Source organism: Azolla caroliniana, unplaced genomic scaffold (genome assembly GCF_043228905.1).
Source record: "Azolla caroliniana isolate FFs.n. ecotype wild unplaced genomic scaffold, voAzoCaro1.0.p SCAF_7, whole genome shotgun sequence".
NCBI classification, from domain to species: Eukaryota; Viridiplantae; Streptophyta; class Polypodiopsida; order Salviniales; family Salviniaceae; genus Azolla; species Azolla caroliniana.
The window spans coordinates 16221059-16293147 of record NW_028230442.1 but is presented as its reverse complement, the minus strand read 5'-3'; the positions used below and the strand labels follow the sequence as shown (position 1 = coordinate 16293147).

General features: G+C 41.3%; 2 protein-coding genes across 4 annotated transcripts; both read right to left on the bottom strand.

Annotated features, from left to right (window-relative positions):
* Window positions 1-23496: 23496 nt before the first annotated feature.
* On the bottom strand, window positions 23497-45925 carry LOC147862061 (uncharacterized). Of its 3 annotated transcripts, none has more exons than XM_087322041.1 (32): window positions 45799-45925; window positions 41006-41149; window positions 39501-39656; window positions 39225-39389; window positions 39024-39142; window positions 38211-38258; window positions 36008-36172; window positions 35726-35922; window positions 35456-35575; window positions 35208-35358; window positions 34045-34201; window positions 33817-33893; window positions 33650-33739; window positions 32195-32238; window positions 32053-32119; window positions 30527-30612; window positions 30398-30452; window positions 29232-29327; window positions 29081-29149; window positions 28961-29005; window positions 28788-28883; window positions 28628-28705; window positions 27341-27434; window positions 26108-26187; window positions 25963-26025; window positions 25442-25579; window positions 25281-25369; window positions 24691-24772; window positions 24512-24595; window positions 24356-24430; window positions 24089-24216; window positions 23497-23975 (listed from the first exon to the last, which is right to left on the bottom strand). In XM_087322041.1, the coding sequence occupies exons 1-32, from the start codon at window positions 45866-45868 to the stop codon at window positions 23855-23857; spliced, it is 3249 nt and encodes a 1082-aa protein (XP_087178167.1). In that variant the 5' UTR covers window positions 45869-45925; the 3' UTR covers window positions 23497-23854. The 3 variants fall into 3 exon arrangements, with proteins under 3 accessions (XP_087178167.1, XP_087178169.1, XP_087178168.1); XM_087322043.1 differs by having other exon boundaries at window positions 30398-30440; XM_087322042.1 differs by having other exon boundaries at window positions 35456-35572.
* Window positions 45926-55181: 9256 nt separating this feature from the next.
* Window positions 55182-56570, bottom strand: LOC147862060 (uncharacterized). Its single transcript, XM_087322067.1, has 3 exons — window positions 56429-56570; window positions 56225-56353; window positions 55182-55866 (listed from the first exon to the last, which is right to left on the bottom strand). Exons 1-3 carry the CDS (start codon window positions 56519-56521, stop codon window positions 55720-55722), a joined length of 369 nt encoding a protein of 122 aa, XP_087178193.1. The 5' UTR covers window positions 56522-56570; the 3' UTR covers window positions 55182-55719.
* Window positions 56571-72089: the final 15519 nt, after the last annotated feature.

Here is a 72089-nt window from a genome sequence, read left to right as displayed (position 1 = left end):
TATACAGGATTACTCGAAGATTATTTTACCTCTCACACAACTTACGAAGAAGGGCCAAGCATTTCTTTGGTCCATCGAAGCATATATGGCTTTTCGGCATCTTAAGAAAGCCTTTACATCAACACCGATTCTAGCTAATGTGGATACAAGCAAACCATTCATCATGGAGGCCGACGCATCAGATTTCGCCCTCGGTAGCATCCTTTCTCAACAAGGAGATAAAGAAGAGTTGCTCCGGTGGCTTTCCATTCGCGCAAATTCAATGTCGCAGAAATCAACTATGAAATACATGACAAGGAGTTATTAGCCATCGTGGATTCATTTGTACAATGGCGGCATTTCTTAGAGGGCTCTCCACATCAGGTCATTGTCTTTAGCGATCATAAAAATCTTGCTTATTTTCAGAACGCTCGCGTACTAAATCGACGGCAAGCTCGGTGGGCGCAATTCCTCACCCGTTTCGACTTCAAAATCACATATCGACCGGGGAAGCAGCAAGGAAAAGCAGATGCACTATCACGGCAATCATATCTTGCACCTCGTCCTGGTGACGCAACATTTGATAATCAAAAGCAAGTAATATTGGGACCAACACGATTACACACGACGCGGATTTTTCACACCCCGATGGATTCACGGATTACCGATGACATACGTGCAACCTTGAAGACGGATAGTTTTGCTCAAGACATCCTAGCGCACATTGATACTTCTCGGGCATCCTGTTCTCAGTCTCAACAACCAGGTATTGACTACCGACAATTCGAATATCATGATGGTTTCTTATTCTTTAAAAAACGCGTATATGTCCCCGATTGCTCCTGTCGCCTTCAAATCGTCCAACATTGTCACGACACCCATACGGCGGGACATTTCGGTAGTACTAAGACGTGGGAGCTAGTGCAGCGATCTTTTTGGTGGCCCCACATGCGCCGTTTTGTCGACGACTACGTTCGGACCTGTGATGCTTGCTGCCGAGCAAAGATGCCACGACACCATCCATATGGCTTGTTGGAACCTTTACCAATTCCAAGTAAGCCATGGCAGTCTATTTGTCTTGATTTTATCACAGATCTGCCGGTCTCGAAGGGGTTCGATGCTATCCTAACCGTCGTCGATTGATATACGAAGATGACACATTTTGTGCCATGTAATAAAGCCATCACCAGCGAGGAAACCGCCGCTCTTGTTATGCGTGAGGTATTTCGGCATCATGGCCTCCCAGATAGTATTATCAGTGACCGAGGCCCGCAATTTGTCTCCAAATTTTGGCAGCATCTCTTCAAGATGCTCAAGGTCTCCTGCAACCTCTCCTCCGGCTACCATCCTTAGACCGACGGACAGGCGGAACGAACAAACCAAACGCTGGAGCAATATCTCCGGTGTTTCCTGAGTTATCAACATGACGATTGGGCCGAGATTCTCCACTATGCGGAGTTTGCGTATAACAATGCTATTCACTCCTCGACTCGAGTCTCCCCATTTTTCGCTTATACTGGTTTCCATCCTCGCTGGTCGGATCGACACTCCGGAGCTACCTACCAACCCTCGTGCCGAGGATCATTTGGAGAGGCTACGCAAGATCCAGATGGATCTCTCTACTCACCTTCGTCATGCTCAACACACACAGAAGACTTATGCGGATTGTCATCGGATTCCCTCCTCTTTTGCCATCGGAGATCGAGTATGGCTCTTACGTCGTCACATCAAGTCACATCAAGACTACTCGACCGTGCGACAAGTTGGATTATCGACAACTCGGTCCTTTCCGTATTACGGGGAAGATTAATGATGTCACCTTCCGCCTTGATCTCCCTCCGCAGCTTCAGATACATCCGGTTTTCCATTGTTCTCTTCTTGAACCTTATAAAGCAAACACCATTCCCGATCGTGTGACACCACTGCCGCCCCCGCTGGAGTTGGACGTCGGCCCGGAGTATGAAGTTGTTGCCATCCTCGATTCCAAACTTGTTCGCAACAAACTTTATTACTTGGTCGATTGGCTCGGTTATAGTCCGAGCGAACGTACTTGGGAACCCGTCGAGAATGTTGCCAATGCACAAGATCTTCTTGTTGATTTCCACCAAAAGTATCCGGACAAACCCGGTCCGCAATTAGTGTCGACTCGTTCCACTCGCCGTCTTTAAGGGGGAGATAGTGTCATGAGTATCATGATATGGCTAGACTCGAACCCATGACCTTATGTTACATGGGTCGAGCTCTTACCATTAGACTATGAATTGTATTTTGTAGAATATTATTTTCATTTATACTTTATCATAGAAAATTGATGTATATTCCAGATCTCTCTGGAACATTCTAGAAGCTTCAGGATTATTCCTAAAAACACTATAAAAGGAGGAACAAGGCATTGTTTTGAACCAAATTGGTTCAACGCCAGTCTTAAGCCTCTTAGCCGCTTGTACTTACCTTTTCACATAATATATTAGCTGTTGTCATCATCTCTCTCTCTCTCTCATTCTCGCTATCTCTCTCTCTCCTCTTCTCACTTCCTCTCTCGGGAATCTTACGCAGTCCCGTCCTCTTAGTACTAATAGTACTGTTGTTCTTTAGTACTAATTCCATCTCTGTTTTAGTACTATTCCTGACACTCCCACAAGGCAAATGTTGATGTCTCTCTGGCCATGTTGAAGTAGAGGTTGTCGCCCAGATGCATTCGAATGGTCGACCTGGATTTCTTGTCCAGGGAGCGTTATTCAGCTGCTAACATCGAGGTTGGCTTGTTGTTGTGTCCTATCACCTTGATTTGACACCGGATGATCAATATGTATCTTGCATCATCTCCTTCCATAGGGCAAAGTACTTTCCACCGAACTTCTGGATTTCCAACCCCGTGATGGATGTTGAAGCCATATTCTGAAGGAAGTGAGATTTGCTAACCTAGCCCTTTCCTTCTATTGGTTTTGATCTTCTCAGGTTGATGTTGTTGCCGTCGGATTGCAAGTCACTCTGATACCAAATGTTGAGTATTGAAGTTGTATGTTGCGGAAGGTTGAGGACTTGTCAATGAGTTGTCAATGAGTAGAAGCAAACAATACAAGTAGCAAGCAGGATAGAGTTATGCACCATGACAAAATTCACAAAGATGAAAACAGACAGTTGCACATGGAGAGAAATGTTTTAAGCTAGGATAGAGTTATGCACTATGACAAAATTCACAAAGATGAAAACAGACAGTTGCACAGGGAGAGAAATGTTTTAAGCTTAGTGAAAAGAATCAAGAGTGATTCTATGCAGCGGAAGGACTATGTGTGTATGTGCACATGAGACAAGAGAGAGAATGAGAGAGAGAGAGGGAATTCTAAAACAAGAAACTGTATATTACATCCAACAGTAACTAGGTTACAAGAGGTTGGTTTAAATACCAACTAGTCTAGGGCAAATGCCCTTTCTACTAATTACATAAATGTCGTAGTACGATGTCCACTTACTAGTGTGAACGCTCTCTCTATGGGAAGTTGTGTTCGATTCTCAACACGCCCCTTCGAACACAACTTCTGTATGTCGAAAAGTCGTTTCGGTTTGGTCTTCGGAATACTTCGATTCGGATGAATCGGCGTTCGGCTTTCAAAATCTTCCAACTTGGTTGTTCGGCTTTTCGGCTTCATGGTCGTTGTTCATCGTACTTCGACTCCTCTGGTTGGTTACTTCTGCTTCTCGGTTGCTTCCGTGTCACCTGTTGTAATCCCCGATAAGCTTGGCAACGTAGAGATCGTGAGATCAAGGCCCAATATGAATTGCCTGAGCTTGTTGACTCCTAAGGCCTTCGTAAAGATGTCAGCAATTTGAAGCTTTGTACTGATATATTGGGGATCGATTTCGCCGCCCTGAACGCGCTCGCAAATGAAGTGGTAGTGCATTTCGATGTGTTTAGTCCGTGTGTGGAATACCGGGTTCCGAGCGAGGTAGATGTTGCTCATGTTGTCACAGAAGAGGTGAATTGGATCCGTGATGGGAACACCCACATCCTTCAAAATGTGTTTGAGCCACACAGCTTCGCACGCGGCGACAGTTGCGCCCCTATATTCGGCCTCTATGCTCGACAATGCGACAGTCAGTTGCTTCTTGTTGCTCCAGGAGATCGCTCCGCTACCGAGGGAGAAGACGAATCCAGAAGTGGATCGTCTATCGGCCTTATAACCGGCCTAGTTTACGTCTATGTACCCTTCAAGTCGAATAAGTGTATTCGACTTATACATGATGTCGTAATCCATCGTCATACTAACATACCGAAGTATCCTCTTAGCGCAATCGAGATGATCATTTCGTCGGTTCTACATAAATTGGCTAAGTAGGCCGATTGTATAGTTGAGGTTGGGTAGTGTGATGGTTAGATAAATCAGGTTGTTGATCAGTTGTCGATATTGAGTTGGATCGCACTCGGTTGTGCCCGAATCGACATTGAGGTTGAGATTTCGGTTGAGAGGGGTAGACACGGGTTTGCACTCGGTCATTCCGAACTTGTAGAGTAAGGTGAGAACGTAGTGTCGTTGAGAAATCAATATCTCGACTAGTGTTCGAATTACCTTGATGCCAAGGAAGTAATGGAGCTCGTTGTTAGGATTTCGGTTCCTCCGAATGGGATATGAGTACCCGGCAAGGAAGACCCGGTGAGAACCAGATGATGAGTACCTAGCAAGGAAGACCCGGTGAGAACCGGATGAAGGGACATATATGGAAATATGTTTCTGAGAGCCCATTGGGGCTATATCTGTAAATAGTCCTAAATTCATATTAGTATAAATATGACCTAGGCCAAACAGAGTGGGTGTGTGGATTATTATCGTTGGTCATTAGTATTGTATCTAGTTGTTGGTGCAACTACTGTACAGAGTGTAATAGAGAGAGAGATACAGAGCGTGTCTCTATTGTAACTGCCGCCAGGCAAAGATCGTGAGCACAAGGTCGTTGCCTCTATGTTCCTCTATTGTATTCCTCTTACATAGTGATAGTTTGGAGTCTGTGGGCTCCCGTGGTTTTTCCGTCTCAGGGTTTTCCACGTTAACATATTGTGTACCCTCTCTCATATTATCTGTGTGTACGTGTATTCACCTCTATTCCCATTCTCGGTGTTCGATTCGAAACGACACGATCTGAGACTTGGTTGTGGCCGAGTAACATTCCGCATATTTCGCGTCACTCATGCAGGTCTTTCATTTCAAATCTATCGGATAGGAGTGATTTGACCTTAATGATCTCAGCGAGATCCTTTCCTCTGATTACTAGATCATCCACGTATAGGATAATGACAATTGTCAGGAACAGTACTAAGACAGAGAAGGAATTAGTACTAAAAGATGAGGATTAGTACTAAGGGAGGTGTAGAACTCTCGAGAGAAGGAAAGAGTGAGTGAGTGAGAGAGAGAGAGAGAGAGAGAGAGAGAATGATGATAACAAAAGAGATATATATTATGTTAAGAGAATATACAATAGTAGCTAGGAGGCTTAATACTGGCGTTGAACCGATTTGGTTCGAAATAATGCCTTGTGCCTCCTTTTATAGTGTTCTCAAGAGTATTCCTGAAGTTTCTAGAATGTTCCAGAGAAATTTGGAACATACATCAATTTTCTATAGTAAAACTTAAATAAAAATAATATTCTTGTATTACAACATATAGTTTAATGGTCAAGAGCTCGACCCATGTAACATAAGGTCATGGGTTCGAGTCTTGCCATATCATGACACTATCCCCCCTTTAAAACGACAAGTGTCACGAGTCTTTTTGGATTGAGGACCCGGTTTTTCTAGATATTAACGATGGAAGTCTTCAAGAAGAGCACGAGCATTGGTCACATTCTCTATTGGTTCCCAAGTATGCTCGTTGGGACTATATCCTAGCCAATCGACTAAATAGTAGAGCTTTTTGCGATCAGGGCTGGAGGTTGTTTAATATGACCTAGGATGGTGCTATCTTGATAGGGTTTGGGGAGAGAACTATGAAACACCGGATGTATCCGAGGTTGTGGAGGTAGATCGAGACAAAAAGCAACATCATTAATTTTTCCGATAATACGGAAAGGACCTAATCGCCAATAATCCAACTTCTTGCATGGACGAGTAGTCTTGATGTGTCGTCGTAGTAGCCATACCCGATCTCCAATGTTAAAACTGGATGGAAGCCAATGACGATCCGCGTAAACATTGTGTGTTTGTTGAGCTTAAAGTAGATGAGTAGTTAAATCCGCTTGTATCTTGCGTAACCGCTCCAAATGATCCTCTCCGCAAGGATTTGTGGGTAACTCTAGGGTTTCAAATACACACCACCGGGGGTGATAGCCCGTATAAGCATAAAATGTTGTAACCTTTGTCGATGAATAAGGTGTACAACTCTCGAGAGAAGGAAATAGTGAGTGAGAGAGAGAGAGAGAGAGAGAGAATGATGATAACAAAAGAGATATATATTATGTTAAGAGAATATACAATAGTAGCTAGGAGGCTAAGACTGGCGTTGAACCAATTCGGTTCGAAATAATGCCTTGTGCCTCCTTTTATAGTGTTCTCAGGAGTACTCCTAAAGTTTCTAGAATGTTCCAGAGAAATTTGGAACATACATCAATTTTCTATAATAAAACTTAAAGGAAAATAATTTTTATTGTATTACAACATATAGTCTAATGGTCAAGAGCTCGACCCATGTAACATAAGGTCATGGGTTCGAGTTTTGTCATATCATGACAACAATCGGGTTTTGTGGCTCGTTTCGGAGGTATAGGGAGTTGTCCGATTTCGACATTCAAAAGCCGATTTGGTAAAGATACTGAGTAATCCTCGAATGCTAAGCACGTGGTGCTTGCTTGAGGCCATAGATCGGCTTCTTGAGTCGGCACACGACTTTCGGATGAGTACGCGATTCGAAGCTGGGTGGTTGTACCATACACACACCTCCTCTTCCAATTCGCCTTGAAGAAGGCATTCTTGACATCCATTTGGTGGAGATGCCACCCTTTCGCGATTACGAGTGCAATTATAGTCCGCACACTCGTCATCTTTGTCATCGGGGCAAAGGTCTCCTCGTAATCGACTCCGTGCCTTTGTGCATATCCTTTTGCAACAAGTCATGCTTTGAAGCGATTTACGGAGCCATCGACATTGTATTTGACCTTATAGATCCATCTGCAACCAATTGCTTTCCTGTGAGGTGGATGAGGAACAAGATCCCGAGTCTCATTTTTGCACAAGGCCTGCATTTCTTCTTTCATCGCGTCAACCCATCATGGGTCCTTCACGGTTTCGAAAAGTGTTTCCAGCTCTCGGACAGTTGCCACCTTCATCATAATGGCGTAATGATACGCCATGTACTCCAAATCGGCTTACGGGGTTCTTTTTGACAGGAACACACGCTCCGAATGAACTACGCTCGGCCACAACCGAGGCTTAGAATCAAACACAAAACGGGAATGAATGCACGACACAATGGAGAGAAGAGTACACAGGATGTTTACGTGGAAAACCCCAAACACGAGGAAAAAACCACGGCAGTCCACTGACTGCTAACTATCACTATGTAACAATATACATATAGATGAACACAAAGGCAACGACCTCTTGTTCACTGTCTTCGCCACAGGCGGCAGTTACAACAGAGATACAAACTCTTCGTCTCTTTAACTCTCTCTCACTCTCTCTCTGTACATTGTTGCGCTCTAATCTCACACCAACAATAATGACAACAACATAATGTACTAAGTTTGCCCTAAGTCATATTTATACTAATATGACTTTTCGGCTATTTACAAATATAGCCCCGATGGACTCTCAGAAACATATTTACGAATATGTCCCTTCATCCGGTGAGCACTCCTCACCGGGGCTGCATCATCCGGCGCTTGTCGGGCACTCGTCATCCGGTTCTCACCGGGTCTTCCGTTTCCGGGTACTCTTCATCCAGTTCTCACCGGGTCTCCCGTAGCCGGGTGCTCGTCATCCGGTTCTCACCGGGTCTCCCGTAGTCAGGTACTCCACATCCGGTTTCAGCCGAGGCCGAGTTTGCTCATCAGCACTATTCTTCTCACTTCCCATCCGGAGGGACCTGTCTCCCAACACTTTTCACGGGTGGACCGGTGTAGCTTCTTGTTCGCGGAGACTAACGCTTTCTTCGCTCCATTCGTTTTGATGATGGGGATGTCCACACCTTCGAACTTACTATCAAGGGAGTGAGTTGACTCGTTGTCGATTGGATCTTCGTATTCGGACATCTTGGCCTTCCCTTTCTCGTGTTTCGGACTTGATCGAGATGTGCTTTGGTCACTCGGGGGTTCCTGTGGTCCACTAAGCCTGGTCGTAATCGGACTTTCTTCGAACATGTGTCCAAGTCGAAATTCGTCTTCTATCTCTCCTTAGGCCGATTGGAGTAGAAATCGAAGTCATCTCTGGATTGTACCAGGATGCCGACTCGTCGAAAACAACGTCTCAACTTAGTCAAGCTTTACAGGTAGATGGGTTGTAACGTTTGTACCCCTTCTGTTCGAGCGAGTACCCTACAAGGATACATTTCTCCGACTTTGGGTTGAGCTTTTGTCTTGTCTCGTCGGGAATATGCATATAGGCGATTGAGCCGAAAATCTGGACATGTGATAAATCCAGCTTCTTTCCAAAAAAACCTCTCATGAGGGGTTACGTCGTGTACCCAGAGGTTGTACACTTGTTCATGAGATATATGGTCGTGTTCGCCGCTTCTGCCCAGTACGATTTCGGCAGGTTCTTCTCATTCATCATTGCCCTTGCAACCTCTACTATGTGCCGATTCTTTCATTTAGCTACACCATTTTGTTGAGGTGTATGTCGACACGAGAATTATCGTCGTATTCCTTCCTTTCGGAGATATGTTGTAAACTCATCTGAGAAATATTCTTTGCCTCCATCCGATCGAAGGCAACATATGTGCCGACTAGTGGCTTTTTCAACTCCGTTCTTGAGCCTTTGGAAGTGGCTGAACACTTCGCTCTCCTGTTTCATCGGGTAGAGCCAGGTATGCCTGGAGAATTCGTCGATGAACATGAAATAATATCTCCATCTCCTTACCACCCCTCTTCACGTCGGGTTCACCACTTGGCGTTGGATTGTTGCGTGAGTCGGGTGGGAACCGATGGGGTTTTGGACTAGGAAGAGGAGAGTTTTAAGGCTAATAAGAATATAAATATGTTGTAAGAAAGAGTTATAGCAAACTTGTTAATCCCACGAGTGTATTGTATTAGATTAATCAATATGAATATAAGAATATAAATTTGGGTTGAAAGAGAATGATATAGAATCCTCGTGAATCCCACGAGTATAGTTTATTAATTGGTGTTTTTTAGAAACATATCCAGTTTCCAAATATTTTTCACCCCCATTACATTGTGCTCCTCATCCTTATATAGAGATAAGAGAGTCTTTTCCAACCCATGCGTTTTCTCTAACTATAAACTCCATGCTTTTCCTATAGATAGACTATATACTTTTTCTAAAGTGATCATGCTTTTTCTAACTTGTGCGTTTTTTATCAACTATAGCGTTCATGCACACTAGATGTGCATGCGTAGCTTTTTCTTTTAGCATGCGTTTTCTTTTAACTGAAGTTTATCCTAGGTGAACTTAGGTTTCTATGTGGGACATCTACTTTTTAACACTAATGAAATGCTAGTGTAATGGTAAGGTTTCACATTATTAACATGGAGGTGCAAGGTTTGAATCTTGCCCTATGCATGTTATATATATTTTAATATTTTCTACTATTTATTCATATTTATTAAATCGGTACTTTATAAGTTTTTCACGTAGTGTAGAAATACACTACGACTACGTACCTAACAACCTTGGTCCGATTACAACTCCTTTCGACTACATGTTCTAGAGCTTTTGGAGATTGATGTGGTCGATTCTCTTGTGCCACAGTTTCAAGTCTGTTTCGACTTTGAAGCCTTTTGTGGACATAGACGATTTCACCTCCTCTTATTCGAGGATAAACATTTGTCCTTCACGGCAACCATGCGCTATGATTTGATCATCCTTTTCGATGAAGCACCCTTCATTATTGAATCGTACTTGCATACCATGTTCGAAAATCTGGCCGACCAAGACCAGGTGTTTCATGATGGTTGGGACATGCAAGTTGTTCTTGAGGTAGGTTTGTTTGCTGTCATTTCCGACATGCCGAATTGGGTGAGTCGTATCATCTCCAGTTTCGACATAGTCAGGTGGATCAGGCATTCGTAATTCTCCGAACCAATCTTCATGGGATGTCATGTGATTGGATGCTCCCGAGTTGACAAACCATATGTTATTTGAAGAAGAGGTGCTAGTCGGGGCCTATGCCGACATCGAGTGTGCTTCATGCCTCATTACAAACATCCTGCCACGATTGTCATAGTAGGAATTTGAAGCGTAGTTTGTGAGTTGTCGGCTAGTCGAAGCCGAGTCTTGTATCTTTTTCCGGCACTACTCTTCATGGGATGTCATGTGATTGGATGCTCCCGAGTTGACAAACCATATGTTATCTGAAGAAGAGGTGCTAGTCGGGGCCTATGCCGACATCGAGTGTGCTTCATGCCTCATTACAAACATCCTGCCACGAACCAATCTTCATGGGATGTCATGTGATTGGATGCTCCCGAGTTGACAAACCATATGTTATCTGAAGAAGAGGTGCTAGTCGGGGCCTATGCCGACATCGAGTGTGCTTCATGCCTCATTACAAACATCCTGCCACGAACCAATCTTCATGGGATGTCATGTGATTGGATGCTCCCGAGTTGACAAACCATATGTTATCTGAAGAAGAGGTGCTAGTCGGGGCCTATGCCGACATCGAGTGTGCTTCATGCCTCATTACAAACATCCTGCCACGATTGTCATAGTAGGAATTTGAAGCGTAGTTTGTGAGTTGTCGGCTAGTCGAAGCCGAGTCTTGTATCTTTTTCCGGCACTACTCTTCATAGTGGCCTTGTTTTCCACAATACCCGCATTCGATCAGGTTGTTACGATTGCTCGGTCTAGCGAGGTGGCTCCCCCTTCTGCCAAACTCTCTGGGACTATTTCTGTCCTCTTGCCATTGGTGGAAGTTACGCTCTTGGGTGTAGGGCATCTAACCATCAGGTGCACTGTTCCTTTGTTGAACGTTATTTTCTTCAACCAACAGAATCGATTGATAGTCGAAAAAGTAGGGAGGGTTCTCCCCCGCAAGAATGGCCGATCTGATCATGCCGAATAGAGATGCCAAGCCGCCGAGGCATATTTGCACTATTTCGTCATCATCGATGATGACATTAATCGAACCAAGGGCATCGCACAGCTCCTTGATCTTCAAGGTATAGTCAGTGATCGACATGTCCCTCTGTTGCACGTTGTTTAGCTCATGTCGAAGTTGGAGCTTTGCTGCAGCTGTATTAGCCGCAAAAATCTTCTTGAGATTTCCCCAAGCTTCTTTTGGCGTTTTCGAATCTCGAATATAGCCGATCATGTTGTCATGAACGCATGACGCAAGGCAGTACAACACACAGCTCACGGCCTACTCCCACGCTAGGTAGTCGGCATGTGTCGGGTTGGGTTGCGTTTCGTGAGCTCCATCGATGTAGCTCCAGTAACCTTGTCCGACAAGGTATTGATGCATCTTGTACTCCCAAGATGCAAAGTTTGTTCTATCAAGCTTCTCGGTGGGAAGAGTGCTTCCCTTCTGGGTGTTCATTGTCGAACTTCTTCTACTCTTGATGTGAGTTGTGCAGAAATCGCTGCTACAACGATCAGTCAGTTCTCTGCGAGCTTTATCACAACACATGTAAAGGCAATGGGTTTGGATCAAGCTACCACACACTCTGATACCATGAAAAGAATCAAGAGTGATTCTGTGCAACGGAAGGACTGTGTGTGTGTGTGTATGTGCACGTGCACGTGAGACAAGAGAGAGGATGAGAGAGAGAGAGAACTCTAAAACAAGAAACTGTATATTACATCCAACAGTAATAGGTTACAAGAGGTTGGTTTAAATACCAACTAGTCTAGGGCAAAGGCCCTTTTTGGGTGAAAGCGTGTGAATGGAAATACTATTATAGCTAACATGTAGCTAAAATGACCACAGCTAAGTAGTTTTTTTATAGCTAATTTTTAGTGGGAAAATCTTAAAGATATATGTCATTTATTATGGGGATGGAAATATTACCATTTATGGTTCACATTTTAGCTGGTCTTTATTTGAGATCACATTCTAATAATCCCTAAAATTGCCAAAATATGCAAATTACATGTGGATTTTTGCATAGCTAATTAGTTATGTCAAGGACACAACTAATTATTCCCATTCCCATGCTTTCATTACAAAAATGTCATAGTACGATGTCCACTGACTAGTGTGAACACTCTTTCTATGGGAAGTTGAGTTAGATTCTCAACAATTAGAGAGACTACGTTACATTACCCATCGACGTTTCTTTACAAGGTCAATTACCCACTTATATAGTTAGGTTAACAAGTGTGTTCACACTAGAGATACAAGGTGGGTGGAGTGAGACGCCACTGAGACTAAAGGGTATGAATCTCTTGTGACAAAGGCCAATGTTAGTGTGGAAACTTTTGATGTTACTACTTGTTCTGAGGGCCCCATTTTGAGAGTAGATATTGTTGGGATTACGGTCCCTTTCGGATGGGATGGTCGGATATCGGAGATGAATGCCGACAAGCCCGGTTTCGGTTTCGGAACCGGATGATGAAGACCCCGGCTTCGGAGCCGGATGACGAATGTACCCGGAGTGAGATCCGGATGTGGGGACATATCTGTGAATATGTTTGCCAAGGGCCCTTGAGGCTATAGTTGTAAATAGCCCGAAAGTCATATGTGTATAAATATGACTTAGGGCAAACAGTTTTACTGTTGCTACTCATTTTTCTGTTTTTCCACTCAAGAGGAGTGAAGAGAGAGCAGCCGTGAGAGAGATAGAGCGTGAGAGAGGAGGAGGTCGACGCCTCTGTGTATTTCCGCCGCCTGTGGCGAGGACAACGAGCTCAAGGTCGTCGCCTTGCAGCTCGCCATTTGTATACTTCTCTGTGCATAGTTCGTTTGGAGTCTTGGACTCCCGTGGTTTTTCCCGTCTAGGGTTTTCCACGTTAATCTCTGTGTAATCGTGTCCTTTCTCTGTGGTTCCTATTTTCTGCTGTATTGATTCGCGCTTACTCGGTTGTGGCCGAGTGGTGAAGGTTAATCGGAGCATCGATTTCTCTACAAACTGGTATCAGAGCGACTGCTGCAGAAAATGGAAGGCGGCGGCAGCGGGCAGCCGGGGATGATGGTGCTGAATGCACAGAATTACGCCGACTGGAAGATCAAGATGGAGGATCTTCTGATTGTTCGGGACCTGTACGAACCGATCGACAGGTCGGAAATACCGAAGGGGGTACTTGAGTCGGAATGGAGGCTTCTGAACCGGAAAGCCGTTGCAACCATTCGGCAATACGTAGACGTGAGCGTTCTACAACATGTGGCGAACGACACCAACGCATATGAGATGTGGCGGAAGCTGTCGGGCCTCTATGAGAGGAAGAATGCGTTGAACCGAACCTCCCTGATGAGGAAGATAGTGAACCTCAAGTACCGGGACGGCGAGAGTATGGTAGAACACGTAAGCACGTTCATGGGATTCGTGAACCAGCTTGCGGCGATCAAGTTCCCGTTGGAGGATGCAATGCAAGCCATCATCCTGATGTGTACATTGCCGGAAAGCTGGGAGAACTTGGTGGTGACTCTCAGCACCTCCTGCACGGAAGATAACTTGTCCCTACAAACGGTAAAGACAAGTATTTTGAACGAAGAAGCGCGTCGGAGAGATAAAGAACCTGCCTCCGATCCGAAGATGTTGTTTACCGAATCGGATCGGGGAAGACAACGGAACCGGAGTCCGCAAAGACGGGAGAAGTCGGGGACCCGGTCGCAGTCAAGAGGAAGGCCCACATGCTTCCACTGTGGGAAGCCGGGGCACTTCCGAAAGAATTGTCGGCATTACCGAAAAGACAACGGATCCGACGACACCGATTCGAAGAAGTCACCGGAGAGAAACGGTGCATACCGGGGAGCCACGGACCGGAGAGGTTCGGATCGGCGAGGGCAGGACAGGAAAGGAACGACGGCACTCGCGGCAAGTGAGGAAGAAATCATGCTCATCACCGAAGAAGGTGAGCTAAACATTGCCGGCGATGAGACGACCTGGCTGGTCGATTCCGGAGCGTCGTTCCACCTGACCCCAGAAAGAAGATACCTTCTCATCCTACACAGCCGGTGAGCATGGCTGTGTTCGGATGGGAAATGAAGGTACGTGCCGGATTGCCGGCATAGGAGACGTGTGGTTGACAACCCCGACCGGATGCAAAATGCTGCTGAAGGATGTCCGACACGTTCCGGAGGTTCGATTGAACCTGATTTCGGCCGGGAGGCTAGACGATGAAGGCTACACAGGTAGCATCCGGAACGGCGTAATGAAGTTCAGCAAAGGGAGCCTGATAGTGGCTCGGGCCCGGAAGATCAACACACTGTACCTGATGAATGCCCGGTTATGTCCGGAAGAGCTGAATGTGGCAGCCGACACTGCCGGTGAGCTGTGGTACAAAAGACTGTGCCACATGAGTGAGAAGGGGATGAAGAGGCTTGCAGAAGACAACCTTATTCCAGTGAAGCATGTGCACCTGGAGAAGTGCACCGATTGCCTGGCCAGTAAACAGAACCGAACCTCCTTCCACTCAAGGCCACCGACGAGACGTAGCGCACCACTGGAGTTGGTGCACACCGATGTGTGTCAGGTAGAAACGAAGTCACATGGCGGAGCCCAGTACTTCGTAACTTTCATAGATGATCATAGCCGAAGACTGTGGACGGCACCGATGAAGACAAAGGACCAAGTGTTGTCCGTCTTCAAAGAACTCCACGCGAGAGTGGAAAGAGAATCCGGCAAGAAGCTGAAAGCGATACGAGCGGATAACGGAGGGGAATACCGGGGACAGTTCCAGGAGTACTGTCGCTCGAAGGGAATCCGGCTCGAGTTTACTGTGCCGAAGACGCCGGAACTGAACGGGCTGGCCGAGAGGATGAACCGGACCATAATGGAGAGGGTCCGGAGTATGCTGGCGCATGCGAAATTACACAAGGGGTTTTGGGCTGAGGCAATGTCGACGGCGACATATGTGATAAACCGATCACCCTCAGTACCTTTGGACGGAGACACGCCGCAGAGAGTGTGGACCGGTAGGGAAGTATCCTACCGGCATCTGAAGGTGTTCGGGTGTCTCGCATATGTGCATGTGGCAAAGGACCGGAGAGGAAAGCTAGATCCAAAGACCCGGCCATGCATATTCCTCGGTTACGGCGATGACGAGTTCGGCTACCGAGTATGGGACCCGGTCGACAAGAAGATATTCCGGAGTCGTGATATCATCTTCATGGAGAACAAGACACTCGCCGACTGGGAGTCGGAGAAGAAGATGAAGAGCTCCAAGTCGACCGGTGAGGATCAACTCTACGAGGAGCAGTCCCGACCGGCAAGGGACCGGTTAGCACTCGAGGATCCGGCCGAAGACGGTGAAGAAACAGAACCGGCCGAAGAAGATGAAAATGATACCGGAACCGGCCCCGATCCCGAAATGGATTCAGATGAAGAAGAATCGGAAGAACCGGTTACCGAAGCTCCGGAACGGAGATATCCTCTAAGAGAGAGAAGGGCCCCCCGGAGATTTCCGGAACCAGAGCACGTGCTGCTAACCGACGAAGGGGAGCCGGAGAGCTTTGAAGAAGCAAAGCATGACACCCAGAGCCGCAGGTGGTTGAGTGCCATGCAGGACGAGATGGATTCCCTGCATGAGAACCACACATATGAACTTGTGGAGTTGCCGAAAGGAAAGCGGGCACTTCGAAACAAGTGGGTGTTCAAGCTGAAACCGGGAGATGCCGGAAACCCCCCGAGATACAAAGCCAGGATCGTGGTGAAGGGGTTTCAGCAGAAGAAGGGCGTCGACTTCGACGAGATATTTGCCCCGGTAGTGAAGATGACCTCCATCCGGACGGTGCTGAGCATAGCGGCAAGCATGGACCTCGAGGTAGAACAGATGGACGTGAAGACGGCATTCCTTCACGGCGACCTCGAAGAAGAGATCTACATGCAGCAACCGGAAGGATTCGAGAAGAAAGGGAAGGAGCACCTGGTATGCCGGTTGAAGAAGAGCCTTTACGGACTGAAGCAGGCTCCCCGGCAATGGTACCGGAAGTTCGACTCCTTCATGACCGACGAAGGGTACCTCAAAACGCAGTCCGACCACTGCGTGTTTGTGAAGAAGTTCGAAGGAGGAGACCTTCTAATACTCCTCCTGTACGTGGACGACATGTTGATCGTCGGACGAGACCAGGTCAAGATACGGATGCTGAAGAAGGCTCTTCACCGAACCTTCTCAATGAAGGACCTGGGTCCGGCGAGACAAATACTAGGGATGCACATCATCCGGGACCGGAGCAAGAAGCAGTTGTGGCTGTCACAGGAAAAGTACGTGACAAAGGTGCTTAAATGGTTCAACATGTCGGAAGCAAGACCGGTCAGATCGACCCTCCCGGCAAACTGCAAGTTGTCCAACAAGCAAAGTCCCAAGACAAAGGCTGAAAAGGAGGATATGATGAAAGTGCCGTATGCCTCAGCCATCGGGAGCTTGATGTACGCCATGGTGTGTACGAGACCGGACATAGGATATGCAGTCGGAGTGGTGAGCCGGTACATGAGCAATCCCGGCAAAGAGCATTGGAACGCGGCCAAGTGGATACTCCGATACCTGAAGGGCACGGCAAACGTGTGCCTCCGATTCGGCTCCGGTAAGCCCGAACTCGACGGCTTTACCGATTCGGATATGTCGGCTGATGCAGATACCAGCCGGTCCACATCAGGGTATGTGATGACGTATGCAGGGGGAGCGGTTTCATGGCAGTCGAGGCTGCAGAAGACGGTTGCGTTGTCAACCACGGAGGCGGAGTACATGGCGGCTGTTGAAGCCGGCAAGGAAATAATATGGATGAAGGACTTCATTAGAGAGCTCGGTATCCGACAGGAGGAGTACCGACTCTACTGCAACAGTCAGAGTGCAATCCACCTTGCGAAGAACGCGGCCTATCACTCCCGGACGAAGCACATCCAGCGAAGATATCACTGGATCCGGGAAAGGATAGAAGACAAGGAGTTCGTGCTGACGAAGGTCCACACGGACGAGAACGGGTCGGATATGCTGACCAAGGTGCTCACACCCGACAAGCTGGAAGCATGCCGGAAGAGGATCGGATTGGAGAGACATCCCATGCCGAAGTGAAGGGGGAGTTTGTTGGGATTACGGTCCCTTTCGGATGGGATGGTCGGATATCGGAGATGAATGCCGACAAGCCCGGTTTCGGTTTCGGAACCGGATGATGAAGACCCCGGCTTCAGAGCCGGATGACGAATGTACCCGGAGCGAGATCCGGATGCGGGGACATATCTGTGAATATGTTTGCCAAGGGCCCTTGAGGCTATAGTTGTAAATAGCCCGAAAGTCATATGTGTATAAATATGACTTAGGGCAAACAGTTTTACTGTTGCTACTCATTTTTCTGTTTTTCCACTCAAGAGGAGTGAAGAGAGAGCAGCCGTGAGAGAGATAGAGCGTGAGAGAGGAGGAGGTCGACGCCTCTGTGTATTTCCGCCGCCTGTGGCGAGGACAACGAGCTCAAGGTCGTCGCCTTGCAGCTCGCCATTTGTATACTTCTCTGTGCATAGTTCGTTTGGAGTCTTGGACTCCCGTGGTTTTTCCCGTCTAGGGTTTTCCACGTTAATCTCTGTGTAATCGTGTCCTTTCTCTGTGGTTCCTATTTTCTGCTATATTGATTCGCGCTTACTCGGTTGTGGCCGAGTGGTGAAGGTTAATCGGAGCATCGATTTCTCTACAGATATCGCAACCGACACATTTGGTCTAGTCAATCAAGTAGATAAAGCATGTAGCACAATTGGTTTAATTTTTGCAGGTAGATGTGGCAACTGATACTGTTGGACTCATTTCGAACAGAGAAGTAGCAACAAGCACGGAGTTAGAGAGACTATGGTGTAAGACATATGTTGCAACTCAAACACAAGACCAACAAACAAATTGCTTGCCGGCCTCGAGTGTGCAAGAGGAAATTAGGGTGAATCTAGACCCAAAGATATGACAACATAGTAGGGGTGTGAAGAGGTAGAAGGCACTAGTGTTCCCATGTGAACCCGAGTTGATTGAAATAGATTAGATTCTCCTGAAGATTGGTGTAACTAAACAGGGGTTTCAAGAATGAAAGTTCAAACCACTAGAAGTAGGAACGAGAGCTTTGATTTTGGAGCCTAATAAAGTCCTTGTAAATATGCAACTGTCGAAACCAAGGGGGGACACAAATCAATTGTTGATATGGGTTGTGCAATGGCTTGATCTATTTATTTGGAGTGATAAACCACATAATGAAGTTTGGAAGTGTGTGGATAGAATCTTCTCAAAGTGATCACCCCAATTTAAGTGTGAGTGGACAACGGAAAACTATGAAGAGAAGGACTATGTAAGATTCAAAAGCCTTGACGAATTTTTGTTAGTGTTTCCAATTTATAATGAAGAGTTTCACATTCAATAAGTAAAAATCAACACCCTCTAAATTTTCATCTTCAGCATTTACAACGAAGTTATCCCCAATATATACAACATCCCTTAGAGTGTCCCTAGTTCCTTTATATTTGCACACCATCAACCTTTATTTGTTCATGAGTAAATGCTCACTTTATAACTACCCTTGCTCCATCATGTTCACCTTTTCCATGGCTGAACGCGAAAAAGTTCCATCTCCTCTCCAATCCTATTTCAGAAGGATACCTTCCAACAAAATAACATGGTTGAGAAAGCTCCAAATGTTGATCTAACAACCATTTCCAATGTAATTTAAAACAATGTTGGACAAACAAGATATCATGTTTCTTATCATCAAATATAAAGAAATGAATTACTTTCTTTACATCACCTAAAACTCAATAATAAGTTATATGAACAAAAATTATTACTTGTACTAACCACCAATGCATGGATTGAATTTCATTTTGCTCCTTGAAAGTATAATTCTTTGCAAAGTCTACTATTAAGACAACTACGTCATTTGGAAAATCAGATTTCGAAGTCTGTAATTGATTGGCTTGCCATAGTAAATAAAGGTGTGTTTAATTGAACTATTTCCCTTGGTTTAAACAATTTTCAAACTAAATCCTTCCATTTGCACGCCTTGCTTTCATAAATTGCCTCAACGTTTTCAAACAACTTAATAGGGATTAAAATTTCACTAAACTCTTTTGGACACCTCCTAAATCAAACAAGTCCATAGTCTAAACATATACGCATGACACTTTTGTAATTATGGAAGATAGCTTCAAAATCCTCGAGGACACAATACTAAATCTAAAAGACCAATCATTGATTTGTAAACATGCTTTGATGAGTTACATTCTTCTGTATGGTTAGATTCACAAATTGGGCATCCACAAGTACATACCACATCTTGTAGTGAGGAGTTATGGTGACGAAGAAGGTTAACAACATACTTGAGAAAACCCATTCATACGTTGTAAATGCAACAACAAGTGTTGTTGAATCGATCCTTTAAGCACTCACAAAAAATGGTTTAAGAGATTCGAATGTTCGTAGTTGAACTTTGATTGTTGGATGCATTCTCTTAAACCTAATAAATAATTAACCTATGTAAAAAAAAGGTATCGTATTAGTTATTAGTAGCTATTTAGCTATAGCTACTAGCTCATGTAGCTAATTAGGTTTGACTAAAAGCTGATGTAGTGAAACTAGTTATAGTTATTAGTAGCTATTTAGCTATAACTACTAAATGAAGTAGCTTTTTTGTAGGTAAATAGTTATGGCTACTACTTCATGTAGTTAATTAGCTATTTAGTTTTTTGTTTAGCTAGTGAGTTGTGGCTAGTAGCTCTTAAGATTAGCTTTAGTAGAGTACTTCCTTTACCTCCTGAACTTAAACGGTCGATTGTAGTGTACACAGTTTTTCTAGTAACACCAATTAACTTAGATAGCTTACTGTTATTAGGATTGACAGCGTCACTATTCAATAACATCATTAGACTAGATCTTTTTAATACAAGATCATCGTCAAACTTGCTCATGCCGAGTATAAATTTTTTGAGATTATTAACTAGTAAATTTGTTACATTTCCATTTAGATCATCAAAATAAATTATATCTTTTATTGACGGAACACTTAAGATTTCATTACGTATTACATTCTTGTCTTCATAACTTAGGAGGAAGCTTAGCAAAATAAATAAATAAAGCTAAAAACCCAAAATCAGAATTAGAAAATCAAATAATAGAGGGAGAGATGAGAAGAGAGAGAGAGAGAGAGAGAGAGAGAGAGAGAGAGAGAGATTCTTAGTCCATCTAGTCATGGGTTCAACCCCTACATTCCACATTGGCATCTAGTGAATTAAGAGATATGTATGAAGTATATAATAGAGAGGTGAGAAAATTGGATATTGGACCCAAGATGTAATGCTTGTGGTGTTAACAACTTACCAATAGGTTAAGCTAATGACAATAAAAAGAATAGAGAAAGATTCTATTATCATCTTTAGAGGTCACTATAAGACCAAAAATATTACATTTCACGTGATAGTGTGAAAGTAAATAGGGATTCTCAATGTTCAAGAACTTTAACAATGAATGTTGCAATCGAGAGTGCACATTGTGGTTTTTGTGTGTGTGTGTGTGTGTGTGTGTGTGTGTGTGTGAGAGAGAGAGAGAGAGAGAGTAAGTTGCCCAATGGAGAGAAGGAGGTCATGCATTCAACCCCTACATTCCACAGTGGCATCTAGTGAATTAAAAGAGATATGTATGACGTAATAGAGAGGTGAGATCATTGGGTTTCAAGTGCTTATAGTGTAACAACTTACCACTAGGGTAAGGTACTTACAATAAGAGAAAATGAGAGAGAGAAAATGATCTCACCAAAGACCTACTTCAGTTGTCTACAATTGAATCTGCCCACTTTTCCGTCGTTCTCATGCCCTAGTTATAGACACAAGTAAACCTTCTTATATTCTTCTTAGTGCTAAAGAGTTGGTAGATGGAACTAGGATAACAGATAATGATATCAAGAGTGGTTTGATTTTGATGCCATTTGAAGGACACATGGTCTAGACATATGTTGGTGTGCATCACTTCTTGCTTCCATGTGTATAGTGATAACTTGTTTCCCCATTATGGTTAAGTGATTCCATCATGACAATGATTAAATCATTGATATCATCATTGTCGTTTAATTTATAAGATTGGTTCCTAAATTCAATAATGAGTTTCTGTATTTGTATTCCCATATTTAGAATAAATGAAAATTAAGGGAAAAAGAAAACGATTTAATTTTGTTGTGCGTTTGGAATTTTGACGTCCTTTTCCCATCACATTCTTTTGGGATTTGTAGAGCTCGTGCTTATGGGAGTTGCCACATGCCAAAGTACAGACAAACTAAGACTAAATTGTGTTGTTCTTAGATTTAGGAGAAGAATTGGCCATGGTGGATAGAATAATGGTTGTGAATGACTTAATTTCACCATTGGTATACTTCCTATGTTATTGAAAACTTTCTAACACTCCCAATGTTGGGCAAAAACGCCCACAAAAGATTGATGGGGTATCTGCACTATAGCTAAACTATAAGCGGATCTGGACATCCTTAATATACACGAGCTACCATTTGTGGATACTCCAAGCCACAAAAAGATCTTTGGAAATTTGGGCTAATTAATATTAACTAGTTGTTGTTTTTTCTTACACTATGAAACATATGAACAGTTATAGAACATCCATTCGACCCACTCATTAATTGATAGCCAATAGAATAATTACTACCACGAAATCAAGTTTTATCTAGCCGATGTTGAACACAACAAGGTGATTCTATCCGGTTTCTTTTTTTTATGTAATTTTTGGTCCCACTCATTAATTGATAGAAAATTGAAGATTATTACCAAGGGATCCAGTTTGTCAAGTAGATGTTGAACTCAATAGGACGTTGACCACAATAAGAGTTAAGCATCTAGACCAAACCATATAACTATTCTAATTGGTTGAATATAGGATGATTGTGCCTTGACCTCAAAAAGCCCAAATGCGCTTCAAACTTGTTAGCATTAAGAAACCAAGATAAAAACCCATAAGAACTAGAATTCAACTATAAGAGGATCATATTCCATCCTTGATCTAGGTCAAAAGTCTTTTTCCAAACAAAGTACGTGTACCAAGAGGACGTTGAACAAGTTCCATGTGTACATTTACAAATTAGGGCATATGTTAGGGTTGACAAGATTAGGAATAGAACTTTGTCTAATGACTAGTTGAGACATAGATTTAAACAAATTCAGGAGTTTATTATGCCCCCAAAAGTTGCTAGTTTTTGCAAGACTCTTTTTGCTCAATGGTCTATGAACCAGAAAAAGAGACGCAAGGTTTGTAAATTTTGGCACTTGTTCTAGATGCAATTAGATGTAGAAAGTCTTTGACATCTGTTCAGGCACCAACCTAAATAATAGAATTACTTGAATATTTCGATCTAGGATATGAGCATTTTGGTACAAGCTTTCCATTTGAAAAGATATCCTTTCAGAAGAAGGTAATGAAAATAATTCCCCGTACTTCATAAATAATTAAATTGAGCTATTTGCAGGTGGTATGGCTTGAGCAAAAGTAATGAGGTTTTTATTTATGTAAATGAGGATCTATTTAATGGATGACGGTGTTCACTACGTATCCATATCATGTCGGTAAAATATCAGAAGACAGATGGTGAACTTATGATAATGAAAAGAACCATAAAGAAAACTGAGAAGACATTGCTGCTGAGGAATGTCATGGTTGTAGAGGTCTCAAAGGTCTGAAGATGGTGGTGACCAATGCAGGTCATCGCTCATAGGAAGACAGTGATGGTGAGAACTTTTCATAACATGGAAAGAATCCATAAAGAGACTGAGAGATTTGTGAAGAGATTTTGCTGCCAAGAAATAACCTGCTGCCTACCTCAACATGTCATTCGGCCCATTGATAGGGTATGTTTTCCAGGTTAGAAAGTGTATATCTGTCATTTTCTAGTATAATTTTATTGTTCATGAGCCAAAAAGCGAGGAGAATATAGCAAATAAACATATTCTCTTCTCTCCTAACTAATCTTCTACTTAGGAATCAGAAATTTTCTCATTACCTATCCGCTTCCTAGCAATTAGAGCATTAACGCAAGTGTCCAGTATTTCAACTTGTAAGTGAAATGGGTCTAGCTATCTGATTTTTTGTCCATTCCAAGAAACCCACTTTGCCCACAAGATGATAAAAGATCTTGTTTACAAGCATGGTAACCTGTGCCTTCACTAGTGCCATCAGGCCCTATACAAGGAAGTTTTTTTACGAGAATATAAGAGGCATATAGTCAGAATCCAATGTACAAAAACATAATAATTTAATATACAACAAGACACATTTGTCTGTTCTTCCGATTTGAGATGGGTTATACAGTATGAACCCAAAAAGAATAGATTTCATTTTACAATATAGAGAGACAAAAAATAGGGATGATTACATTAATTAGTCACGTTCCAAGAATACCATCTTACTAAGGAGGATTTTATTGGCTCTCCCTCCAAAATTTGAATAAGCTGATCAGCTGCTGAGCTTTGACCCTAAGGATCCTCTTCAATTATTTCACTTAATGTCTCAAAGAATTTGATGCACTTTAAAGAATCAGAAAGCACGCGATAGCTTTGTCTACCTCTGTGTGAGAGAGAGTGGAAGAGGCTATCCTCATTGAAGACCAAAGCCAATCGCATTGGAGATGGCTAGTTTCAACCTATTCTCTAACTTAGCCTTAGATTCATACTTGGGCAGTAGCAGCACATTAAAGCATGTATGTGATGTTGGAAGTCTGCTCTCACCACAAGAACAAACAACAAACAAATGTCCTCAACATTGAATCATGTGTCCTCATCATAAAATGTGGAAGTCTAGGTCCGGACACAATTGAAAACATAAGATTACCTCTCAGTATCGGCATCATTCCGCTGGATTACAAAGTGCAGACTGCCTAAACCACCAATTGGTGCCCTGTCATTTCCGGTCGTGAAGAACAACAATGACTTCTTCTCCTCCAATGTCATCTCTCTAACCTGCAACATCAAATAATCACATTCATCATGCACAAAAGCTTCGAAGGCCTTTCATATCATATGAGGCTTGAACAATATCATTCCTTGGAAGGTTTCCAGCGTAAACATGAGGTTTCCAAATACAAAGGGACAAGCTCACCAATTCCCAAAACCATTTGATAACGTCACTGTCTTTTGTGTATCCTCCTTCATATTTAGTGACCCTCTCTAAGGCCTACAAAATTAAAATTTGATATGAAATCCACAGACAGTCATTTTACAATTTCACATTGATAGTGTCAGAAAAATGACTTACATCAAAGTCAAAATGAGGGAGACCACATATAAGCAATTCAAGCTCCTCATAGTGGAAGAGCTGAAGAGCATGACCTCCACATACCTACAACAGATGTATATAACTTTTGCTCATGAACAAAAAAGTGCTAGAGAGAATTGACTTTTGGTATTAAAGAACATGCCGGATAAGCAAAGGACCTGTTGGAAACCCCTGTTGAAGGCTGCAAATTCAGTTTTCACGGAGTCTTCAAGCAAATATTTTACATATAACTCTACATACCTGCAGTTCCATTTACACTATTCCTTCAGTAGATTGAAACTGAAAAATATTATATTTCAAAATCGAAGATTTCAGCATACAATATTTTTGGAATATTATTTTCTACTAAACCGTTGTATACAAGATGGAAACCTAGATACTGCACAGTAACTTCTATCGAAAACATTAGTCCTCATGATGTATCTTCCCTGTCTTAATCTTCTCAAGCGAACCAAAAAATGTTCAGTTGTTTCATGACATTCTTGTGTACATCCCTCTGAACGCCGACTTCGTAAGAGTGACACACTTGCACCACAGATAACCTACAGTCAACAGGACTTTGTTCTATGGCATGTGACATATGTTTCAACATGCAGAAGACCATTAATTTTGTATGTCACAGAAATATGGTTACTTAACATCTCGTTGGCATCAATATTTTTGTTACTACACTTAAGGTTTGGGATTAATCTATATCAATGACTTTTATCCACGACTAAGAAAAATAGCAAAAAGATTTCAAACTTACTTTTCTTTGTTTTCATTTGTAACTGGTACATTTCCTCCATCAGGTTCAAGATCATAAAGTTTTACATCCCCAAAGTAGTCATACGAGACCTGAAAATTGTCTTGTCAAAAATGAAAATGCTCTAAATGTCACATAAAATAATAGTTTGATTGAGAATAGACCTGGAATGTTAAGGAAAATGTGTCTTCAATGTCACCATCAAAATCTAGTATTTGCTTTAGGCTTTTGGCAACCTGTGGCTGTAGGTCCTTCAGGTCTTCCAGATTAGGCTTGACACCCAGAAGCTTCTTGTAGACAACCTGCATGCAAAGGTGAATTTAAATATTGACCTACAGAAAAAACAAGAATATGACCATATCTTCATACACAAGAAAGTTCTCTATATATTATCTTACATTTCATGAGTGATCGAGAGTTTCAACTTTGACAAACTATATTTTGGTAATTTTGAAAATAGACAAGCGCATTGTTGTAATTTTGTATCATGTAAGAATATTTTAGATAATTTTCCCTTTCCATTCTATCTACAATACCTTTGTGGGCATATTACTTACCGTATGGGTAACAGATAAAGCAAGAAAACAAATTGCCTGAATTTTGAAGGCATTAGTAACACGGGAAAACTTACAAGGGGTAAGTGAACATCAAATTTTGAAGTCATTAGTAGCACGGGAAAACTTACAAGGGGTAAGTGAACATCAAGTATCACGTTGTTATAAATGCCTAAACCCAATATGGTTCCCACCTGAAATGAAATGTGATATCAGGATACAGAATGTGTATAAAATAAGAAAAGGTGCTCATATAAAATTGATTCTCTTAGTTACCAATTCAAACGTCTCTGCTGATTCTACAGAATTGGGGGTGAACCAGAAGTTTCGCGTTTCATCGTTATATGTAAACATCCCTGTAATACATAAAGGACACACATGACTCATATATGTAACCCATTGAAACAGGGAAACATGCATTGACATCTCTAAGTAGAGTTCTGATGGCCTATTAGAAAAACAATGCTTTATTTTTTGTAGAGTAGAAAGTTTAGAAGTTCCAATAAGTTGAGATCAAATACTCGCTAGTACAAAAATGGAACTGAAATTTATTCAGTAGCACTAATTTATTCAGTAGCACCTAATTGAGGCCATTAAAATATGAATCCCAACAATGAGTGCAAGACAAAATTACAATATAGCTGACTTCAGAATCTTACATATGTCGATAACAAGATTCTTTACATTTTATTGGATTTTATCTTATTTTCAGTTTTTTATAACATTTATTTTGGGTGGTTATTCTCAAAGACAAAACAACAATTCAGATGTAATCTCTTGTTTGGTCCTATAGGCCATTTTGGCCTCTTAAAAGACTTTGATATATCTTTCTTTCTTTCTCCTTATTGAGGCTACTACGAAAGCTTCCTGGAAGGCCTGCTCCTAAAAATATAGAATTTATAGAATATGTAGTACATATAGGAGATCATCTCAGATTACCTGCACTGACACTCTCACATGGATATGACTGGTAGAATGAAACTGCTGCCATGCATTAAACAATATGGAGAACAAAAGTCGCTCTACTAACCTGGAAATGATATGCGGATAGGATAGATGACCTGAGATTCTCATGAATTAACCTACATAATAGTATTAGTGGTGTACACTATATGCAGGTGTTTGTCTAGGTGACACAATAACTACCAGTTCCCTCATTAGACTTCTGTCAGTTCCTCTCTATAATGAGACAACATCCATAATAGAATTTCTCATTCAGACTCATGGATCATTTTCATCTCTTACAGAAGTTAATATATTTTTCTTTCTTTCTTTTAATAACAGTTAATATCTTTGGGCCACTCGTGGTGGACTGGATGATGTTTGATAGGGTGGCCATCCATAGAAAGTTCATTGGCCTTTACTGTGTTAATAGAAATTTGAAAACTTTGTCTCGCACTTGGAAGGTCAATTACATTCTAGTTTTACCTAATTTACAATTTTCTTACATCTTTATTTTGTAAAATTTGAACCAAATAAAAATATCAACCGTTTTTCATAAAAGGGTACCATAATCAGCATTGAAAAGTTCACGACATAAAAGTTGAAAGAATTCCTTTGTCACTCCCCCTTCATCAACTCCTTCTTCACCTTCAAATATAACCTAGCAAATATTTGTTATAATATCAGCCATTTATAAGAAGGTAAGTACTTGTATCATAAAGCAAATGTATAGAGATCAACATTTTTTTTGTAATACACATTCAGTTTTATTTCATTGACATGGTATCACATGGATTGTGCATGACCTCTTCCAGAATTTCTATTCACATTATTCTCCTCCTATGTACCAATATCTGTGGAACACATGAGAAATGTCTAGAATACAACTCAGTTGAACCCAAGGGGTATATATTCAACATCTCAAAGGGATGATTGACTAAATAAATCTCACGTAACACTAGGTACTGAAAATTCTCAGTGGAGGATTATTATATAATGGACAAAGAAATCTGAATCACCTTAGAAGAGTACATCCACATGCTATATGAGCATACATGACCATCAAAAGTTCTTTCTTTATCTCTTTTTTTGAGTTCATGGAATTAACAATGAGATCAAGCTGGAATTTCCCTATCCTAGGTGTCAATAGATAAGATCTCCAAGAAAGGATGTTAAAGAAAACATGGTGATTGAAATGAAAACGCAAATGTAGAGGAATCCTGCATGAGTTAAGCCTAAAGAAAAGAGACAAAATCATACAAGAAAATGGTGAAAGAAACAGTGTTATTCATGTTTTTGTCTCATGCCAGCCTTTATGATGGAATGGTCACTCGGGTAGAGATTGCTGGCATGCTGGCAAACATGAATCATATCTCCATTTGAGGGTACTCCAATTAAATTTCCTGATTCAGAGGTACACACTAGAGTCTTCTTTGACTGTGAAATTTTTTCCACCATACCATTTGCCTTAATAGAAATTTGGAGCATCAGGATTGAAGTTAATCTTTTTTTAGACTTTTTCCTTCTGTTTTCTTTTTTCTTCAAAACCAAGGGGTATAGTAACTTGTACTAAAGAAATAATTAAAAACAGGCATTGGACGTAATTCGAATGTACAAAATCACAACTCCTCTGTAGTGCTTGCTGAAGCCCTGTTTTTTTGTATGTCTCTAAAGTAGTACCTCGTTATGGCTTGTATTATGTCAACTGATTACCTCAAGCTGAATGTTTTTATATTCAAATCCTTCTTTCTAGGGAGACAAAATTCCTTAAAACATTCTATTTCACATTTACAGCAAGTGTTCCCCTTAGGGAGCAGGCAAATCATTTGTGAAATAACAAGTAACACGTCAAACCTTAAGAGGCTTCTTATAGTTAATATGGTCCACATGCAGCTGACACAGAGCATCCTGGATTAGGTTGGTTCTTCTAACCTGTACAAGAAATTTAGTTCCATAAATAAGATGCACGTATGTTTGGGTATTCTGTAAAGAAAAATCATTAATTGTTTCATACTCTCAGTATGAGGAAGGGGATTGCAAGAACATTCCCTAGAAGATGCTGGAAAACAGATGCTTGCATTATCCTTTGCTTGTAAATATTAGCTTCGACCTAAATTTAAGCACAAAATATTCTTATTGAGTGTTCTTATAAAATATGTACGATTATCAAATTTAAGTAATTAGTACCTGTAAGACTTTGCTTTTTGCTTGTGGTGTCAATATGAATGGAACCTACAAAATTATGAGGTATTGTCTGAGTTTATCTAGATCATGAATTTAATAATGGCAAGAATTGTACATAGTTACCTGACAAAATGAGACAAATGAATTCAAATCCTTTTCATATGCATAATGGTTCCATCTTAGATAGTCTTCCTACATCATGAGACCAAAACGGAGCTAGGTAAAGATCTATGAAAGCAAAGTATTCCTTACATATTTACTAAATATATCGTACTTGTAAGTCTGCAATTTCACTGATCTCTTTGCTATAGAATTCTGTGTAAGAAATAAGATGCTCTGCCTTATTTGCTTCATGTAAAAGCCACAAAACCTAAACCCAAAAGAAAAAATTAGTTTATTATTGTTACTTAGCCATGGTATGCATGATCAATTTAAAGAGTGATCTGGTCATAATAACATGATTTTATTAGAAGGTCAAGCTCCATGCAACTCCCACATTAGATTATTTACAATGCCTAAATTTGAGGACATTGTAGTTTGTTAAGTCCTCCATATTTAAACTTTCTCCCAATTTCTCCTTGAAGAATGAAAAAATAATGACAAAAATAGACTAGCATTTAGAGCCATCAGTTGATACTGATAAGTTTTCATACACCAAAAACTAGCTGAGTTAGATATTTCATATAAAATTTTAACGACTTCTCTCCAATCTCCCCCAACAAATGAAATTAAAAGGGATTAGACTTGTCAGAGAATTTTCAAAAGAACGAGGGTTCCTGTTACAACCAGAATTCACAATATAATCCCAATGCTACATAATGGATGTTGACCCCTAAGAAATGCCGTGTCTAAATAACATCACAGAGCTTTTTCTCTACTCATCGATGTCAAAAGTGATGAATTCAACGCTCAATTTTCAGCCATAGAAAGCTGAAACCTGTTGAAAAATAGGCAGAATAGATACTATGATGCCATCCTGCACAAGGGGTAGCTCAAAAAACACTCTTCTGGGTCTCACTGAAAAGTGTAAGTTACTATAACGTGCAAAACGATTTATAATATTCAGGTATCCATTTGAGGAATCTAACATGCTCACTATGTCTAAAAAGACATTGAACAGCATCTATATGCACTGTTCTTTGAGTATGACAGAACCTGCACTCTACACATGGAGAGATGAGATGCTTTTGGGAATGGACAACAGGAGGGGGACGCAGAGGCAGAAAAGAAATGCCTTTTTTCATAACATCAAATGGAATCATAATCATTTTTCCTATTGAAGGACTAGATTAAAAGTACCTAGATGGATATGCAGATACAAAATCAACAATGAAAACATGGGATTCAAATAAAACGAAATGCTTTCTTTCATAACATCAAATGGAATCATATTCTTTATTCCTATTAATGGAGTCACAAGGAACTGTTCCATTAAAATACCTTTATTGCTGTTGTAACCTCTTTGACAATACCTCTCCTGGAACTGAAATCATTTCTAGAAAACATTGTTCCCAACAATCAGAACTGCACTGAACAACGTCATGCAATTTAGACAATATAGGAATATACCTGTTTGACAAGTACCGCAGCACACCACGAACAAAACGGCCACCAAAAATTTCTTTAGGATAGCTCCTCAACCATACTGCGATTTTCTGTGTATGAACATATGCTTTTACCAATGATTCTAGATAAGTGACTGAAGATTTCTGAAAAACTTGGAATTCTAGTACTGTTTTATACTTGCTTTCTAATCCTTGAAACGTGATAATATTAAATTTACTTTGTGTTTTACATTTCAGTTTCACCTTTAACACCTCTCTTTATGCATACAAGATATCCACCAAAATCATCTCACAACCTTTCTTAGGTCTCATTGACAATTCTAGTTCAAATTATGTTTTTGGTTTTCAAAGCATGCCTAGCAGTTAGAACATAGAATTGCTTTTTGAAGGGTATATATTAACAGTAGCTGAAGTTCATCAGTTCTCTGTGTGGCATAATTTCAGAGGAAGAGCAAACCCAAACGAAATTACACAACAGCCCCATGTGGAAGTTGGCCAGGGTACTACACTATGAATAAGAAACCTTACCCATTAATAAGAAACCACTATGATGGTGCGTAATGCCACACAAAGTGGCCATGAGTGAAATGCAGAACAGGTTTAATGTGCCCAAATCTTAAGGCAGTCTGATGCTTTTACTTCGGTTCCCTGACATGCCACTAGAGAAATCCCAATGACTCCTGAAAGCACAAAAACAAGCCTGAATGTCACCAAAATCCAAAGCTGGGCTGATGCCTTTCCTCTACTATCCTACAAATGGCAGAGGAGGCATCTCACTGACTCTTTAAAGTATGAATCAACTTTGTCAAAACAACAGTTGACATATCTGCTTTATATGAAGCCTAATGATATCTGCTTTACATAAACATGCTGCAATCTATCACAAAGAAGATCAGAAAAACTAATGGGAAAATGTATACATAGAGAACAACCATACCCATGCATGAAGAACTACACATATTTTATGCTATGGTCCATTATATAGATTTAGCGAAACAGAATGAGGCAGGCAATTTTGTCTTCAGATTCTGGAATCTACTGAAAAATACGCCACTACAGAGGCTTTATTTCAAGCACTTTCCCTATAGCAGCAGAAATCAACGATACTTTGACTAGATTCAAAACCTGATGCACCAATGCTGAAACTAATATACCTTGTGGTCTGCACCATCAATTTACAATATTTTCCCTATGTCAGCTGAAACATGTACATCTGTGTTCAAAGAACAAGAACACAAGATAAATCTAAATGGACCAAAATGGGCCAAGTCCTCAAATTGCAAAGAAAGCTGTCTGCTGCTTCCTTACTCTTTCTTTTAAGAGCACCTTTGCAACTCATCCAGGCCAGTTTGTGCTTATATTTCAGATCACATCAATTTCAAGCATTATAGATATTATAAATAGAAGGCATTACTATTTTTCTAGAAAAATTATGAACAATGCACAATACCATATGCAACTTCCTCATTTTTAAACAAATTTCAACGATCGGTGATTTCAAAACTAAAAGAGTATAACAAAGTGACATACTGCTCCATTGGATTGAGATAACTGAGAAAATGCTGAAAATATTCTCGTTGATACCATCTCTCCAAGACTGCCAAAATAACGGCTTGTTTCCATCAAATGACACCAATTTAGAATTAATATCAATTACCATGTAGATCCTTACCCTTTTTCACCAATAAGAGGACTTTGAAATCCAATCAGAAGAGCCTATCCAAATTCCATAAAAAATAGTGAGGAATGTGCCAAACAACTTGGAATAAGGAGACAAAAGATAGAATTTAGTAATGCATTTCAATATCATCCAGTTAACAGTATAAAACAAGTCTTTTCATAAAGGGAGATATCCCCAGTAATTAACATTACAATGTTATGGGGGAAAAAAAGATAAAGAAAAGCATAGGAATATCTGTTAAGGGACCCAAATGGCCTATGAGAGTGAATGAGATTACAAATGAAAATGTTGTCTCATCTTAGAGAGCAACAAACTGAAATAAATATTAGATATTCCCATTACCTAAGAACATAACGAATGAGCTCACATAGATTGGCACTTCTGCCTTTGAAAGATCTCCAACATGGATCAATCCAAGATCAAACGCAGAATGTTAACGTCTATCTATAGGCCAGAATATCCTAAATGAAACCACACACATCAGTGCACCATATCTGTAGATATAGAGTACATTTGATATCCACAGGAGATGCCATTGTTTGCTCAGAAAGAGTTTTGTACCCTTGTAGACATCAGCTTGAGGACTAGCGGAATCTTAGATCTCATAAATTGGGTCCATGATGGAGAGGTCTCCGAGGTGAGAAAAGCATCTTCTGTGTTAGGTAATAATAGACTTAACTTGTTCATAACAGCGGCGGCTGGTCATTGTTCAGATGAGTGTGGCACATGTGTTGTCACAGCATGCCAAGACATCAAGACCAGAGTATATTGTTATGGGCATATGATCACTTGGAGCCACAATTGCATGCTAGTGTGACGCCAACGAGAAACTAATATTTTCTAGTCAGCATTCTCATAGTATTCCAATAGTCCATGTACAAATGATAATAAATTATCTCATTGTATACTAGTGCGATAACTTGTGTGAACCTTGCAATAGAATTTCTGATTGAACACAAGGTTCTCTCAAGAAACACAAAACTAAACAAAAGCTGAATTTGCCTACGAAACATGTTTTTTACAATGTATTCTAATACAAGACAACACTCTACTTTCAAGGAAACAGATTTAAAATCAAACAATATTATTGGTAGTTTGGCAAAAGCCAAGCACCACAGTGGGCCCCAAGAATCTTCAAGAATAATCTTGATGCATGGAAGCTCCATTGAATGTTATCAGTTGTTAGAACTTAGAATCCAATTTTCATCACTTTCTATTGAGCACACAAGCTACCAGGACATCCATGGTTATACATGAGCCTGTGGTTAGAATTACTTTTTCACTAGTTACCATTACTCCTTAAATAGCCCATTCAGGTTTTTCGACATGAAATGCAATCATGCATTTTGTTCTTTAGTGGAGCAATTTTTGTTTAACTCAAAATTAATTACACATAACAACAATGAAAGCTGTTTTAATATAGCATAAGCTTAGAGAAGGGAGTACTCTTATCCATCGTGATTGAGGTACACTAGCCATGTATTTCTCAATGCCCATAAACAATCGGATTATAGAATCACCAAGTTTTTTCAGTATCTGCAGATTAGTTGGAACAAAAACGAAGAACATATCAATCAAGAATATAATCACAACTATGTTCAAGCTGACATTACCTCTAGATTACGCAATTCTAAAATTCGTTGATAGACATTTCGAATAGATTCAACATCAAGTCCATGCCCATCAATCTCTGAGGAAATAATTACAAAACTGAGTTGAATATTTGCCACACATAATGAAATACGTTGTACTATAAAGAAGCTATGATGTACCTAAATGTTTGTAGATACTACTAGCTTAGCATACAATGAAATATACTAATTAAAGAATCTGTAGTATACCTGAATGTTCTTTCTGGATACCATTAGCTTCAACATCATGTTTTCGCCAAAAGGAAGGTTGAAGCTTAAATGTTAGAATTAAAAATCTCACAGATGAAAATATATCCTCCACAGCATGACCAACTAGAGTAATTTTTTTGGCTGAATCTGATCCATCCTAATCATGTATGTGATAAACATCAGCAAAACGTTTATGCAAAAATAGAGAAGGGAGAGAGAATTTTATTAATATTTCAAAACATAAATATAAACAGAGACAGAAAGTTCTTATTTTTCACATGGATAAAAAAGAAAGAAAAACAGGTAAGGTTATATTAATGCCTTTTGAGGTTCAGGTTTGTCCAGTGAGACAGATCATATGTACAGTCAAATCAGAAGTATGATGCACAAAGTTCATAAGATTGTTTTTACCAAGCAAAGACTTGCAAGCTAAAAAGATACAGGGATTTTCTGAAAATGGGTATCGTATTTTACTGAGCAGTTTTATGGGTCAAAGACGTATTTGTGTTCTTTGTTCTTAAAGTGATCTAAAGGCCAATCTTAATGGACTCTCAATGCATATCATTGCCTTTCTCAAGAAAGTGAAGTTTGTGGTTGCTACACTGCAATAGAGAGTTAGATTTGTAGTAACTACTCAACTTTTTGAAAACTTTTATCACATTTATTTAGACCCTAGTGGTTCTGTCACTATTCATTCAACATTTACGGAACCACACACTGTAGATCACATGGAAATAGTAGAGTTTTATACAACCAGTGGACATACTTCTCAAAGGTTAGAACTGGAAAAAGAGTGTTTTCACTACCAGTTTTTGTTGAAGTAGTTAGTAGTTAAGTAACTGATGATCAAAGATGTTTTCAGAAACTACTCAATTGATGACCAAAGATGCACCAAATAATCTCAAACAAGTTGTGATATCCCACATTAAAGTTTTGTTGAGATAAGCTTCTGAAGACCATACTTATGCCATTTTCTTCAACCCTATTCACATCAGTGAGGTTACCCACCAGTCGAATATCCATATTAATTTAATAAACAATAATGATCATTGGAAGTCAGAGTTTATTAGAAGTACCAGACTATTTTTTTCTAGAAATCTCTGAAAGCATGTGCAGCACAATGCTAAAAGACAAAATCAGGAACCATTGCTGATAAATCATACCTCAAGTAATCCCAGCAAATCTGGAACTTTAACAGATCTGAGTCCATTACCATGGACATTCTCATCAGTGGGTGATATAGAAGGCTCAGGATGGATTTCTTCTTTTGTACCTAATATATCTGGTTCATGAGAGTTCTTGTATCTCTCATTTCTGCAATTGGATAAAGAAACAATTCCTAAGACCATATGTCTGGCTGGTGTTAACGAGAATATTTTCCAATAAAATTTAACTCATGAAGAAAACTCACCTTGAAGATAGAGACTTGTATACAATAAAAGTATGTTCGCCCGCAGCAACCACAAAAGACGGATCTAAATCATCATCCATAACCCCTGTGATGAGGAATGGTTGTGTTTGCACCTTGCTACTGTACATAATCACCAAGAATAGATGAAAAAGCTGTATAACTTAAAAAGCCTTAGTGATGAGGACCATAATCATAAGACTCTAGACAGCTACCCTGATATTTAACAGTCTGATATCTTCAACTATAATCATTAGAAATTCAAATACCCACCTTGAAATTTGTCCAAGCTGACCTTGTTCTCCATCCCCCCATCCATATATTTTTTTGTCTCTACTTAAAACAACAGAATGCCGTGCACCTGCAGAAGCTTGAATAATAAATTCATTGTGAGGTAAAATTATTTGCTTTGGAGTATGTACATCTTCCAAGGTTCCTAATCCAGTCTGACCCCAATGTCCTCTGCCCCACTGTAACAGAACTCTTATATAAAATCAATATACCATTGAGGCTTAAAAATCATCATACAAATCTACAAATCTGATAGTAATTTACCGCAAAAATTTCTCCATCGTTATTCACAGCCAGTGTATGATCACCACCACACACAACCTGAATAATCATTTGATCTGCTAAAGCCTTAACTTGTAAGGGCCTTATTTCATTGTCAATAGAGCCATGGCCAAGCTGGCCATATTTTCCCCTTCCCCAAGAGAAGACCTATAGAAGAAAATAAAGCAAGAAAGAAAGATATATTAAACAAACAACAGATTATATCTTAAAATGTTGCCTTATCTTTGAGAACGAAAAACCAAAATAAATGTACCAAGTAGAAAAGAAAGTCAAAATAGATTACTACAGAAGCCCTACCCTACAATTATAGATGTAAGATTCCAAAGCAGATAAATTATAATTTTTTTCTTCAAAAGATCTCTAGAATAGGCCAATCCAGAATGGAGAGGTCTCCAATGCAAGGGAAGCACTTGCAATGGTCCTCATTTTCTATTACCTTGTCTAGTGACCCAAAGCCTTGCTTAGACAAACAATGGTATCTCCCTCCAATTGCATAGAAAATAATACAAATGACAAACATGGTGTTCTTCAGATTCCACTCCCTTATGATGCAATTGGCAAATTCTTTCTAATAGAAGTATTCATGCATATTTGCATGCCTCAATCTCTAACTGATGTGAAGAGATCCACAGCAGCACATGGGATAGATGCATGTCCATATAAGAGGTCTCTACAAATCATTTCAATTGTTTGCCTTTTTTAAGACTTGATCCCAAGGTTTACTTCATAGAGAAGTGTCAATGTGACAAGTGTATCAAATAGCCACTATTTAATTTCTCTTGGAATTGTATATGTGCACATCTAAGGGCTGCATATCCACTAGAAAGTCGAGCACATGCAGCCTCTTGTAAGGAGAACCAAGACCCTTTGAATTTTACTCCTCGGTACGTGTGCGATCGTGTGTGCCACCTTCCCCTCCCCCCCAAAGAAGAAAACTGGTTTTTATCTTGTTATACATGCTTTATTGGTGTTAAACACCATCACTTTATTATGCTGGTCATAGCTTCCAACAATCCATTGGGAGATTGAACATTTCTTGACATGGATTCAACCCATATATTTCATGGTGCTCTAAACTTCAGAGGATAGTTGCACTATCTACTACAAAGGCTGAATATACTTCACCAACAGAGGCTTCCAAAGAAGCCATTTGGTTAGCCCGCTTGTGCAGAGAGTTTGGGATGCCTGAAAAGCGCCTATTCTTGGATGTGATAGCCAGAGTGCCATATGTTTGGCAAAGAATGCAATTTTTCATGCTCACACAAAGCATATTGATGTGAGATACCACTTCATGAGAGAGGTGCTAGAGGATGGCCTAATCACTTGGATCAAGGTCAATACTTCAAAGAATCCTGCAAATACTCTCACAAAGTGTCTACCCAAGGCGCATCAGCTATGTATACAGATGGTGGGGGTTACTTAGCTTAAAGGAGCATCCTTGGTCCTTTAAGTGGGAGATTATTGGGGATAAAGGCCCCAAGGACTCTCTTTGACCCTTCCATGTGAAAACTCTCTTTGAGAGCTTTCTAGACATACTTTTACTATATCTTTGGCCCCCAGTTGAGGGGTTATAGGCATTTACATTATTTTTATAACGTTTGGTCATTGGCTGTGTGTGAACATGGGAAAATGACCTAAAAGTTACTTATCTATAATAATTGGTCCCAAACCTCTCATAATGAGATAGGGACTTTTCACAGCTAGGGTTTCCTCTCCATTTTTCAGCCCACTCCCTTAGTGTTTTGGATATAACCACGCCATTACATCATCTCTCTTTTATGAAATTCAGAGGGCAGGGACACAGAGATTAGGCAATTGCAGAAAGAAAGATATAATTGACTTTTTACACCGAAAATGATCATTTTAAAATATGATAAAGAGATGTGTAAAATAAAAAATTTCAAACTTAATGTTTCAGTGCCCTGATCTAACTACACAATCATTTCCAAGAGAATAGTGTAGATTAATGTTTTATTCACATTCTATTCATCTACATCAAGTTAAACTATCCAGGTCTTAATAAAGAGCCATCAACATAAAAGCCCACTACTCAACTGAAAATGGTCATTTCTAGAACATTTTCATACCTCAATAAAACTAATAAAGTATTAAGCATTTGCAATGTCAACATCATTGGAATAGGAAGACAAAAATTATGAAAGATAACTAGGAAAGAATGAGTTACCTGACCATCAATGGATAGCGCTACACTATGATTTTCTCCACAAGCAATCTGCATTGAGAATGGATGGAATTAATTGACATGGATGAACGTGCCACTTTTATATACACAAACGAAATTGATTTTGAAGGAATAACATAAGCTAAAACAAAAAAAACTGTAAAGCATACAATCTGTTATAGTTCTCTTCAGAATAAATCCTTATGATAAAAATTCCTATATGCACTTATAACAACAGTAACCTTAGGTTGGGCTTTTATTTATTCAATTCTTTTATAGCTCATAATCTTTAATGAGTTTTGCACAAGGCACCCAAAATGCAGGCTTCATTTGATGTCGAAGAGGGGAAAGATGATATATTATGTCATTTGATTATGCAAGAGATCAATCTTATGGGAGATGATATAAAAGAGCATTAAGAGAGGAAATTAAAAAGGAGATAAGAGAAACAGAAAACAATGTTGTATGCCTCTCTCAAGATTGAGTTATTAAAAGCTAAACGAAAAGAAAAAGAAAAAGAAACATTGTTTTTATATGAGATAAAACAAGAGATTACTAGATATAAAGATAGACTATTGGGTTCACTACTGTTTGTTTCTCATGGTTCATCACGTTCAAGTGGTATCACCCTGGACAGGGCCATTGCTTTGGATGAAGCAAGAAACCCAAATCCACACCACTAACCAATCAGAAATATCTTTGAGTGGCATATGCAAAAAATGTCAAGAAACCTCAGCAGAATGGCAGTATTCCAAAGAGTTCCATCAAGCAGACCAATATTAATAGGAATTTTAAAACACATATAAAGAATATTACTTGTACTATTCCGAAACCCCAAAGATCTTCTATGAAGGTAGGAACATTATAACTCTCTGTGTTTCCATGGCCAAGGGCACCAAATGTTCCTTGACCAAAAGAATATACACTACCGCTTCCTGCAGTGAGAAAAAAAAAACTGTAAACAGAAAACTGTGGTAGCACACCAACGGAAAGTGATTAGCAGATGCATAATAGAACCTGTAAGTGCCAGAGTATGTGTGGCTCCACACGCAGCCCGAACAAAATGAAGCTCCCGACTTCCTTTCAGCATACGGGGATGTGCAACATTCATAAGCCCTACACTTTCATTTTGCCCAAGCTGCCCAAATTCTGCAGCTCCCCATGTTGCAAGGGCACCAGTGTCTTGCCATACAAAAAATCACCAGGCACTATGGTTGTTCAGGATCAAATTGATACTATATTTCTTCTTTGATGTCTATGTTTATGCAATCTTCTAAATGGAACGCCCCTTACCTGTTACAGCAACTGTATGACCTTGGCCACAAGCAACATGAGTGATTATGTGTGTATCCAAGGATGCAACGAGTAAAGGTGAAAGCTGATTTTCATGTAATTGTATTCCTAACTGACCAGATTCATTGCTCCCTGTGGTATATAGTTCACCTTCGGCTGTACATTACATTCAATTCCATAAATTGACAAAAGAGTTCAAGAAACCAATGTTCTACCCATCATTTATAATGAATAGCCTTACAAAATACCTCTTGATTATTCCGTTTACAATCACTCCCCAAGCTACAGAATAGATGATAAAAAATGATATATTGCCATCCTTGGGGATAAAACTATCCATGGGACCAAAAAGAACTGTCTAGAGCAAGGTCACTCTAATTATATATGTCCTGCGTACACAGGATAAGACACATTCCACTCTTTTGATCACTAGTTCCCCTTTTCTAGTACTTACATCCCAAATTAATAACATATTTAAAAATGCACCTATGTTTCCTGATAACTAGTATGTCCAAGAAGCCCCTGTAGGAAGTTTTATTGTACAGAAAACTGAAGAAAGAATACTTTTTTTCCCAGACTCTAAGGACATGCAATCATCTACCTTGGGCATCCAAAAAAGAAGAAGCAGATGCATCACCTAATCGAAGAAGGCTCTAAGAATTTCTGCTTAGGTGAGGACAGGTTTCTTCTCACACAAGAGCACGGAAAACATGGCACAGGCCATAGCTTGGGCAACGCCATTTTGCATGTTTTCTTAAGCATGTTAATAAAGTACTGTGGATGAGATATTTCATCATTTCATTGGATATTTGAAATCTGATTCCCAAGCTATACACAATGATATTTTATATTTGTAATGCATAAATGCATCTCTCATGCTTGTAATTTATAGAATCTGCTTGCGATGTATCACATGACCCTTTAAATAGTTCTTAGCAATCGAAGTTAAACAAGGCCTATTAATGTATAGAACTATTCTTTTGTTATCCTATATACATAGAATGATTGATGATGCCTCTATAAAATAAGATTTTCATTATCAGAAAATGCAAAAGAAACCTTTTGAATATGGAGCCCATTGAAGCTGAAATAATTAGTTTGATATTTGGGAACCACCACAAAACGAAATAAATATCTTACTGATTACTTAGGCACTCATATAATATATTTCCCTATCAGTGTGTGCATGGAGTGCTATTAACTCAGAAATGAAATGTTCAGGTTTCCACATCTTGGCATGCATACAGACGAGAAGGTCATCTTGTTATATGCTAACATCTTGAGGATATAGCAAAAGTTATTTAAGTTATATCATACCCAAGGGATGGAGTTTCTCTAGACAATAGGTATCAGGAAAACGGAAACATGTTAGTTACATTGAATCCTAACCAGTTCAGGGATAGATTCTTGTCAAGAGGCACCATGTAAACATATTATCAGACTCATTGTGAAAATAAACTACACCACTCAAAGCACACTGATAAAACTTAGAAAAGGATGTTTACCAGTCAAGAAGGTAGAATGAAAGTCACTTGCTGCAATATGGATGATATCTTTCTTAGTGAAAGATGTCACAAAGGTTGGACAATCCCGATCGAATTCATCTCCGAGGCCAAGTTGGCCAAGATCTCCTCTTCCCCAAGAAAACACTGTAAATAGAATCAACAATTAGTTCATCAGGCAGGCCCTGAAAACATTAATCACTGAATATGTTTCCTTTTGAACGTGTCATTACTGTAACAACTCAATATTAAGTAAAGTATGCCTTAGTGTGGCTCTTCACCATGAAGTTTCAGATGCAGGTTCTTTACTGGAATTATAATGCAAAAGCATAATGAAACAGTCGCATTCTACTTCATTATAAGAATAAGAAAAAAACTGAATATCATCAAAGCAATATCTCATCCTAGGGTGACATCTCAGACAAGTATAAATCGTGTGTATATATACAGCAAACACACACATACAGGTATGAACTTAGTTTGAAGTATTGTGGTCTCGACACCAAAATTTTGAGCACTTATATATTCTAGTAGAAATAAAAGGCCATGTTTCCATTAGCTTAGAAATTATAAATCAGAATCTATAGCATGAAAAATATAAGGATGGTGTTCATGGCCTCATTCTAATAAGTATCACATGTCTCTGATGTTGTTCCGACAAAAGACAGTGAGTGCATTACAACAAGTAAGGATGAGAAGGATAAGACTATGTTTAAGATAACTCTTAAATGAGGATATGGGCAGAGGCAGCTGAACAGGCAGCCTTTCAGAAGGGGTTCCATGAAAGGTGCAGACTCCCATGGGTTGTTTGAGGCTGTCGCTAACACAATTGGAATAAAAAAAGGATGCCCACTATAACCCACTCTCTTGGGTCTCTACACAGATGAGGTGTCACTATAGAAATATTTGGGGTTCAGTAGCATGATTACCAGGTGTAGCTATACAAATAGTAATATACGTTAATGATATTGTGCTGATCTCCTATACTCCTGAATGAATACAAAGACATCTAAATACCTTAAAAGTATTTCGTACAAACAATAAACATAGACAAAACTGCTAAGTGATGGTGTTTAACACCACACAAGCATGGGTAACAAGATCATAACCTGAATTCTTCTTGGGAAAGGATAAGGTGGCATACACATGATCTTACAAATACCTAGAAGTAACATTCAAAGGGTCTCAGTTCTCCTTACAGGAGGCTGTGTGTGCTTGACTTTCTCGTGGATATGCAGCCCTTGGAGCTCTTGAAAGACGATGTTCAGATTTGCAGTTTCAAGGGCCACAAACTAAACTGTGGCTATTTGAAAAACTTGTCACACCCACTCTTCTCTATGGAGTAGAACTTGGGGACCAAGTCTTAACAAGGCAAATAACTGGAAAGATTTAGAGAGACCTTCAATCTCGATGATTGCCCATATGATAAGGAGCAAAGCATCAGTACCTCATGATATAACCCAATAACCATTGACGCATTATCCCGACCAGCAACCACTATCAACTGCTTTGGGAACTCCCTAAACAAAGGTACTCAAGGTTGCACTAATGTCATCAAAACAACTTGCTGAGCAGGGAGACATTCATTGTTGGTATCATGGTTCGAATCACATGGCATAAGTGTAAATACACTACCCCCTTCCAATATAGTTCGGTTTGTCCCCATCTAAACATGACCAAAGTTGCAAACTATAAAAACGAGTCAGTGTGGATTGAGCTACACTTACACTTCCTCGCGACGACTCTACCGATGAAGATCCTATTAGAGGAATAGCTTCGGGTACACCAGTTACTATCTTAACTCCCCAATAACCAATCTCATCCCAGGGTGAAGAATACCCAGTCACACTAAAAGATACAGTTAGTCAGCCAGAATTACGCCAGTAACCCATGTAAATTCACGGGGTTTTTCGAATCCTCATGTAAGATACATGTAGTGGAACCGAACGAAGTAGGGTAAAGGGGAGACGATGGTACAAATGACAAATACCACTGGAAGGATTCCTTTGTGCTGATCGGGCCTGTAGCTAGTACACTTGTAATAGGATTGGGATTTTTTTTACAAAGCCTATTCAGGGATGGGATCATCTCTCTAAGGATGGATATATCTAGTTGGTAATTACTGGTCAATGATTTTTTTGTCACATCTTTCTTATGTGCTGCACAGTGTGATAGGGCAGTTACGAACTTCTTTAGTTATAGATTGAGGTAGGGAGATATGCATGAACACCTCTAGACGAAAGAATTTGCCAATTGTGTCATCAGGGAGTGGAATCTAAAGAACACTATGTTTGTCATTGTGCTGTTTTTTATGAAATAGGGGGAAATACCATTGCCTCTTTAAGCAAGGCTTTGGCCCACTACACAAGGTAATGGCTTTCATTACTAGAACTCAAGAGACACAAGGCGAAGTTGTTGAAGAACATAGCCACACAAGCTTATCAACACAAAACAATCACAGCTTTCTTTAGCCCCATCACTCCTCATGCTACAAGTTAATCAACAGCTGCACAAATCGGCTCCCAACCAGGACATTACAAAGGGGTTACAATAGATAGGATAATCGCAATTTCTCATGCATGTCGGCCCCGGCTTCATGGACCACCATTGACAAATAAATCCATTATCTCCGGCCATCGCAAGTGCTTACCTCACTACGGAGACCTCTCTATTCTGGATTGATCTATGTTAGAGATATTTCAAAGACAGAAAGTACAATATATTGTGAATTGTGAATAGCCACATCTTAATTTTATTTCTATTTATTTTTCATTTATTTACGTTTGTTTTGGTTTGCTGTTCTCAAATATGAGACAATATTTTAAGATGTAATCTTTTATTTGGTTTTATAGACCATTTTGTCCTCTTAAAATACCGGTGAAACCCGTTATTAGGTCATTTTTGGACCCAATCTTTCTCCAACATTCCAAAATGACTCTCCGGCAATCAATATGCAGGATAGGCTTGGAGTTTCTTTTTAGATAAAATTTCATGACTCTTGTGCAATAAGTCCAAATTGAGACATTCTTGGTGATCTGAAATCTTCTCGTTCGGATCTTTCTAATAATAGAAATATTATGATTTTGATAACTGTCTTCTTAAACTTTTAGTTCCACTACAACACATACGTCCATTAATGACAGGGAATTTCTTATAAGGGCAAAATCTGAGTCCAAATTTTGCCTCATGTCAACTAGAAGGTCAAATGAGAATCTATGAACATGTGACCAAACTCCTTAAAACTTTCATTAATGGTGCTAAATATACTGATCTATTCGTAAATGCCTGTAGGTTCTCCATATTATCATGCATTGTTGTTTCCAAAAACATGCATATAGTTCAGTTCAAACTATAAAGCTGTGCATTCTAAAGTCAGTTTAAGTTAGGCCCTACACAAAATCATATGAAAGCTATAAGTGAGTGTGCTAACATATTTTTTGAATATGCAAAACTTGGTACTGTAAGCAAGACTTCCTCTTATTCAAATAAACTTCTTTTGATGTCGAAATTGAAATTCAGCAATTGTTAAAATTTCTAGGTCTAATTGCAGATTTCTGTGATGCCCAGTACAGGGCACTTTGGATTCCTTGGTGAGGACCAATAGGCTTCCTGGATATGAAATGAAGCCTTAATGAGTCTACAAACTTGAGCTTTTTCTTCGTTTATATAATATTTCTATGCTTTTGTCTCATTTGGTCTCATAGACCAGTTTGGTCTCTTAAATGACTATAAGATTTTAATACATAGTCTCTCATTGGATCGCATAGGCCATTAACATATATTTCTTTCCAAGGCTGTGAAAATCTGGTTAAATTGGTGATCGGATTCATGTTCTACCATCTTTTTGGAAACTCCACATGGCAGTTTCAGATGTTCCAATACCTTGCATATGTCTAGCATGTTTTGCTACCCTTATTTCTTTGACATTTCGAGGGATTCCAGAGATAGGAAGGGGATATTCCAATCATATCCTATGTGGATTAGTGGCTTTACTTGCATGAAGAATATTTGGGCATTTCTTCAATCACTAACCCTTCAAAACAATGTGCTCAGTTTTTTCCTGATACAAACAATCTTTTGTAACATTCTCCTTCCTTCAGTAATCTTCTGCATTGGAGACGTCCCATTTAGTCCAGCAACAAAAGGGAGCTGCAAATTATTGTTTGCATTAAACCAGCAATCAATGCGAGAATTTTAAGCTCCGGTAACCAGAACGACATAGATGACATTGTTGGAAGTGTTCCAAGCTGGTATACAAAATATCCCTTGGGAATGCACATAACATCCCTTAACATTTGATATGATGTACATGGCAACGTGATTGAGAGAATTGATGGATTATGTACTATCTACTTTCAACGATTTATCATGCACTATCTGTTTCTCTTAGAAACCGATGGATTATGGTAGATATAATGATGTCAAATTTCGATTTGAGAATCCATTTCTCCTTTGTAATGCATAAGTCAGCTCGTTCACCAGACTTGACCTTTCTGCTTTCAAAGTTTTGAACGTTGGAAAAGAGTGATACATAGCCCATTCTGTAGAAGCTCGCACATGTCAGAGTCAGCAACACTTCCAAATTGCACGGATAATAGAAGAGAAAATCTCACGAATGAACACAGAAAAAGCAGAAGAGGAAGAAAGAAACAGACGTTCAAAAGACGCAACAGCTAGGTTTCTCACGAAAGCGCAGGAATCAGAGCATCCATTTACCAGAAAGGCAAACAATTAAGTCGGTTAAAATCAAAATAGCATACAATTAAGGAGGAGGAGGAGGAGGAGGAGGAGATAACCTAGCGATGGCGATAGTCTTTCGGGTGCTGCAGAGGCGGATGTGGAAGCGGGATCTTGCTCCATCGCCATGGCTCCTCGGATCTGAAGCTCTCTGACCGTCTCCTCCTCCCTCCTTTTTGGCTTGAACGTGGATAATATATATCCACGTGATTAATCAAAATCGTAAGAATAAATAAGCCCTCTGTGTGTCTCTGTGTATTTTCTTTCTTCTTCTTCTTTATTTTTTGTCAACTCTCTTCTTCTTCTTCTTCTTCTTCTTCTTCCTCTTCTTTCTTTGGGTTTGCTAAATTTTGTTGGTTCTCCATTCTTAACCCGGACATCTCTCACTTTGGTCTCAATCGCCCATTTCTGGCCTTCTTGGAAAGACCTTAATTTATATACATACCTTCCTTTCTCTCGATGGTACATACGATTACTATTGATGTGGAGATTTATCGTGATGCCGTGATGTGGGAAATGCATAGGAGGAATTCAGTTTAACTACAAATATTAAAAATGTTGAATGATAGAGCTAGGGCATGGTAAGAAGGACATCGAATGGGCTTGCATTTATTCTTCTCCTCCTCCTCCTTATACTTGTTGTCTTTGGGTTTTGTTTTCTTCTTCTTCGTGAAATTCGGGGTTCTTAGTCTTGTTTTATTTTTGAAAAATTACCACCGTTGTTATCGTTTACCACAAAATCTTGTAAACCCTACTTTGTAAAGGGAATTTCTTTCTTAATCCAACATTTTTAGCCTATAAGGTGGATAATTTGAACTTAATATTGTAAAATCCATTCGTATTCTCATGTTCTTTGGGTCAATTACGTGTTTTAATCTTAATCTCATGCATAATTCATTGTTCGGCTCATCGCTACCTTCAACTCTAACAAGCCTTCAAGTCTGAGGAGCCTTCAAGTCTAAAGAGCCTTCAAGTCTAAAGAGCCTTTGACTCTGACCTACCTTCGACTCTATAGAGCCTTCGACTTTGCCTCCCCTTCAACTCTAATGCACCTTTGAGTCTAAAGAGCCTTCAAGTCTAATGACCTTCCGACTCTTAGGTGCTTTTGACTCTTACGAACTTTCAATTCTAATGACCTTTTGACTCCTAAAAGCATTCGACTCTGATGAGCCTTTGCGGATTAGTGGCCAACATCGAAGCCCTAACGTTGCATTGCACAACTTTTTCGAGATTGCGTGTAATTCAACATAATGTAGAGAGGTGCTCGGGTAAAAAAGTCTCTTAAGTAGGTTGTGCCCCAACCTTCCAAGGAGAAACAAAACTCCAGCAACTTGGGATTTCATGTAAGCCTTGTCAACACTCGACCATTGGTACAAGCAATTGACTACCCATATACTTAGGAACAAGCTGTGTGCTTATCTACATCCTCATGATCATGAAACATATTGTATGGTTATGAAATATCGTCTCTAAGGTGGCAAGGAGTTGGAAAGACGAGGGGTAGATTAGCATGTAGTGTTACATGATTAGCCTGTTTTAGATATCCACCAATTTTTTTGATGAACCTAGGGTGTTAAGTACCTCTATGTTTAACCATGCATTCTTAAGACAAGGGAAACATGAACTCCAATGAGTTCTCCAAGCTTTTTGCTCTTGTATCTTTCAATTGGAGAAGTAATTGAAACATTATATAACAAGATGATCAAATCAAGTATTATTAATGAATGATGTGATAATCGCTATAGCTTCAAAAAGTGAACCACACGAACTCCATACATTGTTGGTAGTTGAGCTTTGGTTTGAGATCGAGTATTGTCGGGGGGGGGGGGGGGGGGCATTTGAGTGGGGCTAAGGTTGACTCATCATCGTCAATTTACATCCATCTCACTCATCCACTATTCAACGAGAATGTTTCTGTGATCTACATGTATTGTTAGTAGATCATGATAGATGTCAATGAGAGGTGATCAACTCTAGCCACTATCAATGGTGTTCAGACCGAGATCATTAAATGGTCAACTAGGTGCATCTAGATTCTACACCCATACACTATTGTATATTCCTGACAAGTAATTAAGAAAATGAATAAACAACACATACAATAACACTTCTAGTTTAACACTTATCTAAGGGAGATGTTTGTTATGCATGCATAACATAGGGGAGGCTAGGTTATTTACAAAACATAAGTGAAGTGTATATTCACTAATATATGATTAGATAGAGGGAATGATAGATGCATGCACTATCACGATATTGACAACCAATGAATGGAGAGTCTTTTAGAAAAGGGAAAAGTACCAGGATACCCCTGAAAGTTTGTCTATTTACCAGAATACCCCTGAATGTTTCAAATTTACCAAACTACCCCTATGTCCAAAAAATACACTTCACAAAGTAATTATACACTAAACTCTCCAAGCCCTATTTACCAGAATACCCTTTAAACACAATTTTCTTCACTTAAAGGGATTCTTCGAGGGTATCTTGGTACTTATTCTTGCAACTCATCTACTCATCATAATCATCATCCGTTCCTTCCATAATTAACCCCTCAGTACTTCCGTGTCCACGTTCTCTATACATCTGAGGATCCATGGCAACGATTTCTATGCGCACAGATTTTGATTGGGGTGAGAAATTGTTACGTTATGCAAGATCGCCATTGGTGTACTAATCTATGCAGGTAGTTCTATGGAAGAAAAGATCGGGTCTTCTTCGAGACATATGAACATAGTCACTGCCTGAATGCAGCCTATAGGTTGGTTAGAGCTTCGACTAATCGCACTGCTCATCCCCCTTGAGCTCCTATGATCTTCATAGTCAAGCTCCAATACTGATGTTGCCTCTGCATAATGTTCCTCATCGTTCAGGTCAGAGTCGGTGAATTCGTCTCCAGCATAATGCTCCTATAATCTTTCAACAGGCTCAGTGGTAGCAACCCTCCTTCGCTCGGAGCTTTCTCTGCTTCTTCTTTCCTAGGTAACGTAGACTTGTCTGGGACGCCATTGCAAGGAACGGCAACACAATGCAACAACAACTCATCATCTTCAGTTATGGTTCCTTCTTCTCCTTCTACTCCCTCTAGGACGGAAGCAAAGGAGGCGAAGAAGCAGAGGCGAGCCCACTTGAGCAAGCTCACCATAATTCTGATAGCTTCAGGAGGGGCAACGGCCGCAATGTTGTGCCTCACCGCAGGTTGTTACTTGATCGCTCTCATCGCCATCAAGATCAGGGGGAGAAGAAGAAAGGAACATCAGAGAAGAGAGGGAAGCATGGGGATGGCGATGGAGATGGGAAGGATGGGGAAGAGAACAATTACTAATACCAAGACGTTTTCGTCGCCCTGTAGATCGGGGCATCCCTAATCCATTCTGTGATCATGGATTACAATTCGATCCTGTAGGACCTAGCCTTGGACCTAATTTGAATGGGGCGGCGAAATGGCGAAGAATCTTTTGGACGGCGTCAATCGATGCCACATTAGGAGTATCAGGTAGTTTGTGAATGGGATCACGAGAGGCGGCGAGATGTACAGGCGGCGGCGGGCATAGGCGAGGGAGATCTGCCTCCACCATGCGAGCTTTGAGGTTGTAGAGGTCCAGCTCGTCGAAGAGTGATGGTAGCTAATCGTGGGGAGGGATTTCTTGATCAATAATTGTAGCTTCATTTTGGCGGAGATTGGCAGAATTCTGAGTTAAGGGCGGCACCTTCGTAGTGTTACTGATCATTCGATCCATGGCTTCATATTTGAAGCAGGAATCACTGGTCGTACTGTTGATGTTGACAACCTCGAAGGTCTAGGGCGGCCTGATCACATCCTCATTAGACGGAATCTAATCAATGGCAGGGTTTGTTAAGGCTAGTGGGATTAAGCATAGCATTAGGCGGCAGCGATTGGAGGAGATGAAGATGTGTAGGGCGGGCAGAAGCATGATTTAGATGATGGTGGTGGTGGTGTTGGTGGGAAGGGCTAGAATGGCGACAACCATGGATCCATTGCCAGGCGGCGGCGTTGCTCACATCACTGCTCATGTGGGGGGGACCATTGGTGGCAGCAGAGGCGGTGCAATGGCAACATAGTTCACACTCAAGCTTCCATTAAAGCTACCCAGATTGTCAATATTGTTGTTACTCACGTGGATTAAAGGTTGATTATATTTCCTGATAACATGAGGAGAAGAGCAAGCTGAAGATGAGGCAGAGTTAGTGTTATTATGAGTATTATTAATGATGTGGAAATGAAAAACTTCTTCCCAATATTATAATTTAGGGAAAAGTACAAGGATATGCTTGGAAGAATCCCTTTAAATAAAAGAAATTTGTGTTTGAAGGGTATTCTGGTAAATAGGGCTTGTAGAGTTCAATGTATAATTAGTTTATACAGTGTATTTTTTTGGACATAGGAGTAGTTTGGTAAATTTGGAACTTCCAGGGGCATTCTAGTAAATAGACAAACTTCCAGGGGTATCCTGGTACTTTTCCCTTTAGAAAAACACATCTAGTCAAGGGGTCAAGGAGGAGGTATAAATGTTAGGCCTACCTACCATCATAAAACACATTGCATCAAAAGGCTAAAGTCATTAGACACTAATGGCATGAGCTAGGCTTTTTTCACAACAATCATGTTACCTTTTCCAAGGTACTCTTCATCCTAATATCCATTCATATGGGACATTAGTGGTAGCTCGAGGGTGGTTAGAAGGATTTGGTTATTCTATCCAATCTATTCACCTTACTTTTACTTTTATTTTGTTTATTAATTAGTAAGAGATTCTTGATAGAGACCCTCACACACAATTAAATACTTATTAAGGGAGATGTTCTCACACTTAATCAATATTTAGTTGATTACAAAGGATACTACATTAGCTTCATTCAGTCTCTTACGAAGGCGACTATAGAGTAAAAAGGGATATGTATATCAAGCTCAATGCTCTCCCATTGCAAAACATTAACTCTACATGTTATATACCAAAGTTGATCATGAGGAGGTATGCATTCGATGTTGTCGCTTTACGTTTATTCTTAACTTGAATCCTTGCAAGTATGAACCTTACTAACGACAACAATGTCAAATCCACCAAGTAAAGTGCATTTGATATCAAAATGTGGCACAACTTAATTACCCACATCAATCTTCAAAAGTAACAAACAAAAAAGACAAAAGGAATCATGACTGAATGTCACTACTCCCGTCACATGTGAACTCGACATGCCAAAATAGTGTGTGAGAGATATCAATATATTGTCAATTAAGCCTATTTTTAAAATGGTTGTATTAATGATTTAGCTTGTTTTACACTTTTATTTCTTTCTTTCATTAATTAAATTCAAGTGGATAAGAACTACATGATATATTTATTGTGTGCAATAAACAACTATTTATATATCTTATCACAAAAAAGAGAGAGAAGGAAAGGCAAAGGTAACTAACTAAAGCACGAGAGCTAATTTGAGAAGATGGGTGAGTTCTCAAGAAAAGGGACTCTCTAGTTGACAATTAAATAATCATCTATTGAAGACTATTCTATTTCATTAGAGTAGTTAATTGTATTGTATCTTAATTAATTAGTATAATAGGAGTTGTGACTTTGCAATGGATATATGGAAAAGAATCATAACACTATTAATACCAATATATCCTCAAGCAATGTATACATGGGGAGCAATATATTGTGGGCGGTGGTACGAGATAAACCAATGGTATATGAACAAGAGGATGTTGCAGATGCTATCACTATGAGACATGGTTTGATTCAAAAAACATTGATAGCATTGAATCCACAAATAGAGACCAATAAACCTAAAATATGACAATTGGTAAGTAGTATCACAATTTGGTATTTTGGAAGGCTCGATGTTTGACGGTATTCTAAAATGTGACTAAAAGACCAGCCTAGATCATTTTTGGGATTTTGTTAGAGGTTGTGCATAATCTTAGAGGTTCTTTAGATAGCATAAAAGGTAATAGGCACTAGACAGAGCTCAAATTATTGGAGTTTCATGTCATTTGGGGCAAAGACTTATATTTTATAGACGGATTTCTAATAAGATGGAGTGGTTCTACTCTACACAGAAGTATTTATTTAAGCCGACAATTAGAATTTAGAGAAAGGGCTCATTATTGAAAGTTACATCTTTTATGTATTGTGTTAAGGCATTTCTTAATACTAATGTAGTATCCTGTTTTTGGAAAACAAAATCACTATAATTGACCATATAATCAAGATATTATCACGATTCACAACATAAAAATCATAAGGTAAATGTTTATGTTACATATTCCTAATTTAACTTAAAGTTAAATCACATTCCTAGATATTAAAATGGAATCTAGGTTAGATTCATCATAAAAACATTCCCTTTAGACATTACCTTATCAATAACAATAGTTTTAAAATTGGGCACTCCGTGAATAAATTAACCTAAATTAAGACTTATTGAAGTAAAACTTTTAAATAAATTGGTAATGTTTACGTTACTGGACTTTATATTTCAATTCTTGTATTAAATAAAAAAACATTTAATGAGAATTTTTTTAAATGATATATGTGTACAGTGTATCATTATATGTATAAATTTACTTTTAAAAATAGATCAAATAATTAAATATGTTCCATATATTTATTATTGTCAGTAGCTTATAATAACAGTAATGGTAATTAAGTTAACATTTCATTCTTAAATTAATGTCTACATAACTTAATTATTTAATTTATTTTTTACTAATTTACATTTAATAGAATGTTAAATTCTTTATGAGCGGTATTAAATCCTTGTTATGAGTCATACTTGATTTAAAAATCCTTGTTACGTAGATCTTGCGCTGTCTTCTCTACTCATAATTGTGACTCGTCAGATTAACTTCAGAAATCCATCATTTCAACATGTCAATTATACATGAGAGTGCACTATGTGTTCTATGGTATTTATATATGGTAATGGTGAGTAATATTCTAGGGTAGTGAATGTGTCATGGGTTAAAACTGTAAAAATCAAATGCGAAAGAAACTTTAATCTTAATTTAATTTGGTTACTTCTAGTAAAGAGTGTCATTTCAAATGGTTGTTAACCCAAGGGAAAAATAAGGTGAATAACAAATAAATGAGGTTTCTATTATGTCATAAGTTTGATTCTTGTATGATGACTCTAAAGTAAGATTTGTTATAGATACATTTTTGCACACCAACTACCTTGACTCTTGTTGTGTTGCAACATCTATGCCAAACTCATGCAGATGGCCAAGGCTTTACTAGACTGTTGATAGTTGTTTCAATGTCACTATTGATGATGCCTTGTTTGGCCTTGAATCAACCATGCGGGGATGGATACTGAGGGAGTGGGAGCCGTCAAAGTGGAAGAGAAGAAAGTTCATTACTTAGTTCACTAATGCTCGTTACGCATGATAGGCTTCGTTAGCATTAGTGCTCACTTTGGTCATGGAGAAAACCTAATGTTTGTAGAAATTTCATTCATCGAGGATGACGAAAGGTTTGGGCATCTCCCAAGCATCATGTGGAATGGCTTGATTGAGGATTGAGGGACCTTGTCAATAATGCTTTGGAGGAACCTTGGTTGTCATCCTTTGGTAAATGTTATAATTGTTAAAGCTTGTATGATATTGAATGATGACCACATATTTGCTCGATTGTTCTCAGGGGTGACATTATGTGCAACATGGAATGGCTTGAGGACTACGAGACCTTCTCGATGATGCTATGGAGGAACGTTGATTTGTGTCCTTTGATGAATATCATAAGCATTAAAGCTTGTATGAAGGTATTGAACTTGACTACGTATTTGTGCGATTGTTCTGAAGGGCGACAATATGCTAAAAAACATGGAATGGCTTTATTGAGGACTAGGTTACTTTCTCAATGATGCTATGGCGGAGCCATGATTCTTGTCCTTTGGTCGACATTATAACCATTAAAACTTGTATGCTTTATTGAATGTTGACCACGTATTTACTTGTTTGTTCTTAAGGTCTAAGGGTGATGTATCTACATAGTTCTTTGAAAAAAAATTGCTTATCTTTGGGGTTGTTAATCAATTTAGTCTACCAAACAATGTCATGCTTTCCTGCCATTGCATGCCTTCATGAGTTTTACCCAAAAAATTGTGTTCTTACTTATTTCGATGTTACCTACATGTAAGATATGTTTGCTTTTCGTAATTGCTTCTTAGATGTTCCTTGAGGTTTCATTGTAAAAGCATAATCAATATGAAAAGGCATAATTGGGTCTGCTTAAGGCCATTGATATTTCTATTTGTTAGGGCATGTAAGTCACACTTGTAACCAAGCCAAAATGAAAATTTGTTTCTTTTATTCCCTTTCGATTATTTTATACAAAAGGACATGGACATACATGTTGCGTTATCTCCATGCTATTTTCCAAGCATAGAATTTATCAAGTTAGATCTCCTCCTAAATGTCAATCTATTACAACTAAATTGCAATTTAGCACTAACAACTTTTCGCATCCATTTGATCCATGATGATTTGAGTGATTTGGGGGTATGAATAGCATCACTTATATTATCTCATTGCTTTCCTTTCGCTTTGATTGTTGGGTTGGTGGTTTACATTGTAGAATTCAAAGTCCTAATTTTTTTTTGAGAGAACCCATGGTCGATCTTTGCCATGGGCTAGGCCTTGTCCCATAGATTGCAATTGGTCTAGTGTGAACATTAACACTAAATGCATCTATATAAATGTTGACTTGCATTTCAAGTCATTCGCATGCTTCATTGCTCCTTCATGAGGGTGGTGTCCATCCTCTCAAAAAAGCTTCGAGTGTATATCTACATGTTTGAGTCTGAATAAGCAGTCATCTGTTATTTGTACTAAGTTGGGTACAATCAAGATAGTATGCAAGCATGCACACCATTAAATCATAAAATAATGGGCTAACTAGTAGTTAAAGTTGGTTTTCATAGGTTTCTCCTGTTGTAGATAGCTTATTTAGGAGAGGCGTTTGGAGTAAACCAAGACAATTACTATTAGCTTATCTGATGGTTGAGCATTAAAATTTCAGCAGTGACTTCATTATGTGTTATGATAAGCTTACTCCACCTCTTGTGTACTTCGAAGGATGCTTTTGAGGTATTGCGGGAGGGATTTACTTCAAATGTGTTAAAAATGGATTTGTGCACATGATAATAGAATGGACTGTATTTCAGTCTTGCTCAGTTTCAATTAATGTTCTAAATTTGGAACTCCGGTAAAGTTAATGTGTGTACTATTCAAAGATTGAATGTGGAATATGGGGAGCATATGGGCTCATCATGTGCCCATACTCCTATAGGTTTTTGTGTATTACTCCAATGCTTTACTAGTCCAATCTCCTTAATGGCGAGCAGTTGTCAAACATATACATCATGCATAAGAGAGATTTTTGGCTACAGGATTAAAAAGAATTCGAGAGATCTTGAAGAATGCTAATAATCAATCTTAAAAGTTAATTTCCGTTTATAGTGGATAAATCTTTCAGCATGTTTTGTGAATTGTTGGATCCTATTAAGGCTGATTGATGACCAAAACAGTTCTCATGCTATCGAAGATGTTAAAAACAAGAAAAGATTATTGCGCACAGAAGCGGCTAATTAGTCAAATTAACATCCTCTTCGGGGTAAATACAAGGTAGGCACACACCCAGCTAGTTGCTCATGGAAGTAAACCTCATAATGCCAAGCTTTTAAACCATAGGCTTCATTTGATGTGGACCATGGAAGGAGATGGAATGTAATGCTAATGAGGCAGCAGTAGTTGATTAGTTGGGAAAACCTAAGGGTGCAAGCGAAGGTTCGGAAGGGGCCAAAGTCGGGAACAAAACTGTTTCAATTACACACAAAAGGCCTACAGTATAGGCAAACCACTAGCCAAGGGTTCTTAAAACTAGCTTACTCATTCATATCGAGGAAAGAGTTTGTCAAACCACTTCTTCTTCGCGGTGCTAACCCATGAAAAGAAGTTCTCATGTCATTTGCAGTTGTAAAAGCGATGTGATCTTCTCCTGGAGGTGTTGAATGCTTACGACGCTCTTGATTCTGCCTACTTCTTTTCCTTCCCGTGTGAAGATGATGGTGGGGACCATGCGAACCACCATTCGAGTGGAGATGTCCTGCATATGACAAATATCTTTTACAAAATGATGAGTGGAGATTCTCTGCATATGACAATATCATTACAAAATCATGAGTGGACATGTCCTGCATATGACAAATATCATTACAAATTGTGTGCTCGCAGTTTCCAATGGCAAAACATAGTAAGTACATTGCTTAAATGCCTCCATGGCTGCAAAGCGTGGCAAAAACCAGAATATCCCTAATATGATTTCCAAATTTATCAGAACACTTACTGCCTGCGGATCTTCTTTGAAGATTAACTGCTACTACTACTACTACATAGGGGTATTCTGCAAAATTTTAGGAATCCTGAAACCCTAGATTGAGATAGAGAGACAGAAGAGAAGTTACCTTGGATTCATCGATGTCAACCTTGCAGAAGATGACCTGATTAGGGTTTTGTACCGCAGCCAGTTTCACCATCACATCATACATGGCCTTGGAAGGGGAGCTCCAGGATGCATAATACATGCTCACAACCTGCAGAAAACCCGTGATTCAGAAACACAGAGACTCAGGGTCTGCTTGAAAGAGCGATGGAGGTGAGAGACATACGAGCTTGTGGAGTTGGATGGAGTCCTCGAGGGTCTGCATCCATGCGTTTCCTGAGGGGCAATGGATGATCAGGTTGTCGTCGCGAGAATCCATGTTCTCCCTCACTGTATCTCTTCTTTCGGATTTCCTGAGGGGCAATGCTCCCGCGTTTGATTGTGTCTGTGGCGGTGAGGGACAGAGCAGATGGAAATGGCAGGAAATGCAGAGCTGCTTTTACCACTAATTTAGCGATGAAAATAGATGAGTTCATGTTCTCTCGCTCTCTCTACATACATATATTGATAGATAAAGATAGATCTCTTTTTATTACACTAGGAAGAGTTGTCCGATCCGAATAGCTACCAAGCCTTCTCTACTCATATCCGATATAATGGACCTCTCTTCTCTTCTCTTCTATCTACATCCGTCTTGTCATCAGTTCCATCGGGCATATACCCTGTTACGCAACCGTGTATCATTAGTTCTACCTTCATTTTTTCTCCTGTTTGTCGGAGTCGATCCAACAGTTCAGTGTTATCCTTTTGTAATGACGAACACTGTGCATGCATACGGTCGGCTGCCGTCGTTGCTCGTTTACATGCTTCCGCCATATCCTTTGCCGCTTTGTTTGTTCTGGCGAACTACCAGTGTACTTCGACAAGCGTTGTATGAAGAGGAGGCATTTGAATCACCTGTCCCCTGTTCTTCGCATCCCGTTGTCGACCAATTCTCTGTAGTTCTTGCTGTTCTTCTGGTTCAATTACGTTGAGCATGGCCTTTTGAATCATTTCTCGATCCTTATGCTCCTAGGCCAGCATGTCGGACGCGTGCTGCATTCTCTTGGCGATCCAATCCACGAGTTCGTAAGCTGTCCCGAATTGTAATAGTGTCGCGAACTCATCGGCTGCAGGTGGTATTTCAGGCAGGCCAAGGACTTCATTTGGGGACATAATCGATGATTTCCCCCTTTCGATAGGCTGCGTTTCAGCCTATTTGACACTCCTGGAAGTTGGCGTTTCAGTTTGTAGTGGTCAGTCAACCTGACTCTTAGGCGGCCGATTCTCTTGCTCTGATTGAGTGTATCGCTAACACTTTTGTTTTCTCCTTAACTGCTTTGGTCGGGGCCGACTCTCTTGTGGATGTCATTCAGGTTGAGGTGCTAATGTCGGCTCTGGCTGAATTTTGGGTTTGAGTTCGAGGTTTTCAATTTGCTTTGGTTCTTGGGTTCGGGATTAGCTTCGGTTGTTGGAGTTCGGGTGGTGTTTGATGAATCAGCTCTGGTTCCTGCCACTCTTCTCGTGGGACTATTCTCCAGGCTGTTGATGTCGACGTCGGTCGTGATGGCTACCCCTTCTCCTTCCTTGGGGTCTTATGTTGGTTGTGTCATGATATAGCATGGTATGGCTTCAAAAGGATTTAAACCCATGACCTTGTGTCACATGGGTTGAAGCCCTACCATTAAACTATATATTGTAATACAAAGAATATTATTTCCATTTATTATTTCACTTAGGAAATCCATGTATATTCTAGATTTCTCTAGAACATTCTAGAAATGTCAAGAGTACTCCTAAGCATAATATAAAAAGAGGCACATGGCATTATTGAGAACCAATTCGCTTCAACGCCAATCTTAAGCCTTCTAGCTATTCTTGTATATTTTCTTCATATAATATAATATATCATTTCTTATCATCACTCACTCACTCACTCACTCACACACACACTCTCTCTCCTTGATGATGGGGTTCGATATCTGCTATTCGAAGGTACCCTTGTAAGCATTTTGCCTTCATCCATTGTCGTAAGTGCGCTAATACATGAAACAACATTATATCGTTTGCTTCTCCTCCATAACTAACGTCGATGTGGTCGGTACTCACCGGAGAGAGTCTATTGATCAACTGCTATTGTTTGCTGCGTTCGTTGTTCACCTGTGTGAGTATTCTTCGTGCTCTATTTGCTTGGATGTTTGTTTCTATGTTTCTCTGTGACAGAGAATGTAGCCAAAGGATTTTTGTGGAAAAGTGGTGACTCCATTTTTCAAAGCAGAACGTTAAAAATAGAATCTACTATTAATGGCTCTTCAATGATCACGACTCTCAATGGATATTAAATCATGAGCGTACCTATCCATTTATAGTCTGAAAGGGACAATGCCAAGAACTAATGATGACGAAATTGATTTTCTGTTATGGTTGTTTTTGCCAAGATACTTTTAATTATTATTATTTATAATAATGTCCTCATCACCGACTTACTAAGTAGTCGACGGACTGCCTATGTCGGTGCCTTGTTCAAATGGATTTGTCGGGGTCGGTCCCTGATATGGCTTGAGTCGGAACCCGTTGACCCATTTTGGCAAGATCTCCCTAGCTAATGTTCCGACTTGATATGTGTCATCCTTGCTGTCGATAATCCAATATTGGTCAGTTCATTAGAATCTTAGTTTTCCCTGCATCGATCCCATATTCGTTTGAAAGACTAACACTGGCTTGCCGACTTCAAACCACTTCTCCTTATTGTGTTGATGCCTGTCGACGAACGCCTTAGTTCGCCTTTGCTTTTGCTCCAATTGACACATGACTTGTAGCCGACTCTCCTCCAGCAACAACAGTTGCTCCTTCCGAATTTGTTCTACTTGTTCCTCGTCGAGTCGTTCAGTTACCTGTACGTGCAGTGTCGGAATTTGAAACTCAATCGACATGATTACCACTAGTCCGAACGCCATTCGGAACAGAGTCCACTTGATCATTGTTTTATAGGTGGTGCAATAAGCCCATAAAGCACTATGGAGTTTCTAATCCCAATCGGTGCAATTTTCATTGACTATCTTTCTCAGAATCATCTGTTGTGTCTTGTTGGTTGATTCGGCTAACCCATTAGCTTGTGGGTAGTACAAAGTACTCCTTTTATGCACCATCGCATAATAAGTCGACAATTCATGCAATTGTTTTTTAACAAAGTGAGTACCCTAATCACTTACTAACTCAATTGGGCAACCAAATCGCACCATATGTATTTGTATAGAAATTTCGCTGTCGACGCGGTTGTATTATCACGAAAGGCTTTCGCTTTAACCCATTTCGTAAAATAGTCAGTAGCGACTATAATATATCGATTCCCGGTTCTTGCTGTGGCAGGTTTGTATGGTTCGACCAACTCGAGACCCCATTTCTGGAACGGCTCTAATGGTAGTACCGGTCGATGCGGCATATGATCCCATTCAGTAGGTTGACTAGTTCGTAGATAGAGATTGCATTGTCAGAAATATTCGACTACATCCTTTGTAGTAGTCGGCTACCATAGCCCGTTGTTCCAAATCTTTCTGGCTATCATTTCACTAGCATAATGGCCACCAACTATCCTACAATGAGCTTCATGCAAAATTGTCTCTTTCTCGAATTGTCCAACCGCGCGTCGCCATATGCCATTTGCTCCTTTATGATATAGTGTGTTGTTTAACAAATAGAAATCCGACTCCAAATTGCTAGTCTTTTTTGTTCATCCACCAACATTCCTTCTGGTGGGAATCTGGTGTTAAGAAATATTGACATTTCAATGCTCCACAAATCAACTGTTTCTTCATCCCTTGCAGTCGAAGCTACCATGTCGTCTCGAAAGACTTGAGCATCGGGAAAATCATCATTCACTCCTGTACTCGGCTCCCTCGACTCTAGTCGACTAAGATAGTTGGCTATTATGTGCTGGACCCTTAGTCGATGAATAATGTCGAACTCAAATTCTTGGAGCAGTAGTGTACATCTTGCCAGTTTACCTGTTAACTCCTATTTGGAAACTAAATATAGTAATGAGGAATGGTCGACATGAAATGTGAATTTCCGACCCAACAAGTAATGTCAAAATTTGTTGACACTATAAATCATGCTTAGAGCCTCACGTTCGGTATTCAAATAATTTTTCTTGGCGGTCGATAATTTCTGACTCGCATAATATATTGGCTTGTACCAGTTTGACTCCAATAACTATGTTGAGCGAGCAAGCTCAACCGGATCCGGATCGGTATCCAAAATGGAGAGCCGGATCAGTGTTCGCATGGTATCCGGAAACATGAGCCGGATCGGACAGCCAGATTGGATTGAAATCGGTAGGCCGTTAGAGGCCTACAGATCTAGCCTAGTATGTAGGCATAGTTTTGGGAGTCCTCTGCAGTCGACATACGCTTTCGAAAACAAACCCTAACACCTAGTGAAGAACAGAAGAGGATTGAGATGGACAGAGGTGTCACATTCTAAACTCGAACCTCTGACCTTTAACACACATAGTACATTGTGTTGTGTTAACCATATGGAATCCCTTCTGACCTATCCACATAGATTGTGAACTTGTATATATTGTAGAGTCTAGTGTATAGTACATTTGAGAATATTATAGTCGTTAGTATATTCTAGAATTATTCTGTGGTATATTCTAAAGGGGTATATTCTCGAGATATTTCTCGAGTATATTCTAGAGATATTTCTTGAGTATATTCTAGAGATAATCAATCTCGGAAATTGTATAAATACTTGTAACATCCTTGGTCCCTTTCAAGGGATTCAACACCAGTCATTGACACATCAATCTAGTATTCTCATTTCATTCCATCTTGTCTCCTTCTTCATCTTTGTCCGTGATAGTTTGAATCCCTTTCGATGGGAAGCACCACCCTTCATCGTAATCGCCTTTGCTTCTAGAGTTACCATCATCACCGTCCTTACTTCCGGAGTTACCGTCATCAACATCCTTGTCTTCGACGTCATCATTTTCAGCACCTCTTTGCCCAACCATTGTCGTCATCAACACTACTTGTCATCATTTTTAGGTATCATTTTGCATCACGGTTTTGGTGAGGAGTGCTTTCGGTGGGGGTCACAACCACTCACTTTCCTTGTGGGGATTGGATCATTGCTCGCTTGTACTGCATTTTTGTTATAGTTCAAGTCTCGCGCCACTTTCCATTGGTGATGACCGATTTCGATCGCTCACCTTCTAGTTCCGGTGGGGGTCACAACCACTCACTTTCCTGGTGGGGATTGAATTGTCGCTCGCTTGAACTCCATTTTCATTTCAGTTCAAGTTTCACTCCACTTTCCTTTGGAGAGGATCACTTTGATCGCTCACCTTCCTAGTTCCGGTGGGGGTTACAACCACTCACTTTCCTGGTGGGGATCGAATCGTTGCTCACTCACACTCCATTTTTCATGTCGGTCTATACATTTCACTCCACTCTCTTTTGACGAGGGTCAATTTCGATCGCTCACTTTCCAGTTTCGGTGGGGGTCACATCCGCTCACTTTCCTGGTGGGGATTGCGTTGGTTTCTCGCTGCCGTTTGTGCCATGTTTTGGGTCAACCTCAACTATTTGCCCTCTTATAATAGAAGAAGTCGAGTCGACCGCTTCACTTGCACTCCTTCGCCCGTTAGTGTTCCAGTCTTCTGTGAGGGCCGCATGGTCGCTCACTCCCGTTCGTGTTCTAGTCTCCGGTGAGGGCCGCATGGTCGCTCACTCCCGTTCGTGTTCCAGTCTCCGGTGAGGACCGCACATGGTCGCTCAGGGCCGTTGTTGTTCATGTTCCAATTCCTGGTGAGGACCGCACATGGTCGCTCATGTCTGTTGGTGTTCATGCTCCCCGTGAGGACTGCACATGGTCACTCACACCCATTGGTATTCGTGTTCCAGTACTAGGCGAGGACCGCACATGGTTGCTCATGCCTGTTGGTGTTCAATACCTTGTGTTGTGGAAGGGTTACTCCTTACAAAATGCTTTGGAGGTGGTCTAAGATTTTCATCAACAGTATCCCTTTAAGGCGACGACCGATATGGGAAGGTGGTGTAAGAGGGGGGATAATGTCACATTCTAAACTCGAACCTCTGACCTTTAACACATAGTACATTATGTTGTATTAACCATATGGAATCTCTTGTGAACTTATATATATTGTAGAGTCTAGTGTATAGTTCATTCGAGAATATTCTAGTTGTTAGTATATTCTAGAATTATTTTGTGGTATGTTCTAAACGGGTATATTCTCGAGATATTTCTCGAGTATATTCTAGAGATATTCAATCTCGGAAACTGTATAAATACTTGTAACATCCTTGGTCCCTTTCAAGGGATTCAACACCAGTCATTGACACATCAATCTAGTATTCTCGTTTCGCCTTATCATTGTCTCCTTGATCTTTATTTCTGTCTTCATGCCCTCATGTCGCTCACAACATCTAGAGTTCCTTACCTTGTCAGATCTAGCTCCAAGTTCATTCGTCGCTCTTAGCCCCATCATGTGTGCTCCGTCCTAGTCGGCGCTTGGTGTGTCCGTGACAAGAGGTATGGCAAGTTTGCATCCCACAAAAAGGCTTGACCGGAGCAACTATGTGTCCTGGTCGTATAAAATGCACCAATAGACACGCTCGGGTCCATCAATGTGACGGTGGATGAAGACAAAATGGTCCAAAATTTCCTTGGTGGTCCAAAATGGGCCAATCCGGACGACAATTTTCACCTAGGAGAAGCCACCGTCCTTCTTCAACTTACAATCAATGTTGATGGTGGAAGAAAACCACGCGAGTGGGTCGAGGACCACTCAAATGGACAACCGGATGCTGTACATGGAGGCGGATCAGCCTCGTGGGCGTGGAGGACGAGGCGGGTCGGCACACAATGGAGGCAGTCGGCAAGAGTAGAATTGAAGGCACCGAGACAGTGCTGATAGCAGTTCCGAACCCTCCACGAGGAGGGGGAGGCAAAACAGCGCCGGAAACTGGCAAGGGAAGGCCAACACGGAATGCCGGTCGCTTCCTGCGTGAACCGTTACACGCGTTACTTCAACGCTTCTATTATAATTAATACACTTCTTTATCATGCGTTATTTACGTTTGTCCTCTTACGGCGGACAACACCTGGCACGCATGTGGGAGAGTGCCTTGGCACGTTTGACACCTCCTCCCTTTACTCATCTTCCAAAATATCAAGGATATTTGGCTTCGAGTGCTTGTCGTTACTTGTCGTGATTGGTGGGTCTGTAACATTGTCGTGAAGAAAACCGGCCTAAGGAGGAATTAAGGGGTAAAGCGCGTGAACCGTCTCCTTTACATGGGGACGCGCACATTAATAACTTTGCACATGACTAGGAGTAGGTTGGCATGATGTAAATATACTAGGAAGAATATATTTATTAGCTAGAAAATCAAAGTGTATCTCTGCTCGAAGGGATAGAGAATAAAGATGATGTAAACTGGATGTGACAATCTCTCCCCAACAACCTATAAAAGAAAGGGGAGAAGGATGAAACGGTATCGCTTTTAGGGGTGAGGACGAAGTGCTGTCGGACTGGGAACCGAGCATTCTTCTCCTCATTTCCGTTGGTCTCTGCAGGTTTTTGCCAGGTCGTCTCTGCTTGCGAGAGAAGCCTGCGCGCTTCTGGCAAAGGCTCCACTGAGTGTTTTGTGTGTGTGTGTGTGTGGGTCCATGCTTGGTCACTCCCGGCATGCTGGTTGTAATCTCGGGAGTATCGTATTTGTTTAGTTTTCTTAATAGATCCTTTGGGTTGCGCCCTCTCGGTGTATTTGTGTGTACTCTAATCCCCTGTCGTCACGGAGCCGGTCGAGCGTGTGTCTCTGTTCATTTTTGTACACAGTTGTGTTATTCGTTTTACCCAGTGAGCACTACTTGCTTGTGACAGGAACTCGCCGTTCTCATATAATTACTTGCCGGAGGTCGGTACTTGCCAGCCCATTGCTTCCACTCTCTTCTGTCTTTGTTTCTATGCACTCCTTGGTCCCAGGCCCCCGCGGTCCCGCCTTAGTTTCCTACGCCCAAGCGAAACAACACGACATCTAATTTGGTGAACCCGACGTGAAGCATGTGGTAGAGGAGTCAGAAGATGAGAGGGTCTGAACTCACCGAAGCCATGGTGGTGGCCGTCGACCAACTAGTGAACGCTCGTGAGGGTATAGGTGCCCTAGACAGGGCCATTGAGTCGATTGTCGGCATGATAGGCTGGTTTAGGGGGAAGACCTATCAGGCCGAGATGATAATGAGGAACATCCCAGAAGATAGGCGGTTGACCGGATTTCCTCGGGTGGTGACACTGGGCATCCACGCAGAGGTGCTTGAAGTGCAGGCTAATTGCCAAACCTGGGAGGACTTTGAAGGGCGGCTCCTCGAGAAGTACGGGTTCGATGACTCGCTTCGACAGTCGAAGCGGGACTTCATGGAATGGGTTGAGACCCCTGGAAAGGGGAGGAACGCATCGGCGCTCCTCCAAGAGTTCGAGAAACGGTTTGTCCGTCTCTCGGCGTTAGACAAGACCGTGCTCGACACGAGTCGAGGCTTGTTATTCGTCAAGTCAGTGGACGTGCAGGACAGAGAGCAGGTGGGTCTCCTGCTAGAGATGGATGAAGGGCTCATGACCGACTGGGCTGTGGTGAAGAGGGTCTGCAACCATTTTGACAAATGACGCGAGTGGAGCGATGAGGGGTCGTCAACAGTGGGACCGGTCATGGCAAGGAAGCTTGAGGAGCCGCTGCCGGCGCACAAGGAGGAGACCCGGAGTTGGCTGGAGATAGGCTCGGCCCCGACCGACGTGGTTAAGGGCCCATCCGGAGGAGCGGCTCTGGAAGAGTTGACACAGATGGTGCATGATCTTCAAATCGGGCAGGCCCAGAGGGATAATAGAGGCCAACCGCGGGACCGGAAGCCTTCGGCAAGACAACGGTGCATGTGGTGTGACGCGGTTGGCCACGTCCGGAAGGAGTGCGCGGACTTTGCCGACGCGCTTAGAAGCAATGTAGTGTATCTATGGAACGGGCGGGTGCATGCTGGCGACACCCGGCAAGCCTTAGAGTTGAATATCGGGTGCGGGGGAATGAAGCGATTGATGGAAGAAGCTGTGGTGCGACATGCTGAAGCGATCCACTGCTTGGCCTCGGCCGTAATTCGGGCCGAGAGTGACAATGGCAGCAAAGGAGCAAAAGACTCTGGATTCTGGCCCTTGGTGCTACAAGGCCTCTCGAGAGTACGGTTGTGGAAGGAAGAAGCGGATCGCGCGGAGAAGTGGATCCAAGAGGTTACCAGATGGGACGATCCGGTGTCGCGAAAATACGACGAGGATACGTGAACGTTGAGGCAAGACCCCGGGGCCTTTGACTAGAGGATATCAAATTCGTGTATTTATGTACTAAGAATTAACCGAAATGAGAAAGATTAACAAATTTCATTAACAAGTAGAAAGAAAGATTACAATTAATCCCAAGATTGGGATTACAAAAAGTTTGCTAATGGAGATGGCTAGAGTAATAGATTAGAGGAAATTAAGATATGAATTCTATAAAAAATTAGGGTTTTTGGCTTTGATAAGAGATTATGGTTTTATGAGTTGAATAGCTTCCATATGGAAATTTAGGGTTATGAGTAAGATATGGCTTCCGTAAGGAAATTAGGGTTTTACTTGAGAGATATGGCTTCCGTAAGGAAATTAGGGTTTACTTGAGAGATATGGCTTCAATAAGATAAGAGAGCTCCGAAAGAAAAGGAAAAAAATTAAGATAATATGGAGAGAGTCCGAGTGTAGGAAAAAAAATGGAATATATATGGAGTTCTCCCTTGATCATAACTTTTCCACTTTTTGTTGCATGGCCTCTACTTTTAGTTGCTTAGCTTTTTCTTTTAGTTGCATGGTTTTTTCGTTTAGTTGCATGTGACCGTCCACATGACCTTTACTTTTTGCATGCACTCCAACTTTAGTTGCTTGCGTCCACATGGCCTTTACTTTAATTCTCTTCACTTTACTTTAGTTTGTTGCATGATCCAATCTTCCGTCCGTCCGCGTCCAACCTCGTCCGGTAGCCAATTCCGTCCGATCGCCGAGTCCCTCGCCGACCGGTTCAATTTTGCTTGCCGGTTACGGTTTCGGTTTTGCTTACCGGCCGGATTCCGGTTTTGCTTGTTGGCTGATTTTGGTTCCGATTTGCTTGCCGGTTCCGGTTCCAGTTTTGCTTGCCGGCCGGTTCCCGGATTTGCTTACTGGCCGGTTTCCGAATTTGTTTACCAGCTGGTTTCTGGTTTTAGGGAATTTGGCCACCATCATCCATCAAGACAAAGTGGCCAAAGTGCTCTTAGCACAAATGAAAAATGAGAGAGCTCAAGGTGCTTATATAGCCAGGGCCTTAACTTTCCTATCTATGTGGGATAGTTCTAATTTCCCTATCTTCTCAAACTTTATTTTCACATAACTTGATATGTATTTCTCCATTTTGTATATAGTAAAATACGTTTTGAAGCTCTTGAGTATATCCATCTTTCTATAGTACGCTACTAATCTAATCTATAATAATTATTTCATTATTTTTTTACATAGTGTGTGAAGATTCACACAACACCGGTTGAGGAAAAGACCAGATTCGTGGAAGCGGCGTGCCAGAACTACGAGGTTCTGGTAGAGGACAAGTGTGTGGGAAAGGCCGGAGGGGCCGGACCCTCACAACGGTGTCGTGAAGATTTCCGGCTACGGTGTGAAACTGGGGTGGAAAGGGCAGGTCGGTGGTGTGCAACATGTGCACATGTATAGTAGGGAACGATGTATAGAAAACGAGGGGGAGTATTGATCCCACATTGTAACGGTCCTCCCTCCTTGGGCTATAAAAGGAAGGGAGGGGTCTCTTGAATGGGGTTGCCCATTTTGAGTCGTAAGGGTATACCATTTTGTAGAGGGTCGTTTGTTAAGAATTTCTAGGGTTAGTAACTGTCTTGTGGTCTTCTTCTTCTTCTCCTTCTTGAGAAGCTGGGTGCAGTAGCCATGGCGGCAAAGCTCTGTTAGGGTTAACGTCTTTGGTTCTGAGTGTAGCTCGGCTCGAAGCCGGGTTGTATCTTTCCTTTGTTATATATACACTTGTATCTGTTTGTGCATATTGGTGTATCTGGTGGTGTCGGGAGCATAGCCCTTTGTTCCTTGTGCATAAGAGTCGGTGTCGTGCGCACACACTCTCTCTCTCTCATGTTCGGTTGCCTCCGGGTCGTGTTCGGAGTCGGTTATCTTGGCATCCCTTTTTCCCTCGTCGGAGACCCTCGTGGTCCGCCCCTTTCTACACGCACGCGTGTAATAACGCTACATCTTTGGTGAACCCGACGTGAAAGGACGGCAAGGGAGAATGGAGTTGGAAGAAGACGACTTCATGCAACATTTTGTCGAAGCGGTGAGGGATTTTGGACAAGCAACAACAAGAAGAGAGACGACGCAACAAGCTGTTGAGTGAGTGGTCTAAAGCGTTGGCCGTTTCAACGGGGACAAGGTCCCATTCTACTTGGAAGCCTACAACGTGGAAATGGAGGAGTGAAACGTAGACAAGGCGTTGAGGCTGGAGTTCTTCTGTCGGGTCGTTGTCGTCCGTATGCACGCGGAAGTGAAGGAGCTCTAAGAAGCTCATAGTTCGTGGGAGGCCTTCGAAGAGGCGCTCCTACAGGCATATGGAGGACGACGGAAGAGCCGGGGACGACGCGGCTTCAACCAGTGGGTGGCATTGGCAAAGGCCTACTGGGGCGCAACGAAGGAGTTCTGAGAGTTCAAGCGACGACTTGCTCGGCTCCCGTAGCGGGAACAAGGTTTGGTGGGGGCGGACAAAGTCCTGTTGTTCATTAAGTCGATCGACTGAGCGGAACGGGAGGCCATCGGGATTGAGCTTGAAGACGAGGACGGAGCGAATGGCCTTTCGGAGGACTGGTCGAAGGTCGAAAGGGTATGCCAACGGCTAGATGACGAGGGGGCCAAGAAGGCTAGGAGGAAGGTGCGCGACGGCATGCCATCACAACGGGAAGAGGCCGAACGACAAAGAGAATCGGCAAGGCTCGGCTTGCGAAGGTTTACGCAACTCTTGAGGTGATGCTCGAAGCAGATGAAAGAACGAGGCCCCAAGACGACGCCGAGGAGACGGACTTACCTCACGAGATGGCAGAAGATTGGTACGACAGTACCACGGGAGAGGGTGCAGAACAAAACGCCCCCTCGGCTTGCGGAGACGGAATGGCCAAGGACAAGGCCGAGATACCGATCGTAGAATCGGAACGTTTTGACAAGCGGTTTTGGGCACGTCAGCCCGAAACTCCGGACATTGGAGAAGCAAGTCCAGGCGGGCCTTGCGCGATCGACAAGGAGTCGACCACCGACTATGAGGAGCTAGTGGCTATGGACAAAGGTGCAAATAGGATGGGCGACTTTATGCGTCTTCCCACACTTGCTCCCAAGACGATGGCAGTCAGGTCCGAGTGCCCACGTGAGTCCCAACAGAAGGAAGGCGGCGGCGTGAGACCGAGAATCGCCGGTGAGACGATATGAGGAAGGAGCGGACAAAAGCCCTCAAAACCGATTCTGGAGAACTCGGCATTCGGGCCTTTATGCCCACGTGAGACCGAGGAGATGGATGACGATATCGAGGAGTCTTGGCACGATGCCAGCAAAGATGGATGGGAAATCGCCTACGAGCAGGTCGACGAAGGAACCATGAAACGACATGACCGGGGACTGACCCGCGCGACACTCCGATTTGGGTGGGGCGCGATCCGATCGTGGATTGTTCAACCAGGGCCAGAATTGGCATGAGGGTGCCGATATGGGAGAGGGTGCAGAACGAGCCATCCTCTTTTACATGGGGAGAAAGACCAACCGGGCGAAGGTCGGGAATCGAAAGGAAGGTGATAAAGAGTTCAGAACGAATCCGGCGGGATGAGCATCGGAGCCGAAACTCCGGACATTGGAGAATCATGCCCAGGCGGGGTTTGGTTGATCACAAAGCGGATGCTGTCCACCAACACCACTAAAAGGGTTGGTGGCCCGTGACGAGTCGCCGAAAGACGTTACGAAATCGGTTACCCCACATCTTGACCGGAGACTTCGACAGTTCAAGCCAACATGGCAACGTGAGACCGAAAGAGAAGGGAGCTGGTAGGGGAGCGTAAAGGAGGGATCAACGGCAACGGGGAGAAACAGAAGGAGAAAGGAAGGCCGGTCCTATGGGATCCTCACACCGATCCGGAGACACTGGCAGTCCAAGCCGACGTGGCAACGTGAGGCCGAGTAAGAAGGATGGTGGCGACAGGAAACAAGACTCGACAATGCGTAGTGACGGTCGGACCCGGATGAGAGCTGGGCGGAGCGGACTAGGAAGAGGCAGGCCTAGAAGAGGCTGATAACCGGTACATCGGTACAACGGGGGGAGCGTGTGGTGCGAACCACCCTCCCGACATGCGAAGAAGGAAGACCCGGGATAAGGGTTAGAGATACAACAAGCCCAAGGAGGATCCTTCACACCGGTTTTAGAGACTCCGGTGGTCGGCCGAGAGCCGGTGTGAGACCTAGAGTGTCGAACGGTGCCGAAGAGGGGACGAAGGCAAAGGACTATGGATGGGCGGTCTACGGAGTTCCTCACACCGATCCGGCGGTCGGCCCGAGTGCCGGCGTGAGTCCTATAGGAGAGATCGGGGGCGGCAGGTGAACGTTGTCGTGAAGATCCGTCACTACGCGCGGATCGTGAGGCGGAACCGCCGGGGTTCTGGACTGGAAGGACTTGAAGTTGGCGCAAGCTTTAGTGAGAAAGTACTTAAGCTAGATTGAAAGAGAGAGAGAGCTTGAGATAGAATAGAATGCTTGACTTTAGATTGAGAGAGATTAAGATTGAACTCTTGATTTTAGATTTTAAGAAACAAGTTACACGTTCAATTCGATAACGAATTCTCTTCTTCTGAATTTCATAATAAAAAAAAGCCTAACCCTTCTTCTTTTTCATCCCTTCTTTTATAGATGCTGTCATGCATATGATGCATGTGAGGGTACAAGACATGCATAAAATGCATGTTTGCCATTTGGCGCTCATGTATTACATGTGGTGCATGATAACCATGTCACTCATTTTAGCTCTCATGTATGAGAATTTCCATGCAGATACACTATGGATGAGCTTGAGGCTGGTACGAGATAGATAAACCTGGGCTGTGCCTGGAGATAGGAGACGATTACCAATCAGTTTCATCTATGGAAATTCCGAATCAGCTTCATTCATGTAGGAAGAAGCTATAAGTGATGCAACTACGAATCTCATGGAGAGTTTGATCCTAGCTCAGGATGAACACTGGCAGCATGCCTAACACATGCAAGTCGGACGAGAAGCATCTTCATGCTGTTTCCAGTGGCGGACGGGTGAGTAACGCGTGAGAACCTGCCCTCGGGAGGGGGACAACAGCCGGAAACGGTTGCTAATACCCCATAGGCTGAGGAGCAAAAGGGAGGGATCCGCCCGAGGAGGGGCTCGCGTCTGATTAGCTAGTTGGTGAGGTAGTGGCTTACCAATGATAGAAATGTAAATTCAACTAAATGTCATGGCTTAGTGGTAAGCTTATTGACTCTTAACTAAGAGGTGCAAGGTTCGAATCTTCACTTCCCTCTTTGTGTATTTATATGTGATATTTATTTATAAATTTGGTCGTCGGATGCCAAATGACGCCGGTTTGTCCCGTCGTCGCCGACCCGTCGGATGCTGATACTATCGGATCACCGATTGCCGGTTACCGTCCAGTTCCGTTTTGGTTGGCCAAAACCTTTTCGAGTGGCTAGGCTACCTCCACTCTTAGTTCAAGTTACCTTGAACTCTCTATGCTCAACACATAGACACAAAGTTAATAGCTTTTGCACTACCTTATATATGATGAGAGCTGTATTTGTCGTGCCTATGTGGGATATCTCACAATTTTCTCTTTTCCTTTCACAAACTTTATACTCTCATATCTTGTCATCTAGTTGTCTGTTTCTCGTGTAATAAAGTGCATTCGAAAGCTCTTGAAGACCTCCATCATTTTGTACTTAGATACTTCACTATTATTGTTTTATGTGATTCATACTCGATTTTGTACGTTTTATGTGATTTTCACACCATTGCCGAAAATCTTCACGATATCCACCCCCCACCAAACCGCATGTCCTCCGGTACGTGCCAAGAAGAGAGAAAGTGAGATTTCGGCTACGGTGATCAATCAGATCCTCCATGTCTTCATTTACATCCGCCCTATTATGTTCATCGTTGAAGTGATCGAGGTCAGGATTCTCGTCTTGTCTTTTCTTGAAAATCTTTACTCTTTTTCCCGCAATGGGTACGACCAACCTTGATCCGTTTAGCTCCGCAAGGTGGTATGTGGCATTATCGTTGACACTTGTCACCACATACGGCCTGAGCCATCTTCTTGCGAGCTTTCTTGTTGTACTGTGTTGATTGTCAAGGCTGCTGTCGTAAACCAAAACCCAATCTCCTTCTTCAATCTTCTTGGGACGAAGTCGATGCGTGTTGTCGAACCGAACTTTGTTCTTTACTCGGGCTGCCTCCATCATCTTTCACGCTTTTTCTAGATCTTCAGGTCTTCTTTCAAGTTTCCTTATCCATGCCACTAATAACTCTTCTCGGCTCATCTCGTTCTCCCACGGTATCGCTACCCATGAGGCGATCGTCCTTTTGATGGGCATAACCGACTTTTGTCCATACATAAGCTCCGTCGGCATATACCCTGTCACCGAGCTGTGTGTCGTTCTATCGGCCCACAAGGCATAGGGTAATAGTCGTGGCCAATTCCCGACTCGACTGTTGCATGCCCGTACGATGGCTTTAACGATAGGTCCATGCCCTCGCTCGATCTTCCCATTC

Coding starts and splice junctions, on each gene's coding strand:
- LOC147862060 (XM_087322067.1), bottom strand. CDS start 56,521: ATGGATTCTCGCGACGACAACCTGATCATCCATTGCCCCTCAGGAAAC. Junction 56,354..56,428: donor CCATCCAACTCCACAAGCTC/GTATGTCTCTCA, acceptor GGTTTTCTGCAG/GTTGTGAGCATGTATTATGC. Junction 55,867..56,224: donor TTGACATCGATGAATCCAAG/GTAACTTCTCTT, acceptor TGTCATATGCAG/GACATCTCCACTCGAATGGT.
- LOC147862061 (XM_087322041.1), bottom strand. CDS start 45,868: ATGGCGATGGAGCAAGATCCCGCTTCCACATCCGCCTCTGCAGCACCC. Junction 30,613..32,052: donor TATCTCAATCCAATGGAGCA/GTATGTCACTTT, acceptor GTTCATACACAG/AAAATCGCAGTATGGTTGAG. Junction 26,188..27,340: donor ACTTTTCAATGCTGATTATG/GTACCCTTTTAT, acceptor TATGTATTACAG/GGATGTTTACATATAACGAT.